The sequence below is a fragment of the Nuphar pumila genome, chromosome 17 (genome assembly GCF_984573655.1).
Source record: "Nuphar pumila chromosome 17, dmNupPumi1.hap1.1, whole genome shotgun sequence".
NCBI lineage: Eukaryota > Viridiplantae > Streptophyta > Magnoliopsida > Nymphaeales > Nymphaeaceae > Nuphar > Nuphar pumila.
This window is the reverse complement of record NC_143265.1, coordinates 30,341,210-30,413,298: the sequence shown is the minus strand read 5'-3', so window position 1 is coordinate 30,413,298 and position 72,089 is coordinate 30,341,210. Positions and strand designations below refer to the sequence as shown.

Genomic DNA, 72,089 nt, shown 5'->3' with positions numbered 1-72,089 from the left:
GGGGGAGGTGACGGGTGGTGGGCGACGATTGAAACAGAAAGGGAAAGGAAGGGGCTCGCATTAGGGTTTTATGGGGGAAATTAGTGACGGCTTAGCGACGGAAAATTTGTCTCAAAATCCATCGCCAATTAGAACGAAGTAGCATAAAAAAATTTGTCGCTTATCCATCGCAAAGTTGCCATAAAGTTTGAGCCGGATTATATTTCGTCGCTAATTAGTGACGGATTTTGAGATAGAATTTTTCTGTCGCAAATTCTGCAACTAATTCTAATTTTTGGGATGACTAATTTTCTCTTGCTAATTCGTCGCAAAATTATGATGGATTATTTTCGTCGTAAATGTCCGTCGCTAATTAATATTTTTCTTGTAGTGGAATGCAAACATAGGGATTTATTGTATGTGGCTCGGGCCTTCCGATTTCAATCTAATTTACCAATCAAGTTTTGGGGAATATGTGTTCTTACTGCAACATATCTTATAAATCGACTCCCCTCAAAACCCTTGATGGGTAAAACTCCCTATGAGATGCTATCCAACAAAGCACCCAAATATGATCATTTAAGAATATTTGGATGTTTATGTTATGCATTTAACATCAATCATATCCATAAGTTTGATACTCATGCCAAACAATGCATCTTTGTAGGATATCCATATGATCAAGTTGGTTATAAAGCTTATGATCTTGAATCTCGAAAGATATTTGTCAATAGAGTTGTCAAATTTTATGAAAATGTGTTCCTTTTTCATAAAGCCCATTTCATTGATGATGATAATTTTATACCCATACCAATATTTGAACTACAAGACTTCACACCTGTAAACACCTCAAATTTTCACCCTCATTCAGTGTTTATATATTTCATGTGTCATTGCATATCATTGCATGCATTTGGCATACCATTTCATTGCATTGCATGGCATTGCATGTCATTACATCTCATTTTCGAGATTCAGCACTCCTGTTTTCAAAATATTTAATCCAGATTCGGGTTTTAAGACTCTTTCTTTCAAAAACAATTTTAAAACCTGGGTTTTTAATCAACATTCTGTCGTTTGCCAACCCCCAGGACCTTATATTTTGAAATGTTTTTCTCAGAAAACAATCTGGATTCGTTTTAAACCCAATTTTCAACTGATTTCAATTCTCAGATGAGACCCATCTAGGTGGTGTCGCTTCTGGATTCCTTTATCTATCAAATTTCTCAAAAATTTCAGAGTCCTAGTTGGATCAGGACTCTATCTTTTTATCTTTTTAAAAACATTTTCAAAACTCCATTTTGATTTTAAACCAGTTATGGTCATATCCCTTGTCTATTTCCTCTGTTTTAGCCAAAATCTTAGAGTCTTAGTTGGATCAGGACTCTTTTTCTAGAGTCCTAGTCGGATCAAAACTCTACTTTTCACTACCTTTTTACCTGTTTTCGGAGAAAACCTTTCAAAATCTTCTGTTTTGGCTAAAATCCCAGAGTCCTAGTTGGATTAGGACTCTTCTTCAAGAATCCCAGTCGGATTAAGACTCTTTTTCAGGGTTTCAGTCGGATCAGGACTCTAATCTTTTGCAGCTATTTTATCCACTTTCAATCAAATCTTTCAAAGTCTTTCAAAATGAGTCAGAAACTCAGAGTTTTAGTCAAAATAGGACTCTGTTCAGAGAGTCCTAGTTGGATCAGGACTCTGATCCTGATTTTAATTTTGAAAGAATCTTTCAAAAATCTTTCAATCTATCAAAATTGTTACACTTTTATCAAAGAATTTTAAAATTCTGAGGTTTTATCCCAGAGTTCTGATCAAATCGGGACTCTACCCGAGAGTCCTGATCGAATCAGGACTCTATCCAAAAGTGGTTTTTATACTTCATTTTCACTGGTTTTCAAAAACTTTGCTTAAAATTCATCATTTGCTTACCAGAAAAACCAAATTTCTTAGAGTTCTGATCGAATCAGAACTCTTTCTCAGAGTCCTAATCAGATCAAGACTCTGAACCAAAACTTCAGTATTATCCTGTTTTAAATGTTTTTCAAAATTCTCTCATTTGTTTTCTCAGAAAATCCAAAATCTAAGAGTCCTAGTTCAATTAGGACTCTGTCCTCAGAGTCTCAGTTGAATCAGAACTCTGTTTTATTTCAATATCTGTTATTGTTTTCACAAGTTCTTTCATCTATTTTTCAGAAAATACCAAAAAAAATCTAGAGTTTCAGTCCGATCAGGACTCTGTCTCAGAGTCCTAATCCAGTCAGGAGTCTGTTTTAAAGTTTGTTTTTACTTCCATTTTGATTTATTTCCATTTGTTTTCAAAAATTAGGTCATTTTGTAGAGTTTGGTTAGTTCAGGACTCTATTTCAGAGTTCTAATTGAGTAAGGAGTCTAACCTTGACTATATTTTCTGGCTTGTTTCACCATTTTTGATAAAATCTTTTCAAAAACTCCTTTGTTTGGCTTTTAAAATCCAAAATCTCAGAGTCCTAAAATTTCAGGACTCTAACCCGGAGTTCCAGTTCGCTTGAGACGCTATTTTCAAAAATTTTGAATTTCAACTATTGATTCTAACCCCTTTTCAAAGTTATTTTCAGTGTTTATTTCAAAATTTTCAAAACCTGATGTGGACCCACTCAGTTGGCACCATATCCTGAGGAGTTCTGACTCAGTTAGAACTCTATGCCATTTCAAAACTTTTAATTTCAAGTTTACTTTTGAAGATCTTTTAAAAATTCTCTCAATTTCAAGCTTTAAAATCGTTTTTGAAAATTCAAGTGGAGCCCACTCAAGGTGGCGCCACATTTGTAAAAGTCAGGGTTAGACTAGGATTAGTCAATGTCCTACCTAGGTTAGATGTCTAGGTGAGTCAAAATCAATTTTAAAAATCCATTTTATTTAAGTTTTAAACCATTGGTTTTTAAAGGTTTTAAATTCAAGTTTTAAAAACCAAATGTGGGTCCATACTAGGTGGTGCCACATTTGGACTTTCTAGGGTTTAATTAGGTGTTAATTAAGGATTAATTAGAGTTTATTTATGTTAGAATTCTCCAAAAAAATCGTCCTCTCCATGTGGTTTATCAAAAACAATTAAAAAGAGTCCAAAAAAATTAAAACTCTTCCTAAACAAAAAAAAATCTATAAATAGGGGACCTAAAGAGGGTCAAAGAGAGCTCTTTTCTCTCTCAAATTTTCGTGGCTTCTCTCTCCTCTCCAGCACCTCCACCTTCCTCCATTGCAGCTGCAGCCCCAAAGTGAGTTATTTGATATTATTTTATTTTATTTTATTAGTTTTTTATGATTTTTTAATAGATTTCATTAATTAATGCTTTAATTAATGAATGGTATGCTTTTAGTACTTCTCTGTTTTTACCATGTAATGCACCCGACTTGTGTTTTTCACACTTCCGCTATTTAAAAAAAAATTTTACTCCAAAATTTTCACTATAAAAAGTTGGGGCGTTACAACTTTGGTATCAGAGCAGGACTGAAAAATCTGAGATCTTGGCTCTTCCAACGACCGCGATGGCTCTGTAAGTATATAGAATTTTGGTTTTCTTAATGTAGAGATAAAAACATATAATTGCATATTATATTTTCATGGAGTTATAACTAAGGTTAGAATGGCCTTTTACTTCCCAAACGAATGGCTTGGGTAAACCGTTGCAGTGATTTATGGAGATGCTACATATCCTGGCCGAAGTGGTAAGCCGACAGGCTGCTGCAATGCAGCTGGTGGGTGACAATTTACATCTTGTGACCCATTAGAGGATACATAGAAGAGGAGTGCCACCTAAAGTATGGTATATATTTTTCTAGATGGGAAACATGGATGCACTTGAGGGCATAGCTTCCCAAGTTAGTCTCGTGTCAACTCCTGTGAGAGTTGAAGTTCTGGAGCAAAATCCAAGGACTGCTCGCATATTCTACCTTCTCAAAAATGATTGGTGAATCGTAACTAGTCTCAAAACTATCCCAATCGTATTGAGAATGATGATTGTTTTGATAAGAGTCAGCGGATGAGGCTCTAAGTTAATGTTTTTCCTTTTCCAACTTCGTTAGAGATGTTAGTGACTCTATCATTGATGAAGGTACCTTTCCGAATAATCTTTCGAACAGAAGGTGAAAGCCTTGTCTGTGCCCGTTAAACCTTTGAGTTCCTCGTTGGAGGATGTTGTAGATCCCCAGTTGTTCTTGGTGATGAGAACGTAAATGATGTTATATGCTTAGCAAATGGCTTATGGGTTGCCGATGATGGCAATCGACTCCTCAGAGGGTCATAGTTGGGGACTACATAACACCAGACTTCTGGGTGTTATGGTTTTTGAAAGAGCGTTGTGGGAATTTTTGTTTCCCAACCACAGTTGAAAGGGATTGTGGTGAGTTGAGTTGGCCCAGGTGGTGATTCTGGGTAATGCCAACGCTGTCATTAAGGTGGTGATGCTCTAATGATGTCATTAGAGTGGTGATTCTCTAATGAAGGTTGTTGGAGTGGTGATTCTTCAGCGATGCGGTTAGAGTAGTGATTCTCTAACGATGCCGCTAGGGTGGTGATTCCCTAACGATACCATTAGAGTGGTGATTCTCTAATGAAGGTTGTTGGAGTGGTGATTCTCCAGCAATGCCGTTAGAGTGGTGATTCTCTAACAATGCCGCTAGGGTGGTGGTTCCCTAACGATGCCATTAGAGTGGTGATTCTCTAATGAAGGTTGTTGGAGTGGTGATTCTCCGGCAATGCCGTTAGAGTGGTGATTCTCTAACGATGCCGCTAGGGTGGTGATTCCCTAACGATGCCATTAGAGTGATGATTATCTAATGAAGGTTGTTGGAGTGGTGATTCTTCAGCAATGCCGTTAGAGTGGTGATTCTCTAACGATGCCGTTAGGCTGGTGATTCCCTAACGATGTTGTTAGAGTAGTGATTCTCTAATGAAGGTTGTTGGAGTGGTGATTCTCCGGCAATGCCATTAGAGTGGTGATTCTCTAACGATGCCGCTAGGGTGGTGATTCCCTAACGATGCCATTAGAGTGGTGATTCTCTAATGAAGGTTGTTGGAGTGGTGATTCTTCAGCAATGCCGTTAGAGTGGTGATTCTCTAACGATGCCGTTAGGCTGGTGATTCCCTAACGATGTTGTTAGAGTGGTGATTCTCTAATGAAGGTTGTTAGAGTGGTGATTCTCTAACAATGTCATTAGAGTGGTGATTCTCTAATGAAATAGTTGAATTGGTGACTCTTCAATGATACCATTAGGGTGGTGAGTCTCTAACGATGCCATTAGGGTGGTGATGCCCTAATGATGCTGTTGAAGTGGTGATTCTTCAACAATGTCGTTAGAGTGGTGATTCTCTAACAATGTCATTAGAATGATGATTCTCTAATGAAGTGGTGATTCTTCAACAATGCCGTTAGAATGATGATCTTCTAACGATGTCATTCGAGTGTTGACTCTTTCTTTATGATATTGGAGTGGTAATTCTCCGGATAGTGTGTTAGAGTGGAAGTTCTCTAACGTGAGTCATCTAGAATGGTGATTTTCTGACGATAGCGGCCTTATGCGATGTCGCTTGAGATTGTTCGAAGAATATACGTATAAAATGAGTTATTGCACCAATAAATTTTATTGCGGTACCGTTTGAATTGTGTATCGTACATTTGAGAACTATGAAAGATTGCTAAGGATATTACTTAGCAAGCAAAATTGTGTAACCTAACGATTAACTATTATTATGCTTCTGTCCTGATAGATGGCATGGGAGGCCAGGTGCAACGACATCATGGACACTGTGAACAACCTTGCTGAGGTTATGCAACAGCAGGTGGTTGCAATGCAACAAGTGGGTGTAAACCTTCAACAGGTGGCCCAAGATAGGCAGAACATAGAGACAGTCACTTACAAGCGCTTTATGGAAATGGATCCTCCTGTTTTTAAGGGCAAGACGGATCCTGAAGCGGCTGAGACGTGGATACGTGAGATTGAACGTATTTTTCGTGTTCTGAATGTTCCAGAAGAACATAAGGTGAACTTCGGTACTTATCGTTTGAAGGACCATGCTGAGAAGTGGTGGGACACGATCTCTGCGATCAATTTCCAGAATGAAAAGGTTACTTGGGACAAGTTCGTTGAGGTTTTTAACTCTGCATATTTCCCTAAGCATGAACGTAGTAAGAAGATGCAAGAATTTTTAGACCTACAACAAGGGGAAACAACACTGGCGGATTATATCACTAAGTTTTGTTGTCTGGAACGATATTGCCCAAATGTATACACCGTGGAAGAGGATCGAGCAATGAAGTTTGCTCGTGGATTGAAGCCAACTTTGAGAACCAAGGTGTTCACCCGAGGGCCAAAATCACTCGATGAGGCCATCGAAGTAGCGACCCTATTGGAAGAAGACTGGGTCAAAGAGCAAAAGAACCAATGGAATAAACCCGAGCAACAGATCAAGGTTTATGTGAGTACTAATGAGAAAAATCCTAGTGAAAGGGAGTTCACACCACCTATAAAAAAGAGAATGCGGCAGGAAGGCTACCCGAACCGCTAACAGCAAAGGAAATCACAACAACCAAAGGTTCAACAAATTTGTCGACGGTGCAATGAGGATCATCTTTTCGGAGTTTGCCCTCTATATAATGGCAAGTGTTTCAAATGTGAGCAACCAGGACATATAGATAAGTTTTGCCCGAAGAAGTCTACTGAAAATTTATTTTAAGCTGATTCGACTCCGTTGAAAGAAAAGACGTGCCAATAAGTAATAAATATCATAACCTTTTTGTCGAGTGATGTTTGCGATTTCGCGGACGAAATCCTTTTTAAGGAGGGTAGGATGTAAAACCCATGAATTTTTAAAGAATTTTCAATGAAATAAAAATGTGTGTTTACGTGAGATAATATGGTTTATGAGATATTCAATGTGATTTTAAGTCATGCAGGCCAGTCGAGCGAACCCAATAACGAATACTGGAAATGGTACTTGGATTCGGACTTTGACAAGATCCGATGATCTGGCCTGGTTCACGAGGCCAAGTAAGGAAACCGATGGTTTCGGGATGATAGCGTGAGATCCGAAGCACATTTAAAGTAAGCGAGTGCAAGTTTAAAACCAACGAGTGAAAAATCCACTTGAAAATGGAAGAAATCCATCAACAAGGAAAAATGTCCCAATATGACATAAAAAGAATATTTTCGCAAAAGTAAACAATAAGTGGTGAAGTGGAATTATGGTAGGACGCACAGGGTTGTAGAGTTGCAACCTCAATTCAAAACCCCCTGTGCACAAATTATTTTTTTTCACAAGAAAGTGATGTTTTCTACCTTGGTGAAAAGGGTAAAAACGTGGGATTATGTTAAGCCTAAATTTTTGGCTTTTCCATCTAGCTCTACCAAGGATTGAGGAGAATCCCAGGTGACATGGAAGAGGGGTACCCATAAAGCAAATAGTGAGGGAAGTTAGAGGAAATCATGCCAAAGACTGGAGGGGGCATTGTTGGAAATAGACATCACCCACCAAAAACATAAGATTTGGGTGAAGTTTTAATGCTTTGAAAATTTGGTAACTTCCCCCTAAATAGAGAAGTTAAATGAGAGATTTTTGGTAAGGAGTTACATTAGACGTCTCTCTCTCTCTCTCTCTCTCTCTCTCTCTCTCTCTCTCTCTCTCTCTCTCTCTCTCTCTCACGGTGGTGGTCGACCTCCATTGGTGGACTGTGTGGACCTCCCTTGCTGAACGCGTGAACATCCATTATCGACGTGGGGTGCCGCTCTAACGAAGAGAAGGGATTGCAGCCTTGCCGTCGTGAGACTCTAAAGAGGTAAGGAGCATTGCTATTTGTATGTAAGTGGTTGATGCCTTGTTGCACATCTATGTTGCAATATCATGGAGTTTACGCGACAAGCACCACCTATATATAGGTATGTTTAGGGCCTCGAGACCCAGATGGCATGAGCTGAAACACCTACTCGCCAATAGGTCAATATGTAGTGGTTCAGCCAATGGTTCTCACCCTTGGCCAACGTTGGGGCACTGTGGTGTTCGTTGTAAGGGCATTTTGTTCTTATATGTGTGCCTGGTAATATGTAGTACTCATATCAAAACCTACAGTTCGAATCTAAGTAGGAAAATGCATATATTTTTGGTGTGGGTGTTAGCCATGACGGATTCAAGATCAAAACAAAAATAAAGTAGGCAAATGGCGTGGAACCTTTAGTATCTCGGATTATTATTCATGAAATTATTGTTGGGTTGTATTTTATTATTCAATACACCTTTCATACTTTGTAGATTGAATGGTTTTAATCAAGTCTGAAGTTATGTATACGTGGTTGCTATTTCACATCATGGTAAAATAAAGATATATCATTCCTATTGGGTAATTCAATTGGATTTGATGTTTTTGAGTGTGGAATGCACTCATATTTATAGTTGAAAGATTCCATACATTGAGGATGAAAGGGGTGGCAAAACAGTTCATTTAGAATGATCAAAATGTTTGAAAAATAAAAAGATACACCCTTTTAAAAGTTACAGAAAAACGACAAAATTAGTCGACTGGAACAATAGTTAGTCGACTGATAATATGTTCAGTCGACTGATAAAACCTTCAGTCGACTGCTGCTAAAATTTCCAGAAAACAGATACTCTGTTCAGTCGACTGAAAAAAACCTTCAGTCGACTGATGCTAAATTTTTTTCCAGAAAACAGACATTCTGTTCAGTCGACTGATAAAACCTTCAGTCGACTGATGCTAAAATTTTCTAGAAAACAGACATTCTGTTCAGTCGACTAATAAAACCTTCAGTCGACTGATGCTAAAATTTTCTAAAAAACAGACATTCTGTTCAGTCGACTGATAAAACCTTTAGTCGACTGATGCTAAAAAATTTCCAGAAAACAGATATTCTGATTAGTTGACTGATAAAACCTTCAGTCGACTGATGCTAAAATTTTTCCAGAAAACAGATATTCTGATCAGTCGACTGATAAAACCTTCAGTCGACTGATGCTAAAATTTTCAGAAAATTGATATTCTGTTCAGTCAACTGATAAACCCTTCAGTCGACTGCTGCTAAATTTTTCCAGAAAATGGACATTCTGTCCGGTCGACTGATAAAACTTTCGGTCGACTAATTTTATGATCAGTCGACTGATAAACCCTTCAGTCGACTGCTACTAAATTTTTCCAGAAGACAGACATTCTGTCCGGTCAACTGATAAATTCTTCGGTCGACTAATTTTACAAAAAAATAACGTTTCGCTTAGAAGATTTGAAGCCAAAAAGGTTGGTCGACCGGTGAACCTATTGGTTGACTAATAAACATGAAAAATTGAGTAAAGAGTTTTCTAAAATGATTTTCATGAAGGGTTCTTTTAGAAAAGTTTTCTAAAGACTTTTTAGGTGAAATGCAACTGAAATATCTATGAAGGAAATAGTTTCGATGGTAAACTAGATATGTGATTCACCTATGGACTTTAGGATTATGTCTAATACATGGAACACACATGATAAAGTTAGATAATGCCATGTTGCGGAGTAACCAGTGGGGGTATGAAACGTACACTCGAGCTCATAAACAAAGCTTAAAATGCTGAATGTATAAGTACTCGACACAAAGTTGAACCAGAATTCTGAGAAATTATGGTTGTCGCTTATTGGGCTTCTAGTGCGTAATGTGCATACACTAAGATCACCCCGAATGTGGGTTGGGATTTCAGAAAACCCCTATGGTGCAACGACTCGCACTAAGAATTTAACCAAATACAAAATATGTATTACATGACCTAAATATGGGATTCTGGGTATACCTGAAAGATGGTATATGTTACTGGTTTCCCAGGGTTCTGGGTACATCTGAAAGACGATGTATGTTACTGAATCCAAACAAAACAAGAATAAAAATTATGCACATATATAATAATTATGGGATTCTGGGTATACCTGAAAGATGGTATATGTTACTGGTTTCTCAGGATACTGGGTATACCTAAAAACGGTATATGTTACTGGTTTCCCAGGGTTCTAGGTACATCTGAAAGACGATGTATGTTACCGGACCCCTTGTAGTGCGATAGCTCGCACTTGGTTATAAAGAAAATGTAAAATGAAATATAAAACCTTCGAGACTCTGGGTATACCTGAAAGACGGTATATGTTACCGGATTCTTCGGGCTCTGGGTACACCTGAAAGATGGTGTATGTTACTGGACCCATGGTCTACCTTGGAGAGGGTAGGTGGTACGAACTTCGTGGATGTTCGTGTCTTCGTGAGAACTAGGCGTCTCACCGTATGGTCTTAGTCCGCTACAAGGTCTATGCCTGTACGTACCCACAGGGTAAGAGTAAGTTAAGCATTAGATAATTTAAGTTGACTGAAAACTTATCTCTGAAGAATTATATACTGTTGATTTGGCTTCAGTGAAACTTGTGGAATCTACAGCTTGTATTACTGTAGATAAATATACCTTTAGTTCAATCATCTTTTGCTCTGTATCCTGAATTAGAAATCATAATTATCTTCTTAGAATGATATAAACTTCCATGCTAGTTATATATGTTGTTGTTGCACATATTTGTACACAGGACACTGAGCACCACATATAAATACATTACTTCTTACGCAGACAGGGGAGTCTGACCCTTCTGCTTTAAATGTTTTTCAGGCAACGCATAAATGGAGCATCGTGGCGTCGCATTTGGAAGTAGTCAAGAGATCTCAGATTTTCAATGTTTTCTGTTTGAACTCTGATTAGTAGATTTACATTTTTGTAATGGGATGTAATTAATAACATTAATGTTTCAATTAATGAATGGTATGTTTAGTACTTCTCTGTTTTACGCTATAATGCGCCCGACTTGTGTTTTTCGCACTTCCGCTATTTCAAAAAAAAAAGAAAATTTACTCCAAAATTTTCACTATAAAAAGTTGGGGCGTTACATCTTTTCTCTCTCAAATTTTCGTGGCTTCTATCTCCTCTCCAGCACCTCCACCTTCCTCCATTGCAGCTGCAGACCCAAGGTGAGTTATTTGATATTATTTTATTTTATTTTATTAGTTTCTATGATTTTTCAATAGATTTCACCATGGAAACTCCCCTTTCATGGATTTAACCATGGATTCAACCTCAAGAACCTTTCAATTCAATAAGATGATCTAACCCTGTTCCATGTTGTTTTCCATTATTCTAATCCATGAGAATTGATTATTGCATTAGTTTTTATATTCTTAACCAAGAAAACATGAGATTTATCCGATTAAATGGATTAAATCCATGGTTTCAAGGGTAAAAGCAATTCTCGCAATGGATTCCCTGTGTTTTATTTATTTTTTTACTTATTAATGTTTATTACATGTATTCCAGCATAGAAGTTAATTTTGTTTTACTGTTTAAGTATTTGTTTTATTGTTTTCATTGATTAAAACATGTTTTATTGAGTTTTATTAAATTTCTATGTGCTTTAAGCTTAGATCAGTAAAGAGCATATTAGTTCGTATTGAAGTACTCACTGTAAATTTTTGATTTTTTTATATGTGATACATGGATATGTCAGTGAACTACTGTAAAAAATTTAGATGTTTTGGGATTCAAGAACTCTGTTTATAAAATACAAAGTCAAATCGAGATTTCTGTTGATTAAAATTGTTGTTTAATTTCAAGCCTAACTTGCAGATATGCTATTTCTCTCATCCAATATTCGATTTGAGATCCATAAATTGCAGTAGCTTCATGTTGATGTGAAATATTTACTATGAAATTTTTATAATTTTTTGCCTCTGTTTGGTATTTTTATTCTGCCAGAGAATCAGATTTAAAATTTAAAACTTGTTAGGGTTTACCAAAACCCTAAACTGACTTGTACTGCTCATAGATCTCAAACCATAGATCCGATTCATGATATGTAAAAAGGAGGTTTATTATTTTTATATCTACTATTAACTTCTGAAATTTCAGAAATTGTTTATTAAGTTTGCTATTTATTTCTATATTTTCAATCAGAAGTACCTGTTCTAAGCACTTTTATATTCATTAAATTTTAGTCCAGATTGCCGGAAAGGTTTCTCCCTAACCGAAGATGATTTTTCTGATCTGTAAAAAGGGAAATCTTTGTGTTTTTATCTAGTTTACCTCTGTAAAATTTCAGAAATTTTCATAGTGAATTGACCCCTGATTCGGGTCTAACATTAGAACTGGTCTGTGAACATGGGTGAAAATAGCTTATTTTAGGGTTTTAATGCAATTTTCGAATTGAAATAATGTCAAAAATATATTTTTATGATTCCAATCTGATTTTAGGGTTATAAAAAGTTCAGGTGTCGATTTTTATGAATTTTGTAATCCATTTGATGCTTGAATGGATCAAATTGCAAATTAGGGTACCCGCAGGATCCCAAAACACTGCCAAAATCATGATATTTGTGATATTTCTTGATTTTCATGTATAATTCATGTTTTTAGGGTTTGTTCATGTTTAGAATCATATTAGGATGTTTTATGTTTGATTTTATATTTATTTCAATCATAAATCCTAAGTTTTTACTAAAATCTATTTCAGAAAACCCTAATTTCAAGGCCATAGTCTTGCTATCAGGAGCATTTTGGTCATTTGACCTCAATTTCGAAATTCTAAACCCTAATTTTCATGTTTTTAATCATGTCATATCATATTTGGTTTAATTTATCCTTATTTGAATTTCAAAAGTTATATTTTACAAAATATCTTTCTGAAAACCCTGGTTTCAAGGCCATAGTCTTGCTATCAGGGGTATTTTGGTTATTTTGATCCCAATTTCGAATTTTCAAATCTCATCTTTATTATTTATTTAGTTTTATGTCATATTTTATTAAGTTTATATCAGGAAATCATGGAAAAAGACTTATATCTACCAAAATCCTTTAATTTCTAGATATTATTGGATAAACCTAGAAAAGACGACATTTCTGAATTCAACTTCAATTTCCAAATTCAATTATGATTCTAAATTCAAAGTCTGAATCCAATCTCAAATTTAGAATTCATTTCCAAGTTCAAAATTCAATTTCAAAATCAATTCAATATTCCAATTTCAAAGTTCAATTCAACTTTGAAATTCCATTTTGATTTTAAATTCTATTTTTAATTTCCAATTCCATTTCAAAGTTCAAATCTCAATTCCAACATCAGTTCCGAATTCAATTCTCATTTTTAATTTCCATTTCACTTCAAATTCCAAGTTTTAAATTTCAATTTTTCAAATCAAATTCAACTCTTCGAACCATTTCTTCAAAGATGTTTTCAAACTTATTTCAAAATCACTTGGAAAAGTCCCAAAATTTCTAAAGCATTTCTCAAAAGCATACATCTTTGCATTTTCATTGCACAAGCATCATTCTTTGTGCATTTAGGATTTTAGAATAATTACTTAGACAAATTTAGCCAAAGCAAAAGGCATTAATTTGATCCTTGGTTCAATTACCCTTGGTAAAGGCGCCAGGAACGGTTGAACCTCGTACCAACGAGCGAATCCCGTCTCTCCATCTTTTCTCGTAAATTTTCAAAAACGGAGGCGAGTAATTTCAAAATCTTTTTCAAAATAAAGGTCAAGTGAGACCTTGCAAAAGAGTTTTCTTTCTTTCTTTCTTTCTTTCTTTCTTTCTTTTCTCTCTCTTCAAAAAAGGAAAAAGGGCTAGAAAGGAAAGAGAGAAGGAAAGAAAGGAAAAGGGAAAAAAAATTGCAACAATCACAGTTTGAAAATTATGAAAGAGTCCTGGATCGAAGATAAAAACACTTAAAATGGATCCCAGATGATGAAAAGAATAAGCTGGATCTTGGATCAAAGATAGAATTGGAAATTATATCCGGATCAGGATGATGTGATGGAAACTGATCTTGGATATTAAAATTGAAGAATGGATCCGAAATGGCAAATGATTGGATCCTGGATATTTGATGAGATAATCCAGGTTCAGAAAGCAAATTGGACCCTGGATATAGATAATAAAATAAATTGAATAAAAGATGCAGGTTCAGAATAGAGAATGGATATTAGATCCGGTATTGGATCCAATATTTGAATTAAAATGTGAATTGGATCTCGGATATAAATAAAATATCAGATAAAGGAATTGATCCGAGTCCAGATTGAGAATTGTCCCAGCTTGGAAATTGACAGAATTGATGTTCTGAATAAAAATGACCGAGAAATGATTTTCGCCCTATAGGATGAAGAGTGACACTGGATTAAACTGGTTCTAGGGTTTCTAAACTCAGATGAACTAAAAAGACATTGACTCAACTAGATTCCTAGACCAGGTGATCGAAAATAGACGCAATTTTCAAAGAAATGGTGAAAATTTCACTGTAGAGTGAAGTGAGCGACAAGAATGTACTGAGTGTGAGCTATAGTGAAGGTCACATGAACTGAAGTTTAAATACTAGCTGGGCTGACAAAGATTAACTCAATTTTAGCTGAAATAAGCTGAATTGAGCTAAAATGGCTTCCAAGTATGTGGGAAACAAGCTTGAACTAAAACTGGACCACTTGAACTTCTGATGAGCTCAAGTTAGATACATGAAAATAGGATCTACTGGAATTGACTGACTCAGAAACAATTAGATAAAATTTGAGCTCATTTTATGTGAAATAAACCAAATTAGCTGAAATAAAATGACACTATTCATCGTGAGCTCAAGGGAGCTAGAAATGACTGGCATTCTAACTCTTCTGAACTGAAACTAAGTTGGGTTCAACCTAACCGACAAGGGTCTAAGGTGAGTTAGGGGTAAAATAGTAATTTTACTGACAAAAAGGAGTGAAATGATACCTAAACTAGAACGGACCTGGAGGTTAAACTCCAACACTATACTATAGGGTTGGCATCTGTGAAAAAGGGGGTGTCTGGAATGGACCTAGAAAATCTGAGGTATTTACATATGCCCCTCTTTGCTACTAAGTTGGTTGAAAGTTGGGCTTAGTGGCAAAGAAAAACACACCAAATTTGGAAGACAAAATGCCTCAGTTAGAAGATCTGAACTGAGTATGAAAAATTTGATTTTGAAAATACCATCATAAAATGAGGTTCAAGTTTAATACCTTATCCTGAATGGGAAGAAAATTCACCTCATGGAATGAGGCTCAGACTTAACCCTTAACCTGAACGGAAAGAAGATTCACCTCATAGAATGAGGCTCAGGCTTAACCCTTAACCTGAACGGAAAGAAGATTCACCTCATGGAATGAGGCTCAGGCTTAACCCTTAACCTGAACGGGAAGAAGATAGAATCCTCAAAAATAAAGGAATGGATAAAAAGAGGTGAGGAATCCTAGAAAAAGGTGTAACAAACTCTCTGAAAGCCTTTGAGAAAGGGAAATTTGAAACAAAGGGGGCGGTCTTGCAACCAAAGATTCAGGTTTATACCTTAACCTGAACGGGTTGAAAAGAACGGAATCCTTGAAGACAAAAGGCTTTTGATGAAAAGGGGGTGAAGAAACCATGATGGGACTTCCGGATTTTGCACAGAATCCGAAAGGGTTGCAAAAGGTGAGAAAAATGGGGCCCCTAAAGCTTTGAAAATGAAAGTTTACAAAGGGGAGTCTCGTGACTGAGACAAAATAAGCTTTTGAATTAACCTTTTGAGAAGATTTCAGATCAATCTTAACCTGAGCAGGAACTGTCTATGGCGAAGCAGTGGGGAAAAATAGGGAATGTGCAAAATTTGAGAGCACGGGCGCTCAAACCAAAAGTAGGGAAGGACTTTGAAAACTCATGTTTTCGAATACTAAAGAGGGATGATAAAAAGGTGAAAGGATACATCAAAAAGAAGTCAAGCTCTTACTTCATGTGAGGATAGCCAAGAAAAATTGTCAATAACACAGAAATTGTAGTTGATCAAAATTGAAAATATGCATATATGTGCGAAAGATATTCTCTCTTCTACTTGGAGTATTACCTCCAATCAGGCTAACTCATAGAATCAAGAATCAAATTCAAATTGTTGTTATCGGGTTTCTTTAAGGAATCTATCTTTTTCATTGGTATGAAAAGAGATGAATCATTCTCAGTTTCATAGAAGCAAGTGAATGAAAAGATATTGACAAAGAATTTCACATAAGTAAAGACGATTTCTGGCATTTAGGCAGTTTGATATCTAGAGTGTACCCATCATATCTCTTTGCATTCTTTTGATAGAAAAAATTGAGATTTAAGCCCATTTGGGGTTTGGCGGGAAGTTTGGCCTATCATCCTTCAACTTGGTGATCTTTCAAATCTTCCCTAGAAGAGCACGTCACATCTTCCTTCAACTCGGAGATGATCAAAGCATTCCTTGTCCACGGGGATTAGACTCTCATGTCAGCCTTCAACTTGGTGACAATTGAGAATTCCCCTCTTACAAACATGTTGCATCTTTCTTGGTTAAAAAATTGTTCCTTGTAGCATAAAGCAAGCACTTTGTCGGGAAAGTTCATCTCATCAGCCTTCAACTTGGTGATGATCTGAGCCTTCTTTGTCTTGGAGATCTAAAACTCTCATATCATCCTTCAACTTGGAGATTGTTGAGAGATCCCTTTTGCAGGTAATGCTTGAATGTTAGGAGAAATGGAGTGAGTTCTATACCACACGGGATATTTCCACTGCCTTATAGCTAGAAGAACTGCCTTTAAAAAGTGTTCATTTCTATGGTCAATATCAATTCATTTATGGCTTCTTAACATCATTGAATTTTTCCTTTGCCAGTCATACAGAGGATTTTTCCTTCATCCCTTTTAGTCGACCAATAAAAAAAGCTTGAATTTTGTCTTCTTATCTCACAGAAGTTTCACCTTTTTAAAGAGAATACAAGAGGTAGTTCGAGGCAAATCCTTCTGCAATGAATAAAAGTTTTTGAAATCAACAAATGTTCCTGATAACATATTGGCAAAAAATTTGATGATCCTTTATGAAAATAATTGCTTGACATCAAATTGATGAAATCCTTGACTTGATTGGACATTTCTCTTTCCCCAAAGAGAGGCTCAGGCTTGACCCTTACCTGAATGGGTGATAAAAGGACTGAAAATTGATTGAGTAATGAGCCAGTTCAAGAATTGGTTCAACCCACAGGTTGAATCATGAAAAAGATTGGCATTGATAAAAAGATCAACCTGGAGATTGCATTTTAGAAAATGATTAGAATTGTCAAAAAGATAGACCCGAAGGTCAAATTTTGGAAAATGATAGGCATTGACAAAAAGATCAACCTGAAGGTTGAATTTTGAAAACAAGTTGGATAAAAAGCTCAAGCCGAAGGTTGAATGGATTTGATAAAACATCAACCTGGCAATTGCACTGTAAAAGACCAACATGAAAGATAGATTTGAAAGACCAACATGAGAACTGGATTTGAAGGACTAGTACGAGCACTGGATTTTGAAGGACCAGTACGAGCACTGGATTTTGAAAGACCAGCATGAGCACTGGATTTTGAAGGACCAGTATGAGCATTGGATTTTGAAGGACTAGCACGAGCACTAGATTTTGAAGGACTAGTATGAACACTAGATTTTAAAGGACCAGTACGAGCACTGAATTTTGAAGGACCAGCACGAGCACTGGATTTTGAAGGACTAGTACAAGCACTAGATTTTAAAGGACCAGTACGAGCACTAGATTTTGAAGGATCAGCATGAGCACTGGATTTTAAAGGACCAGTACGAGCACTAGATTTTGAAGGACCAGTATGAGCACTGGGTTTTGAAGGACCAGCACGAGCACTGGATTTTGAAGGACCAGTATGAGCATTGGATTTTGAAGAACCAGTACGAGCACTGGATTTTGAAGGACCAGCATGAGAACTGAATTTTGAAAGACCAGCATGAAAGTTGGATTTTGAAGGACCAGCATGAGCACTAGATTTTGAAGAACCAGCACGAGCACTGAATTTTGAAAGGACCAACCGGAAGGCTGGATTTGATGAAAAGCCCAACCCGAAAGCTGGATTTTGATAAAAGGTGATCAACCCGAGGGTCGAATTTGAAAACGATCGGTTTTGATAAAAGAGGATCAACCCAAGTATTGATTTGAAAAGAACCGGTAGAACTAGTTTTTGAGAAAGAAGTTCAACGCGAGGGTTGAATTTGAAAAAGACCGGTAGAGAGGTTCAACGTGAGGGTTGAATTGGAAAAGGACCAGTGAAAACCAGTTTTTGAAAAGGACAACCCGAGGGTTGAAAAGATCGGTGAAAATTGGTTTTTAAAAGAGAAGCTCGACCCCAAAGGTCGAATTTTGAAAAGGACTGGTAAAAAGTGGCTTTTGATAAAAATATACTCAACCCAAGGGCTGAATTAGAAAGAGACCAGTGAAAACTAGTTTTTGAAAAAGAGGATCAACCCAAGGGTTGTTTTTCAAAAGATCGGTACTTTAAAAACGCTTGGTGATCATGACAGGGATTTTGCAAAAAAATTTCAAAAAGGTTCATGATTTTGGACAAACCCCTATAGGTAGCCCTATCGTTCCTATGAATGATCTTAGGATTGTCTCTTATCCTGAATAGAGAAGAAAAGAAATTGATCATGATGTCTTGAAAATTGATGATGAAGAATCTTTCGATCCTCCCATGTATATAAGATGTTCGAGGCAAAAACAAGATTTCATAATAAAAGATGCCCCAGTGTATCAAAGAAAATGGATGTCAGACACCAAAAATATGAAGAAAAATGATACTTTATTGATGAAGTGTTTAACAAATGACTGGGGACTAAAGTGACAAACTAAGGAGAACATAAAAAGGAATTGGGACTATATTGTTCCTATAAAATGACAAAAGAATAAGAAAACACTGGCATTGCAGCGTTTAATTCATCCCCTTGACAAAAATAGCTCCTTTGCACTGGTCTTTCCAAATCAAGAGACGCCTGACTGACTCTCCTCCTCATCTTCTACAAGAAGATTTTTATCAATGCAATCTTGGACAATATTTTTTAAAACAAAGCAATTCTTGGTATCATGCCCCATCGCTCTGTGGAATTTACAAAATTGATCCTTCCATTTCCTCAGGGTAACAAGAGGATCAACAATCTTTGGAAGTCTGATTATCTCTTTAGACAACATGTATCCACGAACCTTTTCAAGAGGCTAGTCTAAAGGAATAAACTTGGGGTTATAACCCCAACCGTCATGCTTTGGCCTTTCCTGAGTATTTATTTTCTGCTGGGGGATGGACTGGGAGGGCTTATCGCTCTGCTTGAAGGTGTTGCCCCTTTTGCCTTCATTATTGTTTTTATCGGGCTTAGAACCTTCTTAACCGCTGCTGTTAGAATTCTTGCCACTCTTATTGTGATTGCCATTATTGTTTCCGGTGGTGTTCATTGAGAAGGTGACGAGTTTCTTCTTCTTGGTGTCTTGACTAGTCTTTGAGAGTGTAATGCCCTCATACACACCATTTTTTATTCTCATTTCGAGTCATTTTGCTCGCTCTGTTAATTCAATGAAAGATCTTGATGGGGAAGTGAAGATGAGACTTCTCAGAGGTTGAGCAAAATTGTTCAAGATGATTTGGAGCGTATGCTCCTCTGAAATAGGATTCCTCATTTTGTTGCAGGTACCTCTCCACCTACGAATAAAATCTTTGGACTTTTCATTGTCCTTCTGCTTGAGATTGCAAAGATGATTGAGGGTTGGTAAGGCTTTAGTGTTGAACAGGAATCGCTCAATGAATAGGTTAACCACCTTATCAAACTTCCGCAGCTCAATCGGGTTGATATACTCTGTGTACTATTTTGCTGTTGTGCTTTCTAGGCTGCGTGAAAAACATCTGAACAAGGCCCTGTTATCTCTTCTAAATTTGTTGCATTCCGCAAAGAACATGGCCAAATGAGCCTTGGGATTGCTAGTCTCATCGAATTTAATGAATTTTCGAGGAAGATTCTCTAAACTATTGACCCCTTTGAGGCCATCATAGAAATCCTCACTGGTGTAGACTTTCTTGCCCTTGTCTCGGGCTTGCAGATCCTTGACCATACGGGTCACCTCCTTGAGTTGCTATTGGATCGGATCTTCAACTGAAATCTGAATCTTGGGCTTATTTATTGATTTGGGCTCTTCAATTTGAACAATCTTTTTGAACTGATGTAGAGGATTTTGAATAAATGTTGGTTGCTCTTCCTCTGAATCATCTTCTGTCGAATCTGTTTTTTCAGAAGCACTGTTATGCTGAATCTTCTTTTTACTGATCTTGATATGCTTTTTTATAGGGTTGTGCTTGGTTTTCTTTTTGGCGGGTACCTTCCCTGATCTTGCCCTGGTTTGCTCTGATAGTATTTTCGTCATCATCTTCTAGAACAAATTGTACATGGCAGGATCGATATCATCGCCACCTTCCTAACCTTGTTCTCTGGATGAACTAGGGGAACTCATTTCTTTTGTATAGTTGTTGTAATGCGGTGGGACGGTCTTCTTCCCAGACCTTGTCTGAACCATGCAACAATGCCAAGGTTTTTTGAAGAATAAAGGATGGTTAGACCAATAAAAAAAATTTTGAGAAGGACAATGGATAAGTAAGAGTTAAACAATAGGAGTCAGGTTGACAATTAAAAAGAATATCCCATTACCAGAGATTGGGTCATCACAGAAATTGCGATAATTACGTCATCACCCCTATAAAGGAAGTAAACAACTAAAATGTGTCTTGTTACCCAGGCAGGGTCATCAATGAGTTTGAAGATGTCACATGAATAGAATAAATGTATGGAATAAAGAAACAGTTGATAAAAATCAAGCTAACAATTAAGCAAGAATGTTCTATTACCAAGAACTGGGTCGTTACTGAAATTGTGATAATTATGTTGTTATTCTATGAGAGGAAATAAACAACTATAGGATGCCTTGTTACCTAGGCGAGGCCATCAACTATGATGAAAATGCCAAAGTTTGAAAAAGGAAGAAAACGCCAAAGTTTGAAAAAGGAATGCCTTTTGACAAACGATCCATATGAGAAAATAAGAAAATTTTATTGAATATCATGGACAAAAGGAAGGTGGGCGGACAATTTCCCACCACTCTAGATATTCAGAAGACACACAGGGTTCAGGAAAGATAGAAAGAATAAAAGGGCTCCATTCATTAAAGATGAAATGTGGCAGGATCGAGATCTGATTGAAGAATTGAGATCCAGGATAAAAGGAGAGAAAAAGACATGCCTAGTTTTTGAAAATAAAGGGAGAATTTAGAAAAGACACCCAGGGTTTGAGAAAATTATTTTCAAAATGTAAGAAACAAATAATAAGGATCGCATAATCAACTTCACATCACAATAAAGCTGCATAAACATGGATGCACATACAACACTCTCTAAAGGTTGACTCTATCATGCATATTTTTTGAAGAAGGCTCGTAGGACCCTAACCTAACTCTAAGGGTTCATATCATCTATGTTCAATCATTTTATACCTATATACTTGAGCCAAGGCTCAATGTACGTGGCATAAAATATCTCCAGGGTTCTAAGGGTATGGCTCTTCGACATCCTTGAGCGCCTGCCGATATACTTTAGACTATGGCCCTCGGTACATGACAGGGGATATTAGCTCAGATAAGTAGCTCAGTTGTGAGGCTTTGTCCCGAACTATGGTTTAGGGAGAAAGCTCAGCAACGTGGTGGCTGAGACAACATAGGTAAGGGATGTTTTATAAAAATGATTCAAGCATGCACAAAATCAGAAGGCTCTAATGCAATTTGACCTAAGATAGAGCTTTAAATAATAGAGAGCATACACTTGCATACAGAGTTTGCGTTAAAGCCTAGATTGAGGAGAGTTGTATTTGACCTAGGTCTAAGTGATCATGAATAGACCTCCTTAATCAGTCCTACCAAACCATGCCTAAGCCTACATGAATCAATGTGAGCTGGGTTAGATTCTAGGCTCCTGGGTTCACAAATACAGGCTGACATTCTAGAATAATAATTTAGACAGTTACACAAGGCAAGGCATAAGTTCAATCAATTTGAAGATAGGTGTCATCATGGTCGTCAAACTTGTTATCATGCAAAATTTTACTTTCGCAAGTCAACTGACCTTTTGAAAAATATTTTTTAAATACTCGCCTCCATTTTAAAAATTTGAGAAAAACTTGAGAAATGAGACTCGCCTGTCGGTACAAGGTTCAACCGTTCCTAGCGCTTTTACCAGGGGTAATTGAACCAAGGATTGAACAATATCCTTGTTTGTCTAAATGTCTAAGAAATTATTTTAAATCCTATAATGCAAAAAGGGAATCAAACACATGTGACATGATTTGGAAAAGAAGTTCATGGAAAACATGATGCATGACTGAAACTGCTTTGAAAATTCTTTGAAAAGAGATATTTTGAGAAAATCGATTTTTGAAGAAGGAAAATCCAGATCATTGGGCATGTGGCCCTATGATGCCTCCTTATTCCAAGTGATGCATGAATGTAATTTATCCAAAAAAAAATTGAAAAAGATTTGAGAAAAATCATTAAGAAATCTCCTTTGTTTCAGAAATTTGTTTTGTGCAAAAAGAGAAAGGGGTTTTGTTTGTGCCTTATAAAATTTGAACAAAATAAATTTGCCACATGTACCTGACTATGGCCACGAATATGTATTGAATATACCCCATTGAATCCTAATAGGAGGGTTTTGAAATATGAAAAATCGTTGAAAATATGCAATGATTTTTTAAGATGACCTAAGAGTGCAGGCCTTTTGTAACTTAAAAAAAATAATAAATTTGAATTTTGTTTGTATTCTGATTATGGCCACAAATACGAATTCCACTAAGTTTATCAACTTCTTAGAAGAAGGTGTATGTGCCATTCGTGTTTTACCATAAGTGGAATCAAAAAGTGCATATGCATGATAAACCATAGCAATTAATATTGAAAATAAACTATATGCAAATGCAACCCTAATCTATGCAGAAAAAGAAATTTTTACTATTTTTGGTATTTGATTATAATTTACATTGAATAATTGAATAATAAAATAAAGAAGGAAAGAAGAAAATAAAATCTTGAGCTTTTCTGCAAATTAGCAAACATGTTAGTTGAAATATGTAGGCTTTTCAGGATTTATCCAATAATATCTGGAAATTGAGAGATATTTGTCCGTAATAAGCCCTTTTCTCATGCATTCATAAAATAAAAATTCTAAATAAAAGAAAGGATGATGCATGATTTAATAAAATATGAAACTAAACTGATTATAAAATTAGAAATTCAGAATTGAGGGTAAAATGATTAAAATACCCCTAAAATTTGATGTTAATTGCAAAACAGTGTTAAAAATTAGGGTTTTCATAAAACGATTTTGAAATATGCTTAATCCGAAGACCAAACAAATTCAAAACGATGTCAAATCGAGTGGAAAGCACCCTGACATGATTAAGAAAATAATCAGATTCTAAAAGTATAAAAAAATTTCATGAAGATATGAAATAATAGAAAAAGATCAATTTTTGCCCATATTTTCTCAAAACAAGGCTCTTGTGAGAACCAGTTTTTGCAAAACAATAAGATACGATATCAAATGACCACTAAAAATCATGAAAACCAACATAGACAATCCTAACAACCCTAAAAATAGCATACAATTGAAAAATAAATTTATTGAATATGTTGGAAACAAATATTAAGTAAAAAGGTGAAAATAGGTTGAATAACAAGCCATCTTGTACCTATCACGGTGTCAGATTAGAATAAAATATCAAATAGAGATAAAAATTTATGAAATTTGAGAGAGATAAACTAGACATGACACCAGAGAGACTCCTTTTTGCGGATCAGAAAAATCATCTTTGGTTAGGGAGATATGATTCCGGCAAGATACACTTGATTCTACCCAATGCCTGACGATTCAAGAAAAGCAAATTCTGGTTTCGGGTTAAAAGAAAATAGAAAATAGTCATCAAAAATCACACGACAGAAACTAGATATGCAGACAGATTGGTCATTTTTTATGGATCATAAATACGATCTCCGGTTATGAAAATATCACTTCGGCAAGATGATCCTGGATCTGAACCATGCCTGATGGTTCAAGAAAAGAAGACTCTGATTCTGGGATAAAATAAAATAGTAAAAGACCATCAAAAATTATAAAAATCACACAGGAGAAACTAGATACATAGACAAAGATGTCATTTTTTACGAATCTAAAATACAATTTCCAGTTAGGGAGATACGACTCTGGCAAGTTGTTCTTGATTCTGCACAGCGTTTTAACTGTGCAGAAAATAGGTTTCAGTTCTTGATTTTATAAATAGGTCATTTGATGCCCAAAAATCATAAAAATTTTCCAAATTCAAGCAAACATATAGATATAACCCTCATAAAAAATTCAGATCAAAACAAAAAAAATAACTGCATGAAATAACAATGCTAATGTGTGGCCAGAATCAAGATTCATGTAGGACTGTTAAAGAAAATTCAAGAACTTGATCTAACATGCATAAAACGAAAAAGAGAAAAACACAGATGCAATATTTTTTTATTTTTCATGGATGTAATAATGTAAATCTAAATCTAATATGCCCATAAATAAAATAAAATACAGAAAACAAAAATAGCATGGGATTCGTTTGCTTTGATGTAGTTGATTGAAGGTGGGATTCGATCTATGAAAGATCGAATCTCCATCTTCTTGTTGGCTGAGATGAAATCAATAGAAAGAACATAAAAAAAACTATGAAAAGAGCAAGAGGATGAGGGTTTAACTGTGGCTGGATCAGTCATTGATGCTACCACACAAAAAATGGATTAAAGAAAAAAAAATAAAGGAAAGAAAAAGGGGCGGCACCATGGAAAAATAAGCAAGAAGAAAAAAATAAAAATAAACAAGAGAGAAAAAGGAGAGGGATTTTTACCTTGGGATTTGGAGGAGCTGAAGCTAAGGGAGAGAGGGAGGAGATGAGAGATATGGTTGGACGTCCAGCCTAGAGGCCCTATTTAAAAAAAAATGGGCTGGAGATAGGGCTTCTAGATGGCTTTGGATTAACCTAATTATCAATTAATTAGGGTTTTCTAAGGGGGGGGGGGGGCGATTTTCCTACAAGAGTTCTAATTAGGTTTGGTTTTGACTTTTCCTAATTGGCTCTAACATTTGATTTTAAAAACAATTAAAAAGTTTTAAAAACAAAGATAAAATAAATGGAAAAAAAGGTGAAAAAAAAAAGTTCTAAACCAACTAAACTTCTGAAATAACAAGAATAACATGAAAGGGATGATTCAAAAGTGAGGCCACCTGGGTGGGTCTTTTGGATTTGGATTGGATCTAAGATCCATTTTAAAATTCGAGTTTGATAAAAATTCAAATCAAAAATCTGATCTGAATCCAGATCTGACACATTGAAAAAAATATTTTTTTGAAAAGCATTTCAAAACATCAAATGTAAAGCACTGGGTTTTAGATTTAAAAGATTAGTTTTTAAACCCAGGTTTGAAATCAAAAGAAAGTTTGAATTCGGATCTGGATCCAAAGTTTTAAAGTAATAAATGGATCTCAAACCATGAGCTTGATCCATGTTTGAAAATAATGAAAGAATCCTGAATCGATGATAAAAACACTTAAAATGGATCTTAGATGATGAAAAGAATAAGTTGGATCTTGGATCAAAGATAGAATTAGAAATTGGATCTGGATCAAGATGACATGATAGAAATGGATCTTGGATATTAAAATTGAAGAATGGATCTGAAATGGCAAATGATTGGATCCTGGATATCTGATGAGATAATCTAGGTTCAGAAATCAAATTGGACCCTGGATATAGATAATAAATTAAATTGAATAAAAGATCCAGGTTCAGAATAGAGAATGGATATTAGATCCGGTATTGGATCCAATATCCGAATTGAAATGTGAATTGGATCTCGGATATAGATAAAATATCAGATAAAGGAATTGATCCGAGTCCAGATTTGGAATTGTCCTAGCTTGAAAATTGACAGAAATGATGTTTTGAATAAAAATGACCGAGAAATTATTTTCGCCCTATAGGGTGAAGAGTGACACTGGACTAAACTAGTTTAAACTGGATTGAACTGGGTTCTAGGGTTTATAAACTCAGATGAACTAAAAAGATATTGACTCAACTAGATTTCGAGACCAGGTGATAAAAAATAGACACAATTTTCAGAGAAATGATGAAAATTTCACTGTAGAGTGAAGTGAGCGACAAGAATGTACTGAGTGTGAGCTATAGTGAAGGTCACATGAACTGAAGTTTAAACACTAGTTGGGCTAACAAGGATTAGCTCAATTTTAGCTGAAATAAGTTGAATTGAGCTAAAATGGCTTCCAAGTATGTGGGAAACAGGCTTGAACTAAAACTGGACCACTTGAACTTCTGACGAGCTCAAGTTAGACACATGAAAATAGGATCTACTGGAATTGACTGACTCAGAGACAATTGAATAGAATTTGAGCTAGAATTGAGCTCATTTCATGTGAAATGAACCAAATTAGCTGAAATAAAATGACACTACTCATCGTGAGCTTAGGGAGCTAGAAATGACTAACATTCTAACTCTCCTGAACATAAACTGAGCTGGGTTGAACCTAACCCACAAGGGTCTAAGGTGACCTAGGGGTAAAATGGTAATTTTACTGACAAAAAGGGGTGAAATGATACCTAAACTGGAATGGACTTGGAGGTTAGACTCCTACACTGTACTACAGGGTTAGCATCTGTGAAAAGGGGGGTGTCTAGAATGGACCTGAAAATTTTAGGGTGTTTACACATATCAGCACTTTTCTCATTCTCATAGAATTTTCTTGGCAGCAATCACTCAAAATTCTGAGCCAAAGACTTCTATTCAAGCCATGAAACACCAACATTGGCATGATGTCATGGTTGCTGAAATTCGAGCACTTTAAGAGAACAATGCCCGGGTGGTGGTGAATTTACCTGAAGGTAAGCATCTTGTAGATTACAAATGGGTCAATAAAGTTAAATATCAATATGATGATTTCATCGAATATTATAAGGTATGCTTGGTCGCTAAAGGGTACACTTAAATCAAAGGTCTTAATTACAATGAGATGTATGCTCCAGTGGCCAAGATGGTCACAATTCTATGTCTTCTTGCTATTGCTTTTATACGTAATTGGCATCTTTTTCAAATTGATGTCAACAATGCATTTCTTCATGGTGATCTAGATGAATAAGTATACATGCATTTACCCCCCAGATTTTTTAGTCAGGAGGGGTACCAAGTTTGTCGCCTAAATAAGTCTCTCTATGGACTCAAACAATCCTCGCAGAATTGGTTTGTGAAGCTCTTATCTTATTTAAGAGAGATCGGATTTGTTCAATCCAAGGCGGATCATTCTTTATTCTCACGGATAAGAAATGACCACCAAATGTTCATATTGGTGTATGTGGATAACATAATCATCGCAGGAGATAATCTTGATCAGATCAATGACCTCAAAAGAAATTTCAACAAAATTTTTTGCCTCAAAGATCTCAACAATCTAAAATATTTTATGGGCATTAAAATGGCTCGATCCAAGCAGGGGATATTTCTATCTCAATGAAAGTATAAATTGAATATATTAGAGGACATGGGATATCTGGTTTCGAGGCCATATTGCTTTTTCATGGAGCAAAATTCAAAGTTCAATAATGAAGATGGATCCATTTTAGAAGATCTGAGTCTCTATCGATTGTTGATTGGTCGACTGATATATCTCACCATCACACACCCTGATATCTCCTATGCAGTTTATGTTCTAAGCCAATTCTCAAGTCAACCACGCACTCCTCATATGAATGCAGCTCTTCAGATTTTGCGATATCTCAAAGGTACCCCGGGCTAAAGGATTCTAAAGAATTCATCTAGTCTGTTGACTATTCTCGGCTATTCTGATTCAAATTGGGCTTCTTGCTCAATGACCTGCAAATCTACTTTTGGGTATTGCATTATGATCGGCTTGAGTCTGATATCTTGGAAATCAAAGAAACAGTCAATTGTATCTCGATCATCTATAGAAACCGAGTACCATTCTATGGTCTTAGCAACTTGTGAACTCACTTGGGTCAAATATTTGTTGACAGATTTTGGGTTCCCTCCCTGATCCTCAGCCAATGACTGCATATTGCTGCTAATCCTGTTTACCATGAGTGCATGCAAACACACAGAAATCGATTGTCATCTTATTTGGGAGAAAATTCAAAATGGGTTAATCCGTACTCAATTCATCTCCATCCATTCACAGTGCGCAGACATTTTCACAAAGGCTTTGGGCTGTGAGCAACTCTCTATTCTGAAGACCAAGTTGGGCATGATCGATCCACATGCTCCAACTTGAAGGGGCATATTAGCTGCTGTAAAAATATCGTTAACCGTAAAATTATCCCCATCGTTATTTGCTGTTAACGATCTGCTGATTTGTTACATACATTTTAGAGATAGGATCGACCAAGATAAGTCGTTATCTACTGTTAACGATCTGTTGATTTGTTGCCTTCATTTTAGGAAAAAAGATCGACCAAAATAGGTCGACATTTGTATTTATGTATTTTACCTTTTGTAAAAGATATTCAATTTGATCAGAAATTCAATTTCGAACTTCTTTCATTTCACCACCGCAGAATATCATGCATTTGACATGCCTTAGATCTTCCCATGATATCTCTTTTTATGATTTGGAGCAAGTTCCTGTCCTTAAGCTTCTTAAGGTATTGCTTCCCCACCTCTTCTAACGTCATATCCCGCTTTGATTGAATAAACTCCTCATTGATCCATAATCTGATCAGCCTATTTACTTTGATCAAATAATCCTCTGGAAATATGGCACAATTTAAGAAACATGCCATTAGGTGTACAGGCAACTCTTCATAGCTCAGTGACAGGATGCTTCTCACTGTATCTAGAGCACTGAAGAGAGAGGTCGTGAACCCTTTTCCATTTTAACTGTGACGACTCTGTGGTTAACATGACACCTCCTAAGGCCACAAGGGCTGGAACAAAAGTACAAGTCATTTCTTATTTGCAGCTTGCAAATGACAGCTTATCACTCTATCGGAGCTCATACAAATGCAAGTCTAACTTCCATTTGAAAGTATAACCTCTATCACTCGTGCAACACTATTCAAGAAGATCTCAGCTCGAACCCCACAAATGGAGGAACTCAAGATTATCATAATCGCTCAAGAGCACAGACATTATCGATCAAGGTTGGCAGTTTCTTCTGACATATGGCACTTCAAAAACCAATATCAGAACCAGTTGATGGAAGCTTTCTTTAGTGGAGGGGCAAAACTTGCGCAGCATGTACACAAGCCTACAATAATTACATGATTTCCATGAAAAAGGAAATAAGAACAGGGATTCTCAAGGAAGAAGGAAAACTACAAAAAGAAAAAGGTTACAAATGAACCAAAGACTAAAATCTTCCCTCCTTTGGCTTCTTTCTTTATTCACCAGTGGAAATTCTCTTATCAAGATTATAAATTGCAAGCCTTCAGAATTAGCGGCCTTGCAAAGATATACATATTCATAAAAACCCAAGCTCTCACAATTACCAATTGCTTCTTCCTTTGGCTAAAGATTAAAAATGAAAAAACAAAATTAAATAATGCACTCAAAGAATATAACATCCATGCATTGTAAATAGGGGTGTCAACGGGTCGGGTTTGGTTCAGACCCAGGTGGAACCAAACTTGTACCAGAATTTTGGGAATGGTATCGGGTCCAGACCCAGGTCTAATTGGGTCCACTATAAGAAAAACCATACCCGGACCCGTAAGAGCTACATGAACCAAACCAAGCAAAAGCATGTTTTTTGTCATTTTCACATTGAAAATTTGCAGGTCTTAATCAGAAATCGGGTCAGGTCCGGACCTGGGTTTTAATCGGGTCTTCTTATTTATCAACATATCCGGACCCTATAGGGTTTGGTTCGATAGGGTATGGGTAAACCAGGCTCGTTGACACCCCTAATTGTAAACAGTACTTATCATGTAAGCAAGTAAGGATCTTTTAGGTGCAAATGGGCCTTTATCACAACTAGTAGAACCACAATTCACATGGAACTTAATTTTAGTACTGTATATGGCTTTCGATCTGGAACAAGTGTCGGGCACTTTCAAGTTCAAAAAAAAGCCAGGTCCAAGCCATGAAGAAACTTCAATATTGGAGTTGGTTTCTGACATGGCTAGACACTGATACACTGGGCCACTAGGAGTGTCCAAGGTAATATAGTTTGATATTCTTTCATTCTTTGTAATGGTATATTATCTGGTATCCCTCATTATAGTGCATCATACATCATTCATACTTGCACTTATGATTTCATTAGTGGAATGTAAATAAGGCCCTTTCATGCAAGCAACCAAGGACATTTTAGGTGCAAATGGGCCTTAATCACAACTAGTAGAACCACATAATTCACATGGCACTTAATTTTAGTATTGTATATGGCTTTCAATCTGGAACAAGTGTCGGACACATTCAAGTTCAAAAAAAGCCATGTCCAAGCCATGAAGAAACTTCAATATTGAAGTTGGTTTCTGACGTGGCTAGACACTGAAACACTGGACCACTAGGAGTGTCCAGGTAATATAGTTTGACATTCTTTCATTCTTTGTAGTGGTATATTATCTGGTATTCCTCATTATAGTGCGTCATACACCATTCATACTTGCACTTCTGCTTTCATTAGTGGAATGTAAATAAGGCCCTTTCTATGAACAAAGACATGTCAATGAATTTCGGATGAAAAGTAATCATGAAAGCCTTCTCAACATGCATATTTGCTGGCAAAATATTTAAGTCTCTCCAATGAAACCGAGTCCAAGCTACTCAACTTTCATCTTTTTGGCACTAGATCACAAATAGCATGATACACGTGCTACTGACAATTAGAATCTTTATTGCTTGTCTGAAGATCTAAAACACAGATGTGTTAATCTCAAATTTAAGCAATGTTCACCCAGAATTAACAGGTGAAAATCAGCCCTCCATTGGATATGTTATTTTACCTCTATCCTCTACTTGTCTGAATTTTAAATATTTATTAAAAAGTGAAAACAAATAGAACAAAAAAAAAAGTAGTGCAAATAATCTAGAATGAACTTTCCAAGAAGACATCAAACCTTAGCCACCAACCGCATGGATCTTCTCCTTGAAAAGGTCATCATGCTTTGACTTGATCCCCTAGCTATATCCTTGACACTTCTTAAATTCTCAGGGGCAGACTCTTTTTTGCCACCGCTCCTCTGCCTTTTGCTGGGGAGTTCTTCAGAAGATTCTGAACTTTGAGACCTCTTATGTGTCTTGTGTGAAGAGTTGTTCACCTGTATAACACTGTCGAACCAACAAACAACCCATATTAAAATGGATATGACATAAAAGGACAAGATGAAAACACTGAAACTTCATCTAAGGTCAAGGCTTACTCCGACTTCTCAGCACCAGTAAGAGACCCAGCAGCCTGTACAAATGAAACATAATGAAGCTATTTCTCACATGTTTAAAATACAGAAACCACATAAAAACAGACAACCTTAAGTTAAAATCTTTATATCCTGATAAAATAAATAAATGAAACCAAAAGAAAGGATTACATACAGAAAGTCAAATTTCTGAGTTCAAGATAGTAATTGCATTACACTTGTGAACAGGAAAAGAAATGAGTTTTGAACAATAAGCAACTTGTAAAGAACCATCGCTTAGTTCTGGTGAAGAATTATCTATTTTTCAATTAGAACCAACATAAAAAATGATCTGCCTGAAAACATTTTCGGAGGAACACCACCATGATGCATCTATATAAGACAAAAAACTTTAAAAAAAATGGAAGCTTTGTTAGTGCACATATGGTAGGTTACACACATTACACTCTAGGCATCATACTTTCATTACCATAACTGTTAGCCAACCATAGAAGCATGAAAATAAAAATATCACAACAAAGTGTGATTTAAAATGTAATTACACATACAATAACTGCAAGATCTTAAATTATAGTGTAATTGTAAGTCACATGCACTCTAACCAGTATCGATGTGTTTAAAATTTAAGTGGTAAGGAAGCACTATGTTAATTTGATAGCATAATCACTAGATCACAATATTTCCAATTATGGGCAGATACTATAGCTACGACCTCAAAAACCATCTGTTATGTGAACAACAATATATATGAAAATTTAGATCAGTGGACAAGTCATTGAAAAATGCATCTTCAGAATGATATAATAAAAGTTGGTTTCTTATGAACCAAAGAAATGTAAGTAGCATTCCATCAAGGCATGGTGGAATATAACTACCAAATAAAGCACCTGTAGCAGTTACGTGACAAAATCATGTCTTCAAGGTTTCTCATAATCCAAACATGATCTATACATGAATGAGGATGAGAAAAAAGGCCTTTTCAAAGTCCTAGCCTTGGTTTTTATTCAAAGTTTAAGATGGTTTCAAGGATACAAGAAGATCGATGCAAAATACTGGAAGACAAGCAGGAGGTGAGAACTATGGAGAGAGGATAAGCGTGTTAGCAATTATTAAACTATTAATTTCATCATCCAAAAGCCTTTATAATATTCGGTTTCAAAATGAACATTGCTATCTGCCCATTAGATGTATTTTCTTTTCAAGGTGAAAGATTCGATAATTAGATTATAGTGGACTGGATGACGGTCAAAATGAAGAAATACACCACAGCGCAGCTAGACATCAGGGCAACGCTTCCAACACAATAAAAAACATATTTTCCAAAATTACATGCTTGGTTAGTGTTCTGCATAGGAAGGAACCATTCAAAGCCTTCAATAGAAAGACTGTAAACAAGGCTTACCCACTTATTGGATCCTGGTAAAGCACTCCAAACATCACTTGGGACAGCGGAAGGAGTCTGCAAGGAAACCATCCCAGCGGCTTCCACCAATTTACTACAATAGCCAGTGGAACTAGGAGAGACCCATACACACCTCTTATTCTTGAGGCACCCTGTCCTTCTGCCTTCAGGCCTGTTTCCCTAACCTGAATGAATTCATTCTTTTCCTAATTCCTTTCATTGAAAAGTGGAATTTTCATGGTGGAAGTTTCCCATTTTGATCTATTTGAAGATATTAGATACGAAAACAAGCATATTGAATTGGTGGAAAAAAGAATCCTTTCGTGGTGCCTAGTCTAAGCTTTTGATGCACTAACTGTTTCTATTAACCAGTTTGTGGTTTGTCACAAGATAACCAATTTTATTTGTAAAATGACACTTTAAATCCAAAAATAGTAGCTGATAGTCCAAAATCCATTCATGACAAGCTTATTTTGAGCAATATGTGAAATATCAACAATGTTTATACTGTCATACCTTCTTCATAGAGAACTCAACCATGGGATTCCCAGCAAGTGATATTCCACAGTCACTGCTTGAAACTGGATTTGGCTGGTGCTGTACCATGTCTATGCTCTCTAGCTGTTCAACAGTTGTAGCAAAGTGCAACCCTGAAAGAGGAAGAAAAGTCGAAGTTTCTTCCCTGTGTTTTATGGCTTCTGTGAATGAAATCTTTCTTATAGAGCTATTTGATGACAAGCCGTCACATAAGTCATTATTTTCCTGAAGATAATCATCACTGCCTTGCATGGAGTTGTCATGCATTTCAGCTGAAAATGGAAAACCTCCTTTCTGAGGACTCCTAGACACACCAGAAATACATGTGCAGCTCGCTTCAGCATTTACTACATAAGTCTCTCCAACTTTGGAGGAGCCACACTCCATAGTTGCAGGACACCCTGATTCAGGGAGCAGGAGTGTTTTACAAGATGAATTTTTGTTTGAGTTCCTGTTCATGCAAGAATCAAATGACAAGGCAGAACTGATGTAAGCTTTTGTAGGAGCAACCGAAACTTGATCTACAGTTTGTCCACATCCTGAAATGCAACCAACTGAAGGGAAAACAGCATTTTCTCCATGAAAATCAGCAGCAGACAACATTGAACCAATATTAGCATTTTCTCCATGAAAATCAGCAGCAGACAACATTGAACCAATATTACTATTATGACGTGGATCAATATTACTATTCTGACGTGAATCGCGTGATCCATGTACCAGCAAGTCAGCTGGTGAAGCATCCAGTTGTTTGTTGGAATCCTTTGACCTACTAGTCAAATGCTGAATAAGATTGGACTTTAGATTCCTTTCTTGCTTATTAATACAAACTTGAGACTCCAAATCCTTAATCCAGTCTGATGAGTTCCCATCCAAATCAACATAAAGATTAATTCCCTCCTCACAACTGACAAAGAACTGAAAGGAGCAAGTAGACGATGGTGTGGAGTTCTCACTTGAAGGAACAGAACGGCGCCTGACAAGGCGTTCGTTGGTTTTTCCCTTTCTTTCTGGAACCACTTGTGTGTTCTTAGGTTTACCTGTGGGATTGCAACTTCGTAAATTTGAGCCAAAATTTTCTATAGATCCAGAGGGAATTTTATTCTTGCGATGTTGGTTACAATTAACAGGATTACAATGTGATTCTATAAATTTTGGATCAGGTAAATGGCTGCCAAAGCTTATAGGAGAAGTTTTACCAGCAGGATCCTCATGAATCAAGTTTTGAGTACCATCTTGTACCTGCATTGACAAGGTTAAATTGCCTAAGTCATTAACTGTATGGCTCCATCAAATGCCAACTAACAATCCTAAATAACTTAGTATTGATCTACATCCTTTGATCAGTTCAGCACTGTCATAATCATACAAGCATTTAATTGAGCATAACTGCAACATGGAAAAATGATCAACAGACTTGGATATATGCAAATAAGTATGAGATATACTTTAATTTTAAAGAGAAAAAATAGTCACTGTGATGGAAAAACCTAGTAATCTAAATGGAAAGTCGTATTAAACACCAGACAGCCCAGATTCAACGTATACTATAAAGTCAAAATCTACCCTAAAGTTGGTCAATCTATAAGTCATAAAATGTAAAGTCTTAGACACTTTGTTCCAAGTTCACTATTATTGCCACAGCCAAATCTGCAAATGTTAAATTTGGTTTGAGTCATCAAAAACTCCTACCCGATGGCTCAGTCCATCAGTGGTTCAGTCTGGCTCAGTAATCCTCGAAGTTCCAGTTGAGGTAAGGTTTGAGTATGGTACTCACCATCATATATTATCATATGCATGTTAAAATATGAATGTCTAATATATATATATATATATATATATATATATATATATATATATATATATATATATATATATATATTCTTAAATATAAAAGAATATATATAATGCCCACCAAGGGCATTTTGGTCATTTCATTATTAACTAGGTTAGGTAAATAGTTTTTATTTTTTTAATAAATGTAATTTAGGTTAGAGTATGGGGCGCTGGTCATTTCATTATATGTAACTAGGTTAGGTAAATAGTTTTTATTTTTTTAATAAATGTAATTTAGGTTAGAGTAAGGGGCACTATGGGAATTAACCCATAGAGACGTTGGATAGCTCCCACTGGCTAAAAATATAGCTGTTGGGAGCTCCCAACTGTTAAAATTTGTATTCTTCTAGATAATCTCATATGTAAATCCTTCATCATAAGTAATCTTTTATTTTCAGTTTAGTTACAATAGGATAGTTAGTCAATAAGTTAGTTTTAGTTTTAGTTTTAGTTTATTTTTTTTGGACATTATTAGACTTATGCTTTTTGACCAAGTCAAAAAGCAAAAGTGTTTTGGACTGAACTACACAAGTCTGAGAGCTGTTGGACACTCCAACAGCTCTAAACAGCAGCTCTCTCTAGCTCTCCTTTAATGTGTATAAATATGGGGTAATACCCCATTGATTTGTATCCTTTTGGTTGTGGGTTTATCCTACTTAAATGAAATTTGTTTCTTCTTTTTGAGTGTTTTGCTGTGAACCCTAGAGGTTCTTGAATGCTTGCTTTGTGTATGAACCTTTATGGTTCGTGAGAGAGTGTATTCGTGAAGAAGCATTTGAAGTTTGGTTGTGGATTCCATTTCCTTACATTCCATTTCCTTACATGGTATCAGAGCCGTTGGTTTGATCGATCACATTCTTTTGAGGTTGTGATCGTGTGGAGGCTAGGAGGCTTGAAAGAATACTAGTACTTACCATTTGTGGTAGAGTATTATTTTCTCTACCTTATCTTGCCAATTTTTCTTTTTCTCATAATCGTTTTCTTCCCAATATTGTAAAATAGATGACAATGATAATGTCACCATTAAGCTCATCAAGCTCAATGATTCTAATTATGTTACATGGGCTTCAATCATGAAGCATCTAATATGAGGGAAAAAGTCTTATGGAGATTGGTAGATGGTACCGAAGTGAAAGGAATGGAGAATGGGTCATGCCAAGATATGTCTTGGCTTATTACAAGTGTCGACACAAAGAAGTGCTCAAGTCTTGTAAAATTTGATCATGTAAATGATGCATGGGATTACCTCAATAGAATGTACTCTCTTAAAGATATTGCACATGTGTGCAATTTACAAATTAAAGTTAGAAATATGGTTCACGGCGACAAGAGAATCAGAGAGTACTACAATGGCTTGTCGGAACTATGAGAAGAGTTAGCTCTTCTTGAACCAAAATGACATTGTCCACAAGATATTGAACTCCGCCAAAATCAAATCAATGCGGAGCATTTTTTCCAGTTTATTAGTGAATTGAGATCAGAATTTAAATCCACTAAGTCTATTCTTCTTCATCGAAGAAAAGTCTCTTCGATTGAAAACACGGTAGAGGAATTAAGTATGGAAGAAAATAGACTCAAAAGTAGAATCCCCAAAAGTGACGATGACTCGGTTCTAGACATTTCAAAACCAGGAAACTAGGTTAGAACCTACAAACCCCCTAACTATGGAAGGGAAAATGATGAAAAACAAGAAAATGATTTTGAAAGAAGAAACATCATTTGTTACTATTGCCATGAACCTGGACATGTGAAAACTCACTGTCCAAAACTAAAGAAACCTTATGAGAAAAAGGTTGCCTCCGTCGAACCACCACAAGAATCAAGCTAACCTTTCATTGAAAGTATGTCTCTTGCACAATTGGTGGAAGCACTTGGACCTCTACTCAAGGGAGTTTTCTTATCTACAGGAGTTGTAGTCTCTTCAGTCAGCACCTCAGATCCAGGTAAACCTCTATGGCTTCTTGACTCAGGTGATTCTTTTCATATGACTCCAAATGCTGAAATATTATCCGAATGTCATAACTCAAGCGGGTCTAAAGTTTTTACTGTTGATGGAACACCACTAGAAATTGAGGCAATAGGAAATTTTGAAAAAAAAATCTCAAAATTTAAAAGGATTTTATATTCAACAAATTAGGTATATTCTCAAACTAAACCTCAATCTCTTGTCGATTTTTCAATTATCTGACCATAGATATAACGTTTCCTTCTCCTCTCGTGGTTGTCGAGTGCAGGATCACTAGTCAGGGAAGCTGATTGGAGAAGGCCATAGAGAAAGAGGCCTATACTACATGGATTTTTTGAAAATTTTCAAGAATACGTTTTATTATAATGTTCAGAAAATAGACTTGGATCTATGGCACAGGAGACTTGGTCACCCAAGTATATCCAAGATTCATTTCTTTCCAAATATGGAAAACTTTTGTAATTCTGAGACATTTAAATGTGAAAAATGTATTCTTGAAAAAATGAAGAGATTACCCTTTCAAGAAAGAAATTGTCATTTCTCGGCCTCTTGGGTTAATACATTCAGATGTATGGGGTCCTGCACCTGTCATATCAGAAGGCGGTTTTTCATACTATATCATTTTTATAGATGATTTTACAAGGCGATTTATTTTCTCAAACATAAATCCGAAGTATTTTTACATTTTCAAATATTTCATAAACTGGTTAAGAATCAATTTAAGAACTGTTGAGAATAGGTGGTTTTAGGTTAAGTTCTCTTATATTAGAGGTTTTCTGAAATTTTACTCTCATAAGGACTTAGATGTAATTTTTCATTTTTGCCTCTCTCTATTTAATATAGAGAGAAGCCCTAATCAAGGAGAACGATATTGAGTTTTTCTGTGCAGCCGTCTCTCTCTCTCTCTCTCTCTCTCTCTCTCTCTCTCTCTCTCTCTCTCTCTCTCTCTCTCTCTCTCTACAGGTGGCTGCTCCTTTCTACATGGTATCAAAGCCCTCAATCTCGGGAGCGTGATCACGAAGAGGACTGATCTTCACCAACGAAAAAAAAAAATTCAGACTGCGTAAAAAAAAATCAGGTTTGTTGTTGCACTAGTGTGGAAGATCTGATAACAGATCTGGGATGTTACCCAGATCTGTCGTCAGATCTAAGGATGGATGTTACCCAGATCTGTCGTGATCTCCTGGAGCTGTAAACAGTTTTTTTTCTGTTTTTTCGTGGGATTTTTTTAAATTGGGGTTAATAGCATATAAAAAGTCTCCATGGTCAACATGACCAATTTTGGGAACCTTTGAATATTTAAGAGTAAGTAAATTCAAAAAATAAATTTATTAATTTAATTATTTTTATTAATTTCGGGATTTGGGTTGAGAGGGTTTAGGGTTAACCCTCTTCCCTAATTAAAAAGGGTCAGAGGTTTCCATATCTTTTAGGAAAGGAAGGTCAAAAAGTCAATCAAATAATGTTAAGTAAAGGAGTCCAAAAAAATTCTGGAAACTCCCTAAGGAGAGAGAGACCTAAATCTGAAAACTCCCTAAAGAGAGAGACCTAATTCTGGAAACTCTCTAAAGAGTTTCCAGCTATATTATAAGAGAAAGGAGGGGGGGCAGCCCTTCTCCCTCATTTTTCACCCTAGAGAAGAAAAAGAAGGGGAGAGAAGAAGAGAGAGAGAGATAGAGAGAGAGAGGAGAGAAAGAAAGGGAGAGTGAAGGAGGTAGAAGAAGAAGGTTGGAGGCATCGGAGCTCAGCCCAAACGCCTTCCACAGCCTCTATTCATTTTTCCTCTAAAAGGTACGGGTACTTCTTCTTGAAACTAATGAGAAATCGGGTGGAGGTGGGGTTTCCATGCATCTTTTGATGGAAATCCATGAAGGAGCAGTGGATCCACGATTTCCACAGATGCCCATTTTTATATTATGTATTTTCCTTGCTTTTCAACAAAAAAAAAGGGGTATATACTAAAATGTATCACATAGTGACTGTGTGGGTATTGATGTTGTCATTTTTTACAGCATACACAGGCCCAAACTGGACCTGTGTACATGTTGTTGGACCCAGCCGACAGGGTCGGCTGGGCTGGGTGTTTTCCCTTCAAAAAAAAAATATATGATATTATTAATAAGCAGTTTTGCGTAATTTTTTTTATGTTGTCGTTTTTTACAGCATACACAGGCCCAAACTGGACCTGTGTATATGCTGTTGAGCCCATCCAACAAGGTCGGCTGGACTGGGCATGGCTTTAACAAATATATATATATATATATCTGTTTTCTTTCTGGAGTTCGGCTGTTGGCTGGCTGGCAGCCAGCCGAGTGGCACTCGGGTGACTTCCAGCTGTTGGCCGAGCCGACTGTCCCAGCCAGGTGATTGGCTGGGTACGGGGCTGGTTTTGGCAGGATCGGAGCAGGCCCAGTCGACCCAGTCGGTTGGGTGCTGGCCTGGGGCCTTGGGCATTGAGAAAAAAAATAATTTTCTGTATAGGTGGGGGTTTCCTGACAGCATACACAGGCCCAAACTGGGCCTGTGAATATGCTGTCAGACCCAGCCGACAGGATCGGCTGGGCTGGGTTTGATCTTTTCATATATATATATATATATCCAACAGTTTTTTTTGGGTTACTGTTGGCAGGCTGGCACCCAGTCGAGTAGCACTGGGCTGGCTGCCAGCATGCTGGCAGGGTGCGCCGGCTCAGCACCCAGTTGGCTGGGAATTAAGTGAGCCAATGGCAGGGTCGTGGCAGGCCCAGCTGATCCAATCGACTGAGTACTGACATGCGTGGTAGGTGATGTTTTACAAAAAAAAAATTATATATGAGAAGAACACATGGTTCCCTTTTTGTGGTATGCTTCAGGGCAGCATACACAGTCCCTGATTTGGGCCCGTGTATATACTGTCAGACCCAGCCGACAGGGTCGGCTGGGCTGGGCTGTTAGACAGAAAGAAAAGTTTAGGGGGAATTTTTATTTCTATGTTCAATACCCTGATTTATTTTTGATAAACATAGTGTCAGCACACCCGCCCTTGTATTAGTCCAATTACAAAAATTTTCTCATGTTGGAAATCGTATCATGTTAGAAACCTAATGCTGTTAATTTATGAAAGCAGGGCCTGGTTGTGTGATTAGTAAAGTTTGAAATTTTAATCTCTTGATGCATGATAAATTTTGAGAATGAGTTATGTACCTGCAATTTTGATTTCCATATATGTTAGGAGTTGAAGTGGTTTATATGTCTGTTGGAACATGCTTACACATTATTCCATGATAAAGTTTGTTTTGAGTGCTTACACATTGATGGACTTGACGTGTGTTGTTGCATATACATAAATACATGAATGCTCCTTTGTCCATCTCAATACGATTCATGGTTAGAAGCATATGTGGCAATGAGTGCATAAAGATGCATGCATGCGCATACCATGCATATGCACAGAAAAAAAGGGTACAACGTGGGCAATTCAATTTGCATATGGGAATGTCATATTTCATGTTTATTGTCAATGGATTCATTTGGTACATATATGACTGTACCTTGGAGGCATGTTAATACCACTGCATACATTACATATGGTCATGATTCTTGCATTAGTGCTTCGGTGATCAAATGAATCATCGAGGGTTTGGTAAGCCCGAGCTGCATGCGCATACCATGCATATGCACAGAAAAAAAGGGTACAACGTGGGCAGTTCAATTTGCATATGGGAATGTCATATTTCATGTTTATTGTCAATGGATTCATTTGGTACATATATGACTGTACCTTAGAGGCATGTTGATACCACTGCATACATTACATATGGTCATGATTCTTGCATTAGTGCTTCGGTGATCAAATGAATCATCGAGGGTTTGGTAAGCCCGAGCTATGGAATTGTTTTCCCTTACTCATTCCAATGCATCGCAAAAATCATGTTTTATTAATATTTCAGTTTTATTGCACTGTTCTATATGTTTCCACAGGCCGGAGTACTGTGATGGCTCTCGCGAGATAGATGCGAGCTTTTATCTTTCTTTTTGCATATGATGTTGCAAAACTTAAGAAACTAATTTTTAATAAAAAGTAATAATAAAGCACAGTGTAATATACCTTCTGAGATCACCCATCTGGAGAATGGGGATCTTAGAAATCCGGTCTTGGGGAGACTGTGAGGATACAAAACTCTGTGTGCTTAATTTGATCCCCTGAACCCGATATTGAGGTTCCTTCTCCTGACCACGGTTTTAGGGAGAGTCCGTCACTTTACCTGGGGGTGGTGTGTTTTGACACAGCTGTTGTTTTTTGTACCAAGGAAGTGACACTTGTGGGCGTGGGGTGTCTCTTGTGTCCCCGACATTAGATGTGAAGGTCTAATGTTCCGAAGGTGATTCGGTCGAGGGCTAAGTTTGGAACCCAGTAATAAAATACAAATTGTGTGATAAGCTACCCTGGGAACCTAACTTGACCTCGGGGTTTGTACCCGTTTGGTGTATCCGCGGGCAACGGTAATTAAAAAGAGAAACTTAAAGTTGTATGCATTTAATAGGGCATGCATAAGGAAACAAAAGACTTAATGGAAGATAATAAAATGATTCATGTATTTTCTGTTATGCATTAGATCATGCATAGTTTGATGGTTCCCTTAATCAATACATGATGGTAAGTGTTGAATGTTTATTTCTTGTTGCATACTGAAGTTTTATTAAATGCTACTGCCTTACTATCTTTGCATGCTTAGCAATTATGATTGTTGCATGAATAAATTCTCAAATGTTATAAACTGTCTTGCATGTATTTCCCTCAATTGTGGCATGATATCTTATCTTAACCCTTTATCTCACTTGTTTCATTAAGAAGTAGCTGTGCTCAGGATTTCGATTCTGACACCCTACTTCATTGGTTTTTCGCAGGAACAGGTGATTAGTGAAGTCGACGAATACTGTGAGGGCGCGGGAGTCACAATGAGTTTTGACAGTTTCCTTTGTGGACAGAGTGGCTCTTTATTTTGGTTCTTCAGTCTAGTATCCTTGTCACTTATTTTTCATCAGTGGTTACATTACTTTCTGTTGAGTGAAACACTGTTTTTGAGATTAGTTCTTAATTCATGAATAAAGGTATTGGTTAGTTTTATGGATGTTAATTTGCAAGTTCTTTTGTGGTTTATGGCTATCCAGTTGGAATTGGAACTTTGAGGACCCCGGGTCTCTGGGAAGTTTTCCGCACTGTTTAAAAAAAAAAATCCTCATTTTCAAAGGGGATGAGTTGGGGTCGTTACAGACAGAGCAGAAATAAAATTCTTCATAGATGCCCCAAGATTAGCTTCTGATACAAATTGCGAGATGGAATAAAGAGTGCACTGTCTCTTTCCCTTGCGCAGAACAATAGGAAGATCAGCATCAGATGTAGGGACAACAGTTTGCTCAGAAATACTTACCTGAGGAGAAAGAGGTGATGGCGGCATGGAGGTAGGAGGTACCCTGTGAGTGTATACTACTATGGGAGGGTTTCGGAAGCGAGACACACCCGATGTTGGAACCAAGGACTGAGGAGGAAGCGACTCTAACGGAAAGGGGGGAATCGGCAGAGGAAGGATATCACCAAGCCTCTCTTGTAGTCTGGGAGTAGTACTTGAAAAATAAGAAATAGACTCAAAGAAGGTAACGTCCACACTAACATACTCTTTATGAGATATAGGGTCGTAGCAACGATATCCTTTTTGGTTCTTAGGATACCCAAGGAAAACACATTTAATAGACTGCGCAGCAAGTTTATCTCGATCCGGACCCATCTTATGCACAAAACACACACATCCAAAAACTTTAGGGGGGATAGGGAAGAGAGGAGCCTCTGGATGGAGAATTTGAATAGGGATTTGGTCTTCTACAAAGCTTGACGGCATGCAATTTATAAGAAAACCGACTGTCAAAACCGCATCGCCCCAGTATGAAGCAAGCATATTGGATTGAATCATAAGGCACCGAGCAACATTAAGGATTTGTCTATGTTTCCTCTCAGCCACCCCATTTTGCTGGGAGGTATGGGGGCATGTAAATTGAGGTTAAATCTCATTAACAGAATAGAATTGAAGTAAGTCTTTGGATTTGAACTCAAGAGCATTATCAGTGCGAACAATTTTAACACATACATCAAATTGAGTTTTTATCTCTGCAATTAAAGATTTAAGAATAACAGGACCTTGAGACCGATCTTTTAACAGGAACACCCACGATAACCTTGAGAAGTCATCAACAATAACTAGATAATAACGACACTGAGACCTATTCGGAATCCTACTCGGACCCCACACATCGACATGAAGAAGATCAAACAATCCTTGACTTGACGGACTCTGACTAGAGGGGAAAGAGCTTCGACAATGTTTTCCCAATTGACATGTTTCACACTGAAAAGAAACCGAGGGAGGTATATGAGGAATGACACGACGAAGTTTTGTCACTGGAAGGTGACCCAAACGATGATGCCACAATAGAGGACTTAAGGATGATGTAACAGCAGAATAGGCCGAAACTTTTGTTTGGTGAAGGTAATACAGACCACCTTCCTCATAGCCGCCACCAATCATTCTCCCCGTCAGCAAGTCCTGAAAGGTGCACCCCATAGGATCAAAAATCACTCTACAATTCAAATCTTTTGTCATTCGACTGACGGATAATAAATTATGTGGAAACGAAGGAGCATGAAGAACATGCGACAATTGAAGAGTAGGGGTAATAGACATGTTTCCCTGCCCTACAATTGGGGAAGAACTACCATCAGCAAGACGTACCCTTTTTTGACCAGTCATAGGTTTTAAACTCAAAAAATTACTCGAATTTCCGCACAAGTGACCAGAGGCTCCAGAATCAATGATCCACCTATCACCTTGACCAGATAGGCCATCACCTGCCAAGCACACAACCTCCGCAACAGAAGACTTCGAAGTGGATGATCGTAAAGCAAGGAGCTCGTCATATTCAGCCCTGCTAAGAGTTACATAATCATTGGAGGAATCTGCATCTGATTTAACCACTTGAGCCATAATATAAACTAATTGGCTTGATTCACAAAATGCGGGAGCAACCACACGCGCACACCCACAATCAACTACGAACCCGACTATATCAAGTTTTGACTTCACCAATGAAATCTGAGAAACACGACCTTCGACTATTCAGATCCAAACTTCAAAAATAGTTTTAAAGAAACTTGACCAAAACCTTTCACCTCAACCACGGATGGCTATAGGTTGCAAATCAAGATCACACATCCAACACGATAAAGATGTGTCTGGTTTTCAGACTATCACATGTCAGTTTTCCACGACTACACAGTTTTCCACACCAGAGATAAAATCTGGACAGGCTTCAAGCGACACAGGGAATAGCGTGTGTTACCATCACGCATCAGCCACTACGACAACCAGTAGCAGTACTCAACACAGAATCCCTCGACAAAAAAAAAATCCCACAAACAAAATATTTTCCCACACTGCAGGGGATCACGCCTACTGCTTCCACAAAAAAAAATTATATTAACATGCTACTTTCACAGCACACACGTTCCAGCCAAAAAGATCACGACACAGCAGGGAATCACGGCTATTGATATTCATCTTCTGAAATCGAACAACCAAATAGGATCTGAGACGAACTCAGCACTCAGATTCATGACCAACAATAATATGAGCACGCAGAAACTAGAAATCACGACAGTTGCTCACCAAATAGAATCTGAGATGAACTCACCATCCAGATTCACAACCAGCGATAACCTGAGCACGTAGAAAAATAGAACTTCACGACAGCTACTCCCAGCCATATAATCACAGAAACCATGACAATAAAAGAACTCGGCAACAAAACAGTGCAGAAAATCACGGCATCACGGCAGAGATAAAACTCAACAAGAATCACGGCAGGGAAACTCAGTAAGAATCACGGTAGGGAATCACAACAAGGAATCACGGTAGGGAATCACGACATCACAGCAGGAAATCAGGGCAGGAAATCACGGCAGGGATAAAAACTCGGCAACAGGGAATCACAAAAAAAAGGAGCTACCAGAACTGCAGGGGGTCACGCATTTTGTTTCCTTAGATTTGATGACAGATCTCCAGATCTGTCATCAGATCTTACACAGAAAACAAACCAACTTACCTTATTAACAAAAGCTTTTCGATCACGCTCCCACGATAGTTTGATCACGATCAATCACGCTCCCACGATCGAGGGCTCTGATACCATGTAGAAAGAAGCATCGAACCCTAGGTAGAGAGAGAGAGAGGGAGACGGCTGCACAGATAAAACTCGTTCCCTTAATTATTAGGGCTTCTCTCTATGTTAAATAGAGAGAGGCTAAAAAGAATAATTACATCTAAGCCCATTATGAAAACATAATTTCAAATAGCCTCTAATATAAAAAGACTTAACTTAAAACCACCTATTCTCAACAAATATCAAATAAACTTAAAACTTAAAACCACTTAATCTCAACAATATTAACAGAGAATGATGAACAAGGAGTTATTGAAATTAAAAATGTTTTAAAAAAATATTTGAGATGTCTGACTTGGGTTTTTTTTAAATATTTTTTAGGTATTAAAGTTCGCCTTTTCTCCCAGGGGTTATATTCAGAGTTACTGGAAACGCATATGCATAAGGGGAAGCGCGCTTCCCCGAGACGCGCTTCGGAAGCGCGAAACGCGACGCTTCTGAAATGCAGAAGGAAACGCACATAAAAAAGAAGCGCGTCCCCCTTTAAAGGGGGACGCGCTTCTCTTTATAGGGGGACGCGTCCCCCTTTAAAGGGGGACGTGTCCCTCTTTAAAAAGGGACATGTTTCCCTTTAAAGGAAAACGCGTCCCCCTTTAAAAGGAATCGTGTCCCCCTTTAAAGGGGGACGCGTTTACGAAATACCAATTTTACCCTTTTTCAAAACGAAATTGACACGTGAAAAACAAGAAACTAAAAAAAAAATCTGAATAAGGGCAAAACAAACATTTTAAAAAAATCGTGAAAACTTAAGAACGAAGGCTCAGGGTTTTGCTCTCTCTCTCTCTCTCTCTCTCTCTCTCTCTCTCTCTCTCTCTCTCTCTCTCTCTCTCTCTCTCATTTTCGGCCACCGGCGACCTCCGACGATCTGCAACCTCCGACGATCTGCTACCTCCGACGATCGGCGACCTCCTCCTTTGTTGACATCCGAAGACCTCGATCGACGTTGGCAATGTCTCTATTCAGGTATGTTCCTCTCTCTTCCACTGACGTCCGGCGACCTCTCTCTTTCGATTCACTCGAGGTCATCCAAAATTTGTTGTGAGAGGAACTGAGGCGTACGCCTCTCACAACACTGCTTGAGAGTCTCACGTTGTGAGAGGCGTACGCTTCAGTACCTGAGGCGTACGCCTCAGAGGCGAAGCGCAGGCTCAATGCCTCGCTTCACCTCGTCGCATTTAACAACCTTGCCCCGAACCCCCGACTCTCACACAATTTTTTTTTTTTTGCTACACCCCTATCCCCCCCCCCCCCACATGAATCCTAGCTACGCCACTGCACTGAATCGATGAGGCGAAGCGAGGTTGTAAATGTGAAGAGGCGAAGCGAGGCGTTGAGCCTGCGCTTCGCCTCTGAGGCGTACGCCTCTCACAACACTGGTTCGGGGGCAGCGTCCCCGATTTTTTTTTTTTGACATAAAATAAAAAATGGTACAAATATTAATAAAAATCTATTTCATATGGACAAATCAAACTATTTGCTGCAGTCAGGGTTGGGTAGGACTGGGCTGGGCTACAAAAATGGATAAAAATCTATTTCATATGGAATCAGGGCTGGGCTAGCCGACTAGGACTGGGCTTTTAAAAAAATAAATAAATAACTGTTACGGTAGCCTCCCGAAACAGTTATTTATTTTTTATTTTTTAAAAGCCCAGTCCTAGCCCAATCCTGATTCCATATGAAATAGATTTTTATCCATTTTTGTAGCCCAACCCAGTACCCAGCGTCCTCGTTTTTTTTTTTTGAGATAAAATAAAAATGGCTACAATTATTAATAAAAATCTATTTCATATGGACAAATCAAACTATTTGCTGCAGTCAGGGACCAGGGTTGGGCTACAAAAATGGATAAAAATCTATTTCATATGGAATCAGAGCGGGGCTAGGAATGAGCTTTTAAATTTTTTTTTAACTAGACCGGGAGGCCCATATTTTGCTTTGATGAAGAGTTTTTGAGTGATATAGGGCTGGTGTCTGACTTGTGTGGTGTGAGGTTCAGCTCGTGAGTAGAGGTTTGATTCATTCATTCTCTCTAGAAAGTACATTTAGGGAACAGGGGATTGTTAGAGACTATTTGTTTCATTTTCCCGTTGCAATAACATGATGGTCTTTATCTTTTGTGTTATCAATATGATGATCATTTATATTCTTATTTGAGTCCCATGAATGAACAATATATTGGTTGAGAAACATTTCACATTTTGTGGTTTAACTGAGTTTATTTGGTCGTCTTTTTTAGAAATAAGGGTTAATGTAGTATTTTTTTATCATTCTTGTAGGTTTTAACTTTTAAGTCATTTTGACGATTGCTTGAATCCTGATTCGTGATCAGATTGACTGGATCACTTTTATTATTCTTTTACTGTTGGATATATATGGATTATTGATTTATTGTTTTCAATTTCAAAGTCAATGAAAAACATGTTCTGCCTCCACAAGTTGTCTTATGGTTTCATTATGGTGTTTGATATTGCAGACTTCTAGAATCTATTCTCTCCTTGATCTCTTGAAGTGATTTTGCTTTATGTGAATTCTGAACTTACATGTTGATCAAGTGAACCAAGCATGATAAAAGAAACAAAACAAAAGAGATACTTATAAGTATCCTATAATATATATAAAATATATTATAGGAAAATTCTTGAATTCATATTATAAAAACAAATTATACAAAATATATACCAAGCATGATTGAGCTTATCATCCCTATTAAGTATGAATACTTTGATATACCGAGTGTGGGCACACCCAGGCTCGGCTCATTTACTCTATCAAAAGAGTGGGGCAACTAGTATGTTGCAGCTAGTTGTTTAAAATTTTAAATAAATATCATTATTGCTAGTAACAGTCGGCCAATATGAATTTTGTTTTTCTTCGTTGTTATGTTATCTTATTTTGGCATTTTTTCATAAATACAAACTTTTGAAAGAACTTTTTTTTTTTTAAATTTTGTTTGCTTTATCATAGTATATTATAGAATCATAGATCTTTCACCTCCTTAAATGATGTTTATTTATTTGTTTTAGTAATTGGTAAATTATGAGTAATGATTTGTGTTCTTCACTCTCCATCATTTACTGTTAATAATAGCTTTTTTAAAGTGTTTTAGGCTGATTCTTATACTTTTATGATGCAGATATATTTGCATGTTCTTTGCTTCATTAATGACCCATCTCAAGCTATGATCACGATAATTCTGATGACGATGACGATTCTTTGTACAATTTGGAGCATGAATCATCTAGTGGTGTTGGGAAGGGCAAGAAGAGGTCTTCTGCTTGTCCATATCAGTTTGAGGACAGAAACGAAAATTGTTTTGATGAGGAAGATGAAGAAGAATATGACTTGGATGACTACTATTCTGAAGATGACCAAGATGATGAACCACCTAACATGCATAAAACAACAGTGCTATGGCGCCATGTATTGAAACAAAAGAAGAGTGGGCAAGGAAAGCAAGGTGGAACCCAAGTTTTTATGTGCAGGCACTGCAAAAATATTTATCATGGGTCATATACTCGAGTTTTTGCACATCTCATGGGATCTCCAAAGGGACAAAGTGTTGGGATTGCCTTTTGCCCTGTAGTTACAAAAAATGCAGAATTGGCAAAAAAAATTAAGAGGCAAGTTCGTCGAGTGGAGGTTTCATCAAGTGCATTTGAGTTGAGGAGATCAAGAATTGATACTCTGAAGAAGCCTATTAGTATGACTACATCATCTAGTGGAAGCCGAAAAACAGTTGATATTCGTGATACCTTTAAAAATGTAGAAAGAGATGATGTAGATCACAAAATTATCAGATTTTTGTGTGCAAATGGCATACCTTTCAATGTGCTTCGATCACCATATTGGGAAGAGATGATATCTGCAGTTAGTAAAGTGCCCGGATATAAACCCCCATCATATGAAAAAGCGCGAACAACGTTGCTTGACAGTGAGAAAGAGTGTGTTCACAGGGAGTTAAATGAATTTCGAGAAAAGTTTGAGGAGTTTGGAGTTTCCATTGTCTCAGACGATTGGACAAATATCAAGAACAACCACTTAATAAATATACTTGCCTCAAACTGTTTTGGCTCGATGTTCTTATATGCAAGCGATTTTTCTAATGTGCAACAGTCAGCTGCAAACATTGCCGAGTTTTTGAAGACAGGATTTAAACTTGTGGGGCCTTCTAATGTAGTGCAAGTGATTACAGACAATGCAGCAAATTGCAAGTTAGCAGGTGAAGAATTAAAACAAACGTACAAGTATATTTTTTTGTCACCTTGTGTTGTGCACAGACTTAATTTGATCTTCAAGGATTTGGCACATGAGTTTCATTGGTTGGGAGAAACATATTTGCAGAGTAAAGAAATTGTGAAATATATCACAAATCATTCAAAAGCACTAGCAATCTTTAGATGCAATGAAAAATTAGAATTAATAAAGATTGCAAAAACAATGTTTGCTTCACATTATACTACTTTGAAACGCTTGCTTGATGTGAGGGAGAGTTAAGGCTCACAGTAATTTCAGATAGATGGAGCGATTGGAAGCAATCATGCACGGATGAAATTATGAAAAAAAGGGTTGTTACAACAGAAACAACTGTTCTTGATGAAGAATATTGGGATTTTGTACGTTTAGCATTATTGATTACAAAACCCATCTATAAGATGATTAAATTTTGTGATCAGGAAGGCCCTATAATTGGTGAAGTGTATGAAGGCATGGACAACATGTTGGGGAAAATCAAAGATAATCTAAAAGGACAACCAGATTTATATAAAAAGATTCATAAGATTGTCTCAAATAGATGGGATAGAATGAATGTGCCTCTCCATAGTCTAGCCCACATGCTTACTCCAAAATATTACGAGTCGGAGTATCTCAAAATCCCAGCAGCAGGAGGAGTCAAACGAGTTTCTCCTAGTAAAAATTTAATTCTATCTATTTAATAAAGTTTAAAGTTAAATGATTTAATTATTTTATTATTTCATTTGCATTTTCTTGTTATAATTACTAAACATTTTTTTTTGCAGAAAAAGATAATGATATCTTAGATGGTGCAATGCTCGCGCTTGAAGTCATATCTTCTGGAAATGAAGAGTTATCTACACTTTATAGGTCACAACTTGTGGATTTTGCATCAAGAAGTGGAAGATTTAGCCGAAATGCAGCACTAATAGATGCACTGAATCCTACAATGTCAGTGCTTAATTGGTGGCGTTTTTATGGTGATAATACACCGGAGTTGAGAGCATTAGCCATTAAGGTTTTATCTCAACCTATTAGCACATCTTCTGCAGAAAGAGTGTGGAGCACCTATAGTTACATTCACAATGTTAAAAGAAATAGGCTCAATGAAGATCATGTTGATACCTTAGTGTATATTCATTCCAATTTTCGATTGATTGACAGGTATAATTAAACTGTGTACTTTTGTTTTGGTATTTTTTTTTCCTTTTTTTATCATTGATTGTTTATTAGCATTCATATTTTATATTCTTGTTATAAAATGTGCAACAATCGCTATAAAGAATGGCCTAGTCGAAAATGGGATATCAATCCAGAACTTCCTATTGTAGAAGAAAATACGTTGAGATTAGAGGATATGCGATGGAGAGATTTGGATGATAGTGCACAACAATCAAGCACTATTTCCAAATCCAAACATAAAGATGCACAACCAAGAGCTCCATTACCTCCAATAATTATACGTACAAATGAAGTTGAAGAGGATACAAATCAATCCATCAGAGCTAGTAGAACTGCAGATATATAAGAGCGACCATCAGTTCCTCATGGTCGGATTGATCATTTTTTTAGCCGGAGACCTAGGCAAGGTATGTTGATATTGTATTTTTTATATTTTAAATTATGGTTTTTGAACATTTTAATTTTTTAACGTATTCATTATAGGAAATGAAGAAAGGAGCAGAAGACATGGTCGTGGAGGACAAGAAGCACGTGATGATGCAGAAAGTTCGCGATCTATTGCTGACCTGAAGGGGAAGAGAAAGAGGACAGATTAATGAACTCTTGAATTATTATTTTTTTTTATGATGTAGTTGGAGTAGTATAACTTAAAAACTTTTATATTACTTTTTTATCATGGTCTTGTAATCTTTTTTTGGTATACTTTTATTTTGAATCTTGCATAATGAAGTGAAGTAGTGGATTATGTTAATTTTAAGTTTAGAGTTTAGAACTTTGTAGCTTATAATTTACAATTTAGAAATTTATAGCTTAAAAATTTAACCATATCTCTATGTAATCTTTGAGTTTATTGATTTCTCATTTTCTATGTTGCAGAGATGACAAGATTTACAACATCAAATAACAAGTCATTTTATTTTTTCGTTGAAAAATGTACGCTTTTTAATCAAATTTATTTGTTTTCTTAATGCATTATTTAGTGTTTGCATGCATTTGTTAAATGATTGCAACAAGAATGTGAATTATGATCTTCTTTTGATGTATAATTTTTTTAATGCTTGACAGTTGCAATATGATGCATTTGTTAGATAATTACAACTTATATTATTTATTGTCTATATACATGTTTTATTTTGTCAATGATGACATAAATCTTAGTTTTTGATAAAATAAAAATATATAATTACATTTTTGCTTCCCTTTCGATTCTTATTCGCTTCTCACTCGAATCCTATGTCGCTTCCTTCTTCGCTTCTTAGGTCGCTTCCGGTTCGCTCCCTAGGTCACTTCCGAGACGCTTGCTAAGTCGCTTCCGAGACGCTTCCTAGTTCGCTCCTAAGTCGTCCCGCGCTTCCCGCTTCCTAAAATTTTAGAAGTGCCTCGCTTCCCGCTTCCGCTTCCCGTATCGCTTCCCGCTTCCTCGACTGGCAACTCTGGTTATATTCTTTCTCAGATGAAGCTTTTTGTTCATGTTTGCGCTAAGTTTGGTATAACAGATGACAAAAAAAGTTGACACACCTGAAGTTGTCAATGCAAAGCTAAGACTTGAAGATGGGACACTTTTGGACGATCCTACTCCATATAGACAGTTGATTGGGTCACTTACCTATTTAACCATCACCAGACGAGACATAGCTCATGTTGTTCACTCTGCAAGTCAATTTCAACATGCTCCAACTACCGTATACATGAGTGTTGCGTTGCGGATTGTGAGATATATAAAGAATTTCATAAATAAAGGGTTTTTCTTATCCTCATCCTCATCTTTGGATTTGCTTGCTTATACTAATGCTGATTGGGGAGAAAATCCAAATGATAGGGTCTCATCTACTGGTTTTTAAGTTTCACTGTCATCTACCAAAGTTGAATATAGGGTTGTGGCTACAACAACTATGAAACTTGTATGGCTAAGGAATCTTCTTAAAGATAAGGGAATAGACATCTCCAGACCTTCGAACGACAACAAGAGTACTATCTATATTGCCAGCAACCACACTTTCCATGAGCACACTAAGCATATAGAAATGGACTATCATTATGTACGAGATGAATATTTAAAAGAAATCATCTAGCTTCCATATGTTAGTTCTGAATATCCACTTGCTAACTTCTTCACAAAAGCTTTTGCATCACCTTGTTTCATATTCTTACTTAACAAACTTTCAATGTATACACCATAAGTTTGAGGAGGAGTGTTAAAATATGAATGTCTAATATGTATATGTATATGTATATGTATATATATATATATATTCTTAAATATAAAAGAATATATATATAATGCCCACTAGGGGCAGTTTGGTTATTTTATTATATGTAACTAGGTTAGGAATAGGTTAGGTAAATAGTTTTTATTTTTTTAATAAATGTAATTTAGGTTAGAGTAAGGGGATCTATGGGAATTAACTCATAGAGACGATGGATAGCTCCCAACGGCTACAAATATAGCCGTTGGGAGCTCCCAAGGCTCCCTCTATGTGTATAAATAGGGACACAAGGTCCCCATTTGATTCTCAAGCTTCTCACTAAGCTTTTTGACAATAAAAGATATTTTTTACAGTTTGTTGCAAGCCCTAGTTGGCTTATTGTGTTATCTTTAAAGTGTATTTGTGGTTGTATTGTGTGTTTGTATATCCTTCGTTGGCTTGTATTTGTTTTCCGCTCATTTCATTACAATGCACTCATACTTGGAAGACGTAAACATGGTAAAAATTAATGCAATGGGGAAAACTTACATGAATCTATTAAACTCATCTGCTAACATTCTGTTATAGAGCATAATACCATGAATAAAGGAAATAGTAGAGACATAAGTTACATCTAATACATGATTACTTTATCAAAAGGACTATATATTGAAATGTGTACCTTATCTAAATTACAGCCTGTGAAATCCATTGCACTCTTATTTGTTGGTGCCAAGTCTTCTCCAAGAACTCTTTGAGAATTAACTGCAAAAATAATACAATAATGAAACAGATGATAATGATCCTAACATGGTTCCAGGTGAACACTGGCTTAAGCATACCATGTTTCCTTTCCTTTATAGAATTGGATTTGGTTTTCATGTCTGATGTTAGCGGTCCAGTAGGTGGGATCCCACCACCACCATCAAGTCTATTTTCTGAAGGTGTTAGTGTTGTGTTTTTCTTAAACAATTTCTTATTGCAAGAACTTGAAAGCTTCTCAACAAAACCTCTAGCTGGAGCTGACAGAAGCTTATTCTGTCCTTTCCCCTGCACAAAATTTTGAAAATAGAATTAGTAGGATTGAAGATTCATGCAATAAAGCTAGCATTACTATTCCAATTTGGTGGCACTTCATGGTTGTTAAGATAAGAACTTTAACCACTTAGAATTTGAAAAGGACCTTGAAAAATGAAGCTAACAAGTTGGCTAGCCGATACTTTGTTTTATTTGCAGATATGCCATGTTTCTTGTATAATCCTTGAAGTTCTTTACGTGGGAGATTAAGATAAGAGTCTCCATCTTTCCTGTGTCCCATGAGCTTACTCTCATTGTCTTGGTAAGCAAGCACACACAGAGATATTCATTGTCAATCACGATCTGAATAAAAGATGAATATCAACATTGCTGAAGATTAAGTACGTTAAACAAAATGCACCTATTAGAAAACAAAAGAAAATTCCAAACGGACCTAAAAGTCTCCATCAAACAGGCTGAATACCACTCAATGTTGTAATTATCGTATTGGAACCTATATCGAAAGTACTGGTGATACAGGTGTATCGTACCGTATCATAAGATATGGAAAAAAACCATTATAAAAATCACAAAAAATAGAAAAAATTCTAAAAAAATAGAATAAAACATAGAATAAAATAGAAAAAGATCAAATTTAAGCATTATGAACAATTAGACAAACACATGTACTACTATAATATGTGAAACGATATTGTACCAAACTAACAACTAACAAAACAAAAGGTTTACTATTAACGAGTTACATTAGATAACAAACAAAAGAAAAAAGTTTTGAGTAAACAAATTATAACAATCACATAATATAAAAAAAAAAATTTAAATAACTAAAAAAATTCAAAAACATGACCAAAAAAAAATTAAAACACATTTACGTAGTCAAACTACAATATTAAATAAACTTAATTATGAAAGTTGCACATGAATAAATATGTAACAATTATAAAAAATAAATGCTATAATTATGATGTTATACGGATGTATCCATTACATACATCAAAAGAGTAAAGTAAAAAAAAAAGTAATATGTCACTTCTAACTCTAAGTAGTAAGCATTAAAAAGAGAAGTTTCATAATATCTTCATTAATTAGTTTCACACTAATTACAATAAGTACAAGAGTTGAATAATATGTGCTCTTCCATAATAATACTTTTCTTCTCTTCTTTCTTGTCTTCACTAATCACAATAAATTAAGAAGAAACTTCTATTTTTTTGTTCACATAGCTTACGAAATAAGTGAATAGGACTACTAAAGTCTTATTTATGTAAACAGTTGTCATTAAAAGTGAGAAGGAATCCAAAATAAATGGCTTGAAAAATTTTGCACAAAAAAGTGAAAAAGTTGTTGTATTGGAAGATACGGTCCGATACTCTGCATTTTCTGATTCAGAGAGATATATCTTATCACATGGACAAGCGATTCTGTGATACACAGTATCGTATCATACAATACCATATGATACTGACAACACTCATACCGCTTGACTTCAAGCATGAAAAGAATGGAAACACTAAATTTAACAAAAGTGAGCAAGTATAGCTAGTGAAACTGAATTTAGATTTTAGAGTCACAGTTCAAGCATAGTGTATGAGTCCACATTCCACAGTAAATAAAGAAAATGAAGTATTATGTGATCTCTGTAGGCTTAGGTCAGAAGCAAGATAAACACAAGGCAAAGGCACTTGCAACTTGACTTTCAAGAACAGAAAGTTGGTAAAGTTCGGACTTTCAAGAATCAATACCAAATGATAAACTGTTTTTTTTTCCTTTTTCAGAAAAAACTTGAAGTACTCCGCACAGATCCCACAACCAAAACCCAAAACCAGGTCTAGTGGAAAAGGCTTAAATGAACTTGAAGTTAAATTAGGGTTACAGAAAGTGATCCCTTTTGCGTCATTTTGCAAAACAGAAATACCACCAATAATAGACACCAAAAGCACAAAAATACTTCAAAACAGTGGCACCCATCTAAGTGAAACACAAAGAAATACCGAAAAGCGTTAACTTAAACCGGATAAAAGACCACCGCTAATAAATATTTCCTGCCAGCATATTTTCCAATGAGAAATAAGATCTAAAAAAGAGGGAAATATAAAATCTTTCCAATATCATAAGGAAGGAGTAACAATGAGAAAGGTTTTGAACTCTAGATTCACCAAAGGAGTATCAACGACAAAGGTTTTGAACTCGAGATTCACCGAAACAACATCAAACTGAACTCAAAAATGATTCCTGAAACAGATATTCTCGAATGGGTATCGATCAAAACTCACCAACTTCTCAATTTAAAACCGGCTCTCTTAAAACTGCGAAGTTGGTTGGTGTCCTTTTTCACCACACAAAAATACAGGGAAAAATACAACTATTGAGAAGTTGGTCGTCGATTTCCCATTCTGTTTTTTCGTTTTTCTAATGAAGAGAAAGAGGGGAAATGAAAGCTACCAACTTCGTGACACCAAGCCAGTAAAATCAGAATGGTAATAGCCAAACATATCCAAAGAACTAAAGAAGAAGGACTAGTTCTTTAGTAGATGCCAAAAAACCACAGCTATCAAAAACGAAAATTGATGAAGTCGGTGGTATTGGCCAACGACGGTGCTTATTTGGATGACATGGAAACACCGACAAGGAGTCCCTGCACTCCCCGTTGATGATGATAGAGATGATAAGTAAAAGTACCACATACCTCTAAACTGCTGATATCTTATTTTTGGTGGAACGAATTGGGAAAAAGAAATAGAAGCATGTAACCACAAAAAGAGAGAGGATTTTATTCTAGAACGGTGGCTCGTACATTGGAAGTGAAAACAATCTGAAGGTGATGCTTTTGAAAAAATGAGGCTAAATCAAAAAGAAAAAAGAACATTTGTCCGTTGGTCAGTCTGAAACAGTCATGCTGGTTGGAGTGCAATTGTCAGAACTCCAATACTTGCTCATGACCAATGAAGGTATAAGTTTTTAGTAAATGACATTATTATCCCTATATTCAAAATTTTAGGCTGCGTGATAGTGTATGCCTCCGGTGTCTTGGAGCGGCACGCTCAACACCACGTTCAGTTTTGTTTTCAACCTTATATTTTTGTAGAACAATCTAGCCAAGAACCGGGGACACTTAATATGCTGATCTCCCTGCGAGTAGGGCTGAGAAACAAGCCAAGCTGCTCATGGCTCGGCTCATAAAAAGCTCGTCCAAACTCGTAGAATAAGCTTGGCATTCTGAATATGAATATAGGTACTCGGCTTGGCTCCACTTGTATAAGCTTGTTAGGTAGTAAAAAATATATTTGAGATAGATTTTACATACATTCTTTTGTAAAAGCTCTAAAACAATGTATTTTTTGTATAAACAAGACAGCACCGACTTGGCTCATTCAACTCAAACAGATTATGAGCTCCAACTCAGGTTCGCTAGCCACAAGAATGAGCTGAGCTTTAAACACTTCAAGCTCTGTCTTATTCAGCTTGTGTATCAGCCCTACCTGCGAGATAAAACTCTCAGTGGGGTCATCGATACCCAAACCCTTACAAAGTCCACCAGTTGAAGGCCCCGCACATGTGGTGGGAGTCAAACCTGAAAAGAAGGGGTTTATCGAGCGCATTAAAGGCACTTGAAAAAAAAATAAGATTTATATACAACCCATATAAGTGATATGGAGTCCACTTATAGTGTTTGGGATATTTGATCATTGGTTCATCACATGAATGAACTGCAACAAATACTCCTGCCATGATCAGCTCTCATTTCATATAGAGCAGATTCAGTGATCAAGGTCGAACATTTATAGGGTGTTTGGCCACAACCACCAGTTGCCACGTAAAGGTTGTCCCCTCCTCTTAAGAGGGGGGCTCCATGCCTCCCACCCCTCTTCAAAAGGCCAAACACCCAATCAGACAACCACATCTCCATCTTAGACCTTGCATTTGAGCATGCATAAAACATAAACTAATGCCTCGTTTGCATGACACCCAAAACCAGGTTTGAAAGGGTGTAAACCTGGTTTTCAGATGAAAACCAAGTTTAGTGGTTGTTTGGGATGACACCAAACATGGTTTTCATGAAAACCAGGTTTTAGAAAAACTGGGTACCCCAATTTTTTTTAAAGGGTAAACCCGGTTTATTGGGTTACCCCTCTTCCCACGACCTTTTCTTCTCCCCTCTCCACCCTCCCACCCCTCATGTCCCATGCTCCCCTCTTGAAAAAAACTCAGGCTGGCCATTTCGGACTGGTGATCGGCTAATATCGCTTGACGCGGGTGGGACCAACCAGACATTTTTTGAATGGTGATTGATCGAAAAATGGCCTGAAATTTGAAGTTTTTTATTTTTTTTATACATATGTGGCCATTTTCCGGCTCGTGGCTGGCAGAAAAAATGGCCTTGGCCATTTTTTAAATATTTTTACCTTTTTTGTTTTAGGTTATCTGTTCGTTTTCTAACCATCCATTGGCCGGGAAATGGCTAGACGGATGCCTCCCTTTCCGGGTGGCATCAACCCGGCCATTTTTTTACTGGAAAATGGCTTAGCTATTTTTTTCCAAATGTTTTTTTAATTTTATAATATCCGGCCATTTATTATCCAACTACCGGCCTGAAAATGGCCGAACTAGTGCCTCCCTTGCCGGTGGCACCATCCCAACCATTTCCCGACCAGTAGCTAGCCGGTGACACAACACAACTTCGAAAAATAGGTTGTCTATTTTTTAACCTTTTTATTTTATGATATTTGGCCATTTTCTAACCATCCACCGGCCAAAAAATGGGCGAACTGGTGACTTCTTCGCCAGATGGCACCAGTCCGGCCAGTGGCTAGCTAGAAAATGGTCTGACCATTTCTTTTTTTTTATCCTTTTTAATGTTTTTTTTTTATTTATTTTAGGATATCTTGCCATTTTCCAGCCAGGTACCAACCAAGAGATGTCTGAGCTGGTGCTATGCTTACAGGGAGACAACAGCTCGGCCATTTCCCAACCGGTGTCTGGTAGGTTTCTTTATTTGCTAATTTTCTTGTTTGTTAATTTTCTTATTTTTTTTTAGTTTTTATGTTTGCTTTTCAACTTTCAGGCCAGTTTTTGGCCAACCACTAGCTAAAAAATGGTCAGGCTGGTGCCACGGTGCCACCCTTGCCGGGAGGCACAGACTCAGCCATTCTCTAGCCAGTGTTTGTTTTTTGTTTAGTTTTTTTATTTTTTGACTTTTTTAGCCATTTTTTCGGTCAGCAGCCGACTGAAAATGGCTAGGTTAGTGCCACCCTTGTTGGGAGGCATCAGTTTCTGGTCAGTCGTTGGCTGGAAAATAGCTAGTTTTTTTTTGTATTTTAAAATTTTAAAACCTAGTTTTAAAGACTTTGAGTCATCCAAATACTAATAAAAGTTGGTTTTTGGTAAATCAAGTTTCTATGAAACCTAGTTTTCCCTTTTGTCATCCAAACAGGGTCTAACAATGGAGCTAATGCATAAAATGATTTTTTTTTTTAGAGAAAAGTGAAACATTTCTTTTTTCATCTTTTGTTTTTAATATATGGGTAACAACTCAGCCTGTGTTTAAACACTGTCGGTCCCAAGCTCGGATGGATAAAGGAGGAGGGTTGCGTTAGGCTAGTGACAACCAGCATAAAAACTTAGTCAGACCCTATGAGTTTTGGTTCATATCGCCTACCCCAATTGTTTTGGGATGAAGGCGTAGTGAAGAAGAAGAGAGAAGTGAAACATTTCATTGCAAACATATATAAATGTCATACAGAAGGAAAAGTCGATGAGGAATCAGCTACAAAAGAATTATGAAGCTAAGATGGGACTGGTAGCAGCAGCTAGTGTTGCAGGTTCAAAACCCAATGGTATAGTTGTATAACCTGTAGATCGGCAGCTTGCCTTTAAAAAAAAAAAAAGATAGATATTTAGCCCACCATGGTTGCAGTTTGGGCTCAATTTTGTCCACAAATGGCCTCCACAGTGGCGCTTAAATGCGCGAGATATGCAGGGGAAGTCTAAGTTAATTGGATGGCAGAGAAGCAAATTGACACTGAAAGATGTGACTTGCTGCCCATCTAACGTTAAGAACGGTGACTTCACACTTCTGATCCTTCACCTGCAAACCAGAAAATGAATATTACTTTAAACATAAAATTCACGTAGCTTTAGATGGAAAAGGCTTGGGTTTATGAGAATTTGCTATTACTGAAAACTTTTGATAATGACATGAATGACTTTTACATTGTGCTGGTGGCTTCAACAGATCCATATTGTGATATATTTGGGCTGTTGGATAATTAAGATAAGGGATGTGAATGGTTCGGAGTGGGGTTAGACGTGGCCAATACACTTTGGTGCTTGGCCATGTACCTATGATTTGCACGGTGTTTTTTTAAAATCGATAACTCATTATTGTTTATTTCTGTTGTTATTTTTTTTTTTAAGTTTGTAAGTAAAAAAAAATCATGAATTTTTAGCTTAATATTATTTTGAAAATCTAAGGGGTTACAACCACGTTAGACTAATCAGATATTGGTTAATCAAAGTTGAATTCAGATTCAGATGAAAAAAAGCTCATATGGAGGAACCCCTTTTCTTACATGCAATCGAATTTGGAAATCCGTTGAACCTGAATATATGTTAATTCTGGTAAGAAAAATAAAAAAATTGTAACGGAATTACCAAATAAAATATAATCCATTGACATCTTTATTTAAGATTAACAGTCAAATGGAGTAATACGGTAATCTATTGCTTTCTTGTTCTAGGCCTCGTAGTATAGCAAGCTTGAGACAAGTTCAAGGGCAAATAAAAAAAGGCGACTGATGAATCAAAGCTTATTCTAATAATTGAGTTCAAGTCCCACTTTTGCACTCTTCTTTTTTTTTCTCACATCAAAAATTCTTTGGCTTCTTACTTTTATAATCAAGAAACCGCAACCTAGGTTTAACCACGCTCCTTAAAAGGTACAAGAAGCTTTGACTTGTTAATAGGTAACGGGAACCTGTAAGTTTCGAACTCATGACATCCTGTCACACTGCGTCACTAATTCAAACATTTGAAAGAATAACCAGAATACCCTTCATCCATTTGCTTACTAGTAAGGGGTCATCGGTGTCCTTAATGGATATCATAATGGCATTTATATGAAGCCAAAGTCAAAAGGCTAACCCTAGTTACCCCAGTTTCCAGTTTTGTCCCATCTATACTTTGAAAGACAAGAGGAAACAATGGGTTTGCTTTGGTCCAAAGTTTCGTGTTCAAGTACCATACAGTAGGGGTGGCAATTTCTGACACTACCCGCCAACCCGCCTCTTAGGCGGGTTCGGGTTGGGCTTAAGCCAACCCGTTTAATAAACGGGTCGATCTGTGTAACCCGTTTATTAAACAGGTCGGGTTCGGGTTGGGGGTATGCCAACCCGCCAACCCGGCTGACCCGTTTAATAAACGGGTTAGGCGGGTGGGTCAACCTGCCAACCTGTCTGCCCGACCCGTCAACCCGCCAACCCTACCCGTCAACCTGACCCGCCAACCTGAAAACCCGTTTACCCGACCCAACCCATTTATTAAATGGGTTGGCGGGTCGTGTCGGGTTACTCGTTTATTAAACGGGTCGGGTTCGTGTTTGCCACAGCCGACCCGTTTAATAAACGGGTCGGGTTCGGGTTGAGGTATGCTGACACGCCAACCCGCCAACCCGACCCGATTGCCACCCCTACCATACAGGGGGTGGGGTGATGTCATGACAGATGGAAAAGTGGAATTTCCTTTAAGAAAAGAAATAAACAAGAGGAGGTCCTGAGTTCTAATCTCATGGTCTGGATATCTTAGTTAGGAAACAAAGTAGTAATGCAACATATAGGGGTAGACCCCCCCCTAAACCTATGCTTGAGACTATTTTGAACTAAAATAGGCTTCTTACATTGACCATTACACTTTTGAATGCTAAAATAACAAACTGCCCCTATGCTTACATAGTTATACATAAATGGGTATTACCCACAATAATAATACATCATATCAGATTCCTCAACAGTTGGATTTCAAAGTATATCACCAACCATGCTGGAAGCAATGTTTTCACTTGTGCAAGAAGGGGTTAAAATGAATGTTGAGTATACCTAAGTGAGTGAATATAGATCATGTATCTGCTGCTCCTTCATTCTGACATGATAGATTTTTTTTTTACTAGGTTAGCATTTATTCATCTTCTTGATTGTGCTGGTTTGTTTGATTCCAAAATTTATCACTAACCATGGTGGAGACTGCTTCAGATAAATAGCTTTGTGTGCTATCTTGGCTCTAACATTTGCTATGCACTTGCAGAGAAGTTAACATATCTTTTTTTCGACACTAAAAAATATTTTTGGACATTACAGAGAAGTTAAAATGTCAATTCCCCATGTTAATTGGTGAGGAAAAGTTGCATGAAGTTGACGACAAATGCTTATGTAACGCCCCAAATATTTAACTTGAAAATTTTGGAATAATTTTTTTTTTTCTAAAACCACAACGGAAATGTTTTATTAATCCATCAGTCAAATAATTTGGGCAAGTTACAGGTGATAATACAGACTCAATAACATTAGGCGAATTAAAACCTTGCCTTGAAATTTTACAAGTCATAAATGACAAATTTAATGAATTTATTGAAGACAGAGTTCCTCAGGACATCCAAAGAAGATATGGTCTCATGGCCCATCCACAACGACGACTGCAATTGCCCATCTTTATTGGTTTCCTGAAAAATATTAATTCAGAAGGGTCAGACTCCCCTGTCTGCGTAAGAAGCATTATATTTATATGTGGTGCTCAGTATCCTGTGTACAAGTATGTGCAACAACTACAGATATAACCAGCATAGAAATTTATATCATTCTAAGAAAATGATTATACTTTCTAATTCATGATATAGTGCAAAAGATGATTGAACTAAAGATACAATTATTCACATTAGCATAATCTGTAGATTCTACAAGTTTTACGAAAGACATATCAACAATTCACGATTCCTCAAGAATGAGTATTTCATTTAACTTAATATATTTAATGTTTATCTTACTCTTACCCTGTGGGTACGCACAGGCATAGACCTCGTAGCGGACCGAGACCATACGAGTGTTTTTTTTTTTTTTTAATAACCCGTATGACTAGCCGTACGGATATCCAAAGGGGACGGTCAGTGACCGAGAGAGAACTCCCCAGTGGCTAGAACAAAAATTAGGATGCACCCTGTACTTCTGCAGAAGACTTGGATCTACCACCTAGGACGCACTGGTAGTCCTGGTCCCCTAACTTCGTGGACTGGGGACCCAGTGAGACGCCTAGCTCTCACGAAAACAAGAATGTCCACGAAGCTTGTACCACCTACCCTCTCCGAGGTAGATCATGGGTCCAGTAACATACACCATCTTTCAGGTGTACCCAGAGCCCGAAGAATCCGGTAACATATACCGTCTTTCAGGTATACCCAGAGTCTCAAAGGTTTTATATTTCATTTTACAATTTTCTTTATAACCAAGTGCGAGCTATCACACTACGAGGGGTCCGGTAACATATACCTTCTTTTAGGTATACCCAGAGCCTCATATTTGATTTCTCAATTATTTTCCCGTGCGAGTCGTTGCACCACAGAGGATTCTAAAAATCCCGAACCCGCATTGGGGTTCACACACATCATATGTTCTTATTTTTTTTTTTTTTCAGGGTGCCATGAACACCATCAAGATAGTATCTCTCGGAATAAGGCTTGACTCGGAGCCCACAGTCATCATCTAAGTTAGGAGCAAGGGTGTATGCACTTGCCTCCCGCGTACCAAGCCACCCACGCGGCTTAATACATATATATATATATTTTACAGGCTCCTGCATGATTTGGTAAAAACCTTAGGTACGCCCTAGCACCATGAACCATTGACTAGAGGTGGTCTTATAGTTACCACCATGACGTAGGAGACCCGAAACATGTAACCTCTTTAACGCCACTGGTTCAAGAGGAGTTGGACCACTTGGTCTGGTTATCACCCTCACTGGTACAAGGCTACAACTACCGGTTTGAGAAGAGTTAGACGTTGTGGCTGCACCATACCTAACCATATTCCGGATGCCTACTGCCCACATGGTCCAATCAGTATTGCGGCCATGGTATGAGCCGAACCAGACTGGAGTCAAACCGACCCCAGCCCAAAAACCTGGTATGGGCACTGCTAACTATGGCACACCCATACCCGTTGAAAATTTAGCATCAGTATTCAGCCCAACACGTCACAAAAGATTGGTGTTCCAGTCCTACTTTGGCATGGCCAATTTCATCACCAATGCTGAAATACTACTAATTTAGCCTACCATCCCCACACGATGGTAGGAGACACCATCAGATTTAACCCCACAGTGGGTTGGGTTCACTCCAACAAGGAACAAGCGAACCAGCCCGATCTCCCTGCACCTATGTACAGAACCGATTTTAACAACAATGGTATAGGTAGATAACTATATATATCTTTTAATATCATCAGTCACCCCCTTCGAGGTGGATAGTTGTATGGCTGATGCCAATCCAACTTAACTATATATGTTGGTTGTCATGCACAGCATAAAAGAAATCTTCACTTCTCATGTTAAATGGTGGTAACGTAATCACCACAATGCACTTTTCCAACAAGGATCTAATATACATGCCTTTACACAATTACATCTATGCACATAATTTTCTTTGATTGAAAACAAGAACCTTTATGACAGTCCATCGTTCAGCCATAGGTAAAGAAAAAGAAGCATTTAATTAATGCTATGTCATACACATATAAACCTCTTTAATGCTGTCCTAAATTGCAGATTTCATTAAACAGGAACCACCGTAATCAACCTGTGCATTAACATGATACATCATGGATGAGATAAGTTAATTGTGCTATTGTCAAATGTATAAATTTCTGAACTTACAAACATGAATATCTATGTATTTTTTGTTGTGTGATCCAGCTGATAATAACAATATATGACATACGTAATAGACGCTGCATATTCCCAGTCTATGAAAAATCCAATATTCGGTTGTGTGCTTCCAACGAAAACAAGAACTAAATATGAACTGTATACAGACCTAGCATTCCATCAACCATTTTTTTTTTTTTAAGTCAGACGTGATAATAGTGGGTGTAGGTCCATCTCTGTTTGATATTCAGCCTTTTTTTTTTTATACAACCCGTGTATCATAGTGGCGTCCATACTAACCCATAGTCCAGCCATGACAAACGTTTTCACATAACATAGTTCACCATCCAGGTGAACCGAGAAGTGGGGCTCACACCCAACCATGACTCATGACGACGAACACCACCCATTTGCAGCGATGTCCAGCCTCAAATCGCAGACACTATACATGTTGGTGCAGCAAGACACCAAACACACGTATAAATCAAATGCTCCTTATCTCTTGTTGGAGCTTTGACCGACAACGATGGTGGTTTTTTTTTTCCCACGTTGGAGCACACTTGGTCACGAAGAAGAAAACTTTCACCTTCCAACAATGGTGGTTGTACACAAGAGAGAGAGAGAGAGAGAGAGAGAGAGAGAGATGGGTAGTCTCGTGTGGCTCCCCATCATAATTAATGTTCTCATTTAATTCCCCCCCTTCTTAGGGGAGTTTCAAATATTCAATTCTCAACCCTCATCCCACGTTTTTGGTGGGTGTATACATTTCCTAAATTGCCCCCACTTACCTTCAACACAAGTTTCTCTAACTACTTTTGTTGTTTGCTTTATTGGTACCCTCCCCCATTTGGTGGGATTTTCCTTATTTCTTTAAAAAAAAGTGGAGTTCAAACCAACTCCCACACGTTTTTGGTGGGAGGTGGTTATGAGATAGCAGTTTTTTTTTTTTCCCTACATTATCCCCTTTTTGTGCAAAAAGGAAGAATCCATGCACAAGGGGTTTTGAACCGGGGTCATCAACCTACAGGGTAACGAGCCCCACCACTTGTGCTACACTATTTTTCGTTGCAAAGTGTGTGAATTAAAGTGTATTTAACTCTTTAGTCTTGTTCCGGATTTTATGAAAAAAAATAATGTTTTTCATTTCTAGGTAGGCACTCCGGGGCTTTGAACTTGGGTTGTGGCTCCCCACAACCGTGCATCCTACCACTACACCACACCATCACTTGGTGTTTACTTTTTGCAAGAAAATTCTATTTATGTCATATTTGGATGTTTTTTTTTTTTTTTTTTTTGTCGATGGACTTCTTCCATTTTCAGGTGGATTTTTCACCCGTTGGTTCTAAACTTGTACTCTCTCACCATAAATGTGCTTTGGATCTTACGCTATTATCTCAAAAACATCGGATTTCTCCACTTGGCCTCGTGAACCGGGTCGGATCATCGGATCTCGCTAAAGTTCGGATCCAAAAACCACCTTTAAGAGTTTGTTACAGGTTTCATTCTAGAAACCACAAGTCATAAAAATTGTACTGCCTAACTTAAAATCTTACTATTTCACATAACTGCTCCTTTTTTTTCATTTAGAATTTTGTAAATTTCACGGGTTTTACATCCTTCCCCTCTAAAAAGAAAATTTCGTCCGCGAAATTTGTTGAAAAGACCAATGAAATGGATTGGAGTATCTAACTATGTGTGTTATATTAGATGATACTTCAAAACCAATTGAAGTATAAACCCTGCATCTCGTATTAGGGTCCTATTTAGTGAAGCGAAATTCCCTATTTGAAGCCCCTAATGGCATAGCCTTCACCATTAGAAAGTGATATATATATATACATATAACCTCTATATATCAATTGGGTCAACTATGATTCAATATTCATTGCGTATCGAAACTTGAGTCGTTAGACCCTATATTCCTGATAGTATTTGTTATGATCTTGTATAGAATTCTAGATTAGACAAGTCCAAATATTAAACTTAAAATCATTCCATTGAATATTTAAACCAGATATTCATCTTGGCTCTCGACAACATGGATAATAAAATCTTTAAGTCTAGTCTATTCTCTAAAGACTCTTCGTTCTTTATTCTGACTTAACATTTGTGGTTGTTGATGCAATTACTATCGAGGTTGACCTTCCGTGTTTATTCGTTCTCCGAAGACTAGTTAGCTTGTTTAGTGATTCGAGAAGATCGTCACACCTAGCTTCCCAGGCCATCTATTAGAACAACAAACTAACTTATGTCTCTCGCTTATCTTGATCACAACATATATCAAATGATGTTCCTAGCAATATATCTACGTTCTCGATTTTCACACAATAAATCAATTTCTTCAGGAAATAAAAACATAATTCATATACTATATACTTACAGAGCTCTTGCAGGGTCGCTGGAAGGTCGTGAACCATATATTCTTGTCCTGCTCTGATACCATAATTGTAACGCCCCAAATATTTAACTTGAAAATTTTGGAATAATTTTTTTTTTCTAAAACCACAACGGAAATGTTTTATTAATCCATCAGTCAAATAATTTGGGCAAGTTACAGGTGATAATACAGACTCAATAACATTAGGCGAATTAAAACCTTGCCTTGAAATTTTACAAGTCATAAATGACAAATTTAATGAATTTATTGAAGACAGAGTTCCTCAGGACATCCAAAGAAGATATGGTCTCATGGCCCATCCACAACGACGACTGCAATTGCCCATCTTTATTGGTTTCCTGAAAAATATTAATTCAGAAGGGTCAGACTCCCCTGTCTGCGTAAGAAGCATTATATTTATATGTGGTGCTCAGTGTCCTGTGTACAAGTATGTGCAACAACTACAGATATAACCAGCATAGAAATTTATATAATTCTAAGAAAATGATTATACTTTCTAATTCATGATATAGTGCAAAAGATGACTGAACTAAAGATACAATTATTCACATTAGCATAATCTGTAGATTCTACAAGTTTTACGAAAGACATATCAACAATTCACGATTCCTCAAGAATGAGTATTTCATTTAACTTAATATATTTAATGTTTATCTTACTCTTACCCTGTGGGTACGCACAGGCATAGACCTCGTAGCGGACCGAGACCATACGGGTGTTTTTTTTTTTTTTTTAATAACCCGTATGACTAGCCGTACGGATATCCAAAGGGGATGGTCAGTGACCGAGAGAGAACTCCCCAGTGGCTAGAACAAAAATTAGGATGCACCCTGTACTTCTGCAGAAGACTTGGATCTACCACCTAGGACGCACTGGTAGTCCTGGTCCCCTAACTTCGTGGACTGGGGACCCAGTGAGACGCCTAGCTCTCACGAAAACAAGAATGTCCACGAAGCTTGTACCACCTACCCTCTCCGAGGTAGATCATGGGTCCAGTAACATACACCATCTTTCAGGTGTACCCAGAGCCCGAAGAATCCGGTAACATATACCGTCTTTCAGGTATACCCAGAGTCTCAAAGGTTTTATATTTCATTTTACAATTTTCTTTATAACCAAGTGCGAGCTATCACACTACGAGGGGTCCGGTAACATATACCTTCTTTTAGGTATACCCAGAGCCTCATATTTGATTTCTCAATTATTTTCCCGTGCGAGTCGTTGCACCACAGAGGATTCTAAAAATCCCGAACCCGCATTGGGGTTCACACACATCATATGTTCTTATATTTTTTTTTTCAGGGTGCCATGAACACCATCAAGATAGTATCTCTCGGAATAAGGCTTGACTCGGAGCCCACAGTCATCATCTAAGTTAGGAGCAAGGGTGTATGCACTTGCCTCCCGCGTACCAAGCCACCCACGCGGCTTAATACATATATATATATATTTTACAGGCTCCTGCATGATTTGGTAAAAACCTTAGGTACGCCCTAGCACCATGAACCATTGACTAGAGGTGGTCTTATAGTTACCACCATGACGTAGGAGACCCGAAACATGTAACCTCTTTAACGCCACTGGTTCAAGAGGAGTTGGACCACTTGGTCTGGTTATCACCCTCACTGGTACAAGGCTACAACTACCGGTTTGAGAAGAGTTAGACGTTGTGGCTGCACCATACCTAAACATATTCCGGATGCCTACTGCCCACATGGTCCAATCAGTATTGCGGCCATGGTATGAGCCGAACCAGACTGGAGTCAAACCGACCCCAGCCTAAAAACCTGGTATGGGCACTGCTAACTATGGCACACCCATACCCGTTGAAAATTTAGCATCGGTATTCAGCCCAACACGTCACAAAAGATTGGTGTTCCAGTCCTACTTTGGCATGGCCAATTTCATCACCAATGCTGAAATACTACTAATTTAGCCTACCATCCCCACACGATGGTAGGAGACACCATCAGATTTAACCCCACAGTGGGTTGGGTTCACTCCAACAAGGAACAAGCGAACCAGCCCGATCTCCCTGCACCTATGTACAGAACCGATTTTAACAACAATGGTATAGGTAGATAACTATATATATCTTTTAATATCATCAGTCACCCCCTTCGAGGTGGATAGTTGTATGGCTGATGCCAATCCAACTTAACTATATATGTTGGTTGTCATGCACAGCATAAAAGAAATCTTCACTTCTCATGTTAAATGGTGGTAACGTAATCACCACAATGCACTTTTCCAACAAGGATCTAATATACATGCCTTTACACAATTACATCTATGCACATAATTTTCTTTGATTGAAAACAAGAACCTTTATGACAGTCCATCGTTCAGCCATAGGTAAAGAAAAAGAAGCATTTAATTAATGCTATGTCATACACATATAAACCTCTTTAATGCTGTCCTAAATTGCAGATTTCATTAAACAGGAACCACCGTAATCAACCTGTGCATTAACATGATACATCATGGATGAGATAAGTTAATTGTGCTATTGTCAAATGTATAAATTTCTGAACTTACAAACATGAATATCTATGTATTTTTTGTTGTGTGATCCAGCTGATAATAACAATATATGACATACGTAATAGACGCTGCATATTCCCAGTCTATGAAAAATCCAATATTCAGTTGTGTGCTTCCAACGAAAACAAGAACTAAATATGAACTGTATACAGACCTAGCATTCCATCAGCCATTTTTTTTTTTAAGTCAGACGTGATAATAGTGGGTGTAGGTCCATCTCTGTTTGATATTCAGCCTTTTTTTTTTTATACAACCCGTGTATCATAGTGGCGTCCATACTAACCCATAGTCCAGCCATGACAAACGTTTTCACATAACATAGTTCACCATCCAGGTGAACCGAGAAGTGGGGCTCACACCCAACCATGACTCATGACGACGAACACCACCCATTTGCAGCGATGTCCAGCCTCAAATCGCAGACACTATACATGTTGGTGCAGCAAGACACCAAACACACGTATAAATCAAATGCTCCTTACCTCTTGTTGGAGCTTTGACCGACAACGATGGTGGTTTTTTTTTTCCCACGTTGGAGCACACTTGGTCACGAAGAAGAAAACTTTCACCTTCCAACAATGGTGGTTGTACACAAGAGAGAGAGAGAGAGAGAGAGAGAGAGAGAGAGAGAGAGAGAGATGGGTAGTCTCGTGTGGCTCCCCATCATAATTAATGTTCTCATTTAATTCCCCCCCTTCTTAGGGGAGTTTCAAATATTCAATTCTCAACCCTCATCCCACGTTTTTGGTGGGTGTATACATTTCCTAAATTGCCCCCACTTACCTTCAACACAAGTTTCTCTAACTACTTTTGTTGTTTGCTTTATTGGTACCCTCCCCCATTTGGTGGGATTTTCCTTATTTCTTGAAAAAAAAGTGGAGTTCAAACCAACTCCCACACGTTTTTGGTGGGAGGTGGTTATGAGATAGCAGTTTTTTTTTTCCCCTACATTATCCCCTTTTTGTGCAAAAAGGAAGAATCCATGCACAAGGGGTTTTGAACCGGGGTCATCAACCTACGGGGTAACGAGCCCCACCACTTGTGCTACACTATTTTTCGTTGCAAAGTGTGTGAATTAAAGTGTATTTAACTCTTTAGTCTTGTTCCGGATTTTATGAAAAAAAATAATGTTTTTCATTTCTAGGTAGGCACTCCGGGGCTTTGAACTTGGGTTGTGGCTCCCCACAACCGTGCATCCTACCACTACACCACACCATCACTTGGTGTTTACTTTTTGCAAGAAAATTCTATTTATGTCATATTTGGATGTTTTTTTTTTTTTTTTGTCGATGGACTTCTTCCATTTTCAGGTGGATTTTTCACCCGTTGGTTCTAAACTTGTACTCTCTCACCATAAATGTGCTTTGGATCTTACGCTATTATCTCAAAAACATCGGATTTCTCCACTTGGCCTCGTGAACCGGGTCGGATCATCGGATCTCGCTAAAGTTCGGATCCAAAAACCACCTTTAAGAGTTTGTTACAGGTTTCATTCTAGAAACCACAAGTCATAAAAATTGTACTGCCTAACTTAAAATCTTACTATTTCACATAACTGCTCCTTTTTTTTTCATTTAGAATTTTGTAAATTTCACGGGTTTTACATCCTTCCCCTCTAAAAAGAAAATTTCGTCCGCGAAATTTGTTGAAAAGACCAATGAAATGGATTGGAGTATCTAACTATGTGTGTTATATTAGATGATACTTCAAAACCAATTGAAGTATAAACCCTGCATCTCGTATTAGGGTCCTATTTAGTGAAGCGAAATTCCCTATTTGAAGCCCCTAATGGCATAGCCTTCACCATTAGAAAGTGATATATATATATATACATATAACCTCTATATATCAATTGGGTCAACTATGATTCAATATTCATTGCGTATCGAAACTTGAGTCGTTAGACCCTATATTCCTGATAGTATTTGTTATGATCTTGTATAGAATTCTAGATTAGACAAGTCCAAATATTAAACTTAAAATCATTCCATTGAATATTTAAACCAGATATTCATCTTGGCTCTCGACAACATGGATAATAAAATCTTTAAGTCTAGTCTATTCTCTAAAGACTCTTCGTTCTTTATTCTGACTTAACATTTGTGGTTGTTGATGCAATTACTATCGAGGTTGACCTTCCGTGTTTATTCGTTCTCCGAAGACTAGTTAGCTTGTTTAGTGATTCCAGAAGATCGTCACACCTAGCTTCCCAGGCCATCTATTAGAACAACAAACTAACTTATGTCTCTCGCTTATCTTGATCACAACATA

At 37.2% G+C, this 72,089-nt stretch overlaps 2 protein-coding genes across 2 annotated transcripts; both read right to left on the bottom strand.

The window, feature by feature from the left end:
* Positions 1–30,801: 30,801 nt before the first annotated feature.
* LOC149811858 (uncharacterized) lies at positions 30,802–33,442 on the bottom strand. Its single transcript, XM_089993700.1, has 3 exons — positions 33,263–33,442; positions 31,348–31,382; positions 30,802–31,255 (listed from the first exon to the last, which is right to left on the bottom strand). Exons 1-3 carry the CDS (start codon positions 33,350–33,352, stop codon positions 31,039–31,041), a joined length of 342 nt encoding a protein of 113 aa, XP_089849826.1. The 5' UTR covers positions 33,353–33,442; the 3' UTR covers positions 30,802–31,038.
* Positions 33,443–33,630: 188 nt separating this feature from the next.
* Positions 33,631–56,831, bottom strand: LOC149811857 (uncharacterized). The gene is made up of 6 exons (XM_089992935.1): positions 56,661–56,831; positions 54,120–54,271; positions 53,779–53,986; positions 53,619–53,701; positions 33,794–34,525; positions 33,631–33,684 (listed from the first exon to the last, which is right to left on the bottom strand). The coding sequence occupies exons 2-6, from the start codon at positions 54,252–54,254 to the stop codon at positions 33,631–33,633; spliced, it is 1,212 nt and encodes a 403-aa protein (XP_089849061.1). The 5' UTR covers positions 54,255–54,271; positions 56,661–56,831.
* Between the last annotated feature and the right edge of the window lie 15,258 nt (positions 56,832–72,089).

Bases quoted from the DNA above. Each gene is read 5' to 3' on its own strand.
- LOC149811857 (XM_089992935.1), bottom strand. From the start codon at position 54,254: ATGGGACACAGGAAAGATGGAGACTCTTATCTTAATCTCCCACGTAAA. The intron at 53,987-54,119 runs GTCCTTTTCAAA...AATTTTGTGCAG, and splicing joins TGTTAGCTTCATTTTTCAAG to GGGAAAGGACAGAATAAGCT. The intron at 34,526-53,618 runs GTACACATTTCA...TTGTCAATGCAG, and splicing joins CAGGCTGTAATTTAGATAAG to GTACAAGATGGTACTCAAAA.
- LOC149811858 (XM_089993700.1), bottom strand. From the start codon at position 33,352: ATGGTACAGCACCAGCCAAATCCAGTTTCAAGCAGTGACTGTGGAATA. The intron at 31,383-33,262 runs GTATGACAGTAT...TCATTTGTACAG, and splicing joins TTGAGTTCTCTATGAAGAAG to GCTGCTGGGTCTCTTACTGG. The intron at 31,256-31,347 runs GTAAGCCTTGAC...TTGGTTCGACAG, and splicing joins ACTGGTGCTGAGAAGTCGGA to TGTTATACAGGTGAACAACT.